The sequence below is a fragment of the Dermacentor variabilis genome, chromosome 11 (assembly GCF_050947875.1).
Source record: "Dermacentor variabilis isolate Ectoservices chromosome 11, ASM5094787v1, whole genome shotgun sequence".
In the NCBI taxonomy this organism is placed as follows: Eukaryota; Metazoa; Arthropoda; class Arachnida; order Ixodida; family Ixodidae; genus Dermacentor; species Dermacentor variabilis.
The window spans coordinates 42,676,466-42,748,554 of record NC_134578.1 but is presented as its reverse complement, the minus strand read 5'-3'; the positions used below and the strand labels follow the sequence as shown (position 1 = coordinate 42,748,554).

The 72,089-nt window shown below is 43.4% G+C and overlaps 1 protein-coding gene across 1 annotated transcript; it reads left to right on the top strand.

Moving 5' to 3' along the window:
* Positions 1 to 39,984: 39,984 nt before the first annotated feature.
* Positions 39,985 to 71,280, top strand: LOC142564369 (uncharacterized). The gene is made up of 8 exons (XM_075675353.1): positions 39,985 to 40,066; positions 45,926 to 46,068; positions 54,673 to 54,735; positions 58,519 to 58,652; positions 62,821 to 62,855; positions 66,298 to 66,406; positions 69,353 to 69,418; positions 71,145 to 71,280. Exons 1-8 carry the CDS (start codon positions 39,994 to 39,996, stop codon positions 71,197 to 71,199), a joined length of 678 nt encoding a protein of 225 aa, XP_075531468.1. The 5' UTR covers positions 39,985 to 39,993; the 3' UTR covers positions 71,200 to 71,280.
* Positions 71,281 to 72,089: the final 809 nt, after the last annotated feature.

The window sequence follows — 72,089 nt, the reverse complement described above, 5'->3', positions numbered from 1 at the left end:
ACCTGGAGATGCTATAAATTCTTTCCGATATGATGAAACGCCGCATCGGCTTCGTGTCGCAGTTAAAAACAAACGACGTGGAAAATACAGGAAGAGTCACTGGCTCCATTACAATGCTTGTCCCCACATCGGTGATGTCGTTAACTGAAAACTGGCAAAGATCTAGTCGGAAACGTTGCAACATCAGACATACAGGCCAGACCTGTCATGTCGCGACTTCCACATTTTGGAGCTTTTGAAAAAAAAAAAACCTCGAGGGAACCAGATTTATGTCCGACGATGACGTGATAGAGTCAATTACATAATTTTTGAAGCAGCAACCCAAGAACTGTTATGAGACGGGAATCACGCTACTCGTTAGTCATTCGGTTAGTCGAATAGATATGAACACCGCGCCCCGCATATTTTACCGAGGATACCGGAGGAAAAAATCAAATGCCGTGTATAAGGTATAAAATTTAGGATAAAGCGACCAGTACGTCGGTTATTGTTTTCATAATCTGTAACTGAAACTTTCACGTCATCATGGGACACAAATTTGGTTCCATTGAGCTGTTTTTTTTTTCAAATGCTCCAATATGGGGAAGTCGCGAAATCACAGGTCAGGGCTGTATGCCTGATGTCTCAGCGTTTACCACTTGAACTTTGCCAGTTATGTTGTTAACCACATCAATGACGTGGGCACAAGCATTGTAATGAAGCCTGATGACCGCATTCCTGTATTTTCCACGTCGTTTCTTCTTAATTGCGACACGCAGCCGATCCGGCGTTTCACCATATCGGAAACAATTGATAGCCTCTCCAGGTTTAGGAAATTCGATTAGTAATGGACCCTGACGAACGAAAAAGGGTCCACAACACCTTTCCGGGAGAAATGACGGCCTTTCGCTTCTTTGCGTTGGAGATTTCTAATGTTTCCACTGTAAGCATTGCCGTCGTGTTTCAGGCTCGTAGTAGTGGCGCCATGATTCGTTCCCAGTCGCAATCGCAGAAAGAAGTCGTCACCCTCATTGTGATACCGGATTAGATGAGTGAAGGCAGCGACGAACCTCTCCGTTGTCTGGCGATGGTTCAAAATCTTCGGCATCCATTGCGTACACAAGTGCCGATAACCGAGATGGTAATGAATTATGGTGTGACCCAAACAGAGAATGATGTTCACACACCCTGCCAATTCATCGATGCTTATCCTCCGTTCTTGTCTAATCAGCTCATCAACCTTTGCAATTGCGTTGAGAGTGATTGAACGGTGGCTTTGGAACAGTCTTGGATCGTCTTTGCATCTTTCACGTCGTTCTTTACACCGCCTGCTCCAACGCATCATAGTGGCCACTGATATGTAATCTTTAACGTACATGCAGCCATACGGCGACTAATTTCTTTTTGGGGAACACCTTCAGCTGTCAAAAACCCCCTGACACCCCGCTATTCAACTTTCGGAGTGACCATTATGTCACGCAATCATGTCCAACCGAGTGTATCCAAGTAATACAGAACCTTTATCCTCACACCTACGTGTCCCTTTTGTAAATGAGGTATGCATGTGTGCTCAGCACATGCCCCGCACGTGAAGAACCAAGTCATTATTGATCTTTTCCTTGCTTTTCTGAAAGAAACAATAAACGGTGGTTAGTCTGCTTTTCTCAACTCCTTTATATTTTACTATGATAGACAAGAAATTTGCGACGGCAGGCACGTTGGAGGTTACCGTATTGTAGAAAGTTAAGAAAATTACGCGATTTAAAATGAACGGGCGTACCGTTTACAACAAATCAATGCCATCTTGTTTGCTTTACTGAAAGAAAGAATAATAAAAGGTGGTTAGTCTGTTTTTCTCAACTCGTTCATATTTTACTACGATCGTCAAGATATTTACAATGGCAGGCGCAGTGGAGGCCGGCGTATTGTATACAATTCAGAAAGCTATTCTATTTAAAATGAACGAACTTCCCGTTTACAACAAATAAAGGATATTTTTTTTTATTTCCTGTAAGAAACCATAAAACGTAATTAGTCTGCTTTTCTCAGCTCGTTTATATCTACTAATATCGTTATGACATTTGAAGTGGGCGGCGCGTTGGAGGTCGGCGTATTCTATACAGAGTAGAAAGCTATCCTCTTTAATATAAACTGCTGACAATCGCATAGCCCGTTATCTGTCAATATCGTTCCTCGGGCGGCCTGAAAATTCAAGGATTCGGTTCCTATTTGTTCACGAATACACAGCAAACGGAGCAGAATGACAGCCACTGCCATTGCCCCAATGTTGGAACATGCTGGGCGTGATGCGAAGTTTGTGGCTGCGCTTATGCCTGACGGCGGCAGATTCTTTTCTGTTGTAACGTGTATTGTACTCTTAGGAATGTGAAGTTTATTGGTAATTCTACATCCGCTCGTTGGTCCTTATACATATATAATTAAAAAATGTCCTAGTGCCTTTCTTTACGTTGCTAATTGTTGGCACTATACTGTTTTTAGAATAGGAGTTTTAGTATTTAAACTAACGACGTTCTATAAAGCTGCATATATAGGGATCGAATAGCGCGTCTCAAAGTTTAGGTGAAACTTGTTGAAACCACTCGCAGTGTAGCAATTCTTCCTGACGTTATCACAGCTGGATGTGTACGAAGGAGTTTAGCAAGACTGACGCCTGTAGAACTAAAAGATGGAATGCGTTGCCGTTGACATTTCGACGCCGCCCTCAGAAGACAGAGGTTCGCAAAGCTTAGCCAAGCTATGTTTCAACTATCTCCCACTAGCAAAGAGTAAACCATTACCTTTTTTTTCTCCTAAACATCATTATACGTATTGAAATTCGAAAATGAACTATTCCATCGTTCAGAATACCGAAACCGAACAAATATTTCCCAACACAGACGCTTAAACGCGGGCTACTTTTCGCTGTCTGCCAAACAAATTGTCGCTAATTATCAGAAGCTAATACGGAGCGATTGTTGGGCAGCGAACCCTTTCGTGTGACGTCAGTAGTGACACGCGAGAGCAAAATGCGAGCAAGCTATGCTCGTTTCGCCAGTGCAGAGGAAAAACGAAGCTCCTTGACCGCGCCTGACATTTGGCATGGCGTCTTCGGGTGACAGTGTCAGCTGCAAAAGCTCTTCGCTGCTCTTAAGCAGTGACAGCTGTGATACTTATGAATTCACTGCCTATGAATCGGCGTTCGCATTCGACCTCCCCCCCCCCGCGAGGACCAGCGCCCGGCGAAATAACGCATCCCGCCGCTACATGAAGACCAAGTATAACTCTAATCAGTGGGTCTATGCCTGCTGTTAGTTATTTCAGGTGCTTTAGTCCTCAGAGGAGTGTTCCGCATACTCACCATGAGATGTGCAGTGCTGATTGCCCCATGTGTATAAGAGCGCACAATTTACCAGGAAGGACACCACTAAGTGTCGGAAGCACCAACTGGGTCATTTGTGTGCCTAATATATATTGAAGATCTGATATAGAGCGAAAAGAGACAACAGCTGCGAAAAGTTAAATATGAACATTGGCGTGTTAGAGAAACCACTCATCAGCTACATTAAAAAACGTCAGGAATATTAAAACTTGCAGGCGCCTTTCATAAAAGCACAATCACATCACTCTTCGCGCTGGTGTGAGTCACCAGGCACCATCGAAAGCAGCGAGCGGGATTCTCTAGTGCGTTATCCTTGTGACTTCTCATTCTCACCCAATTTATATGTTCCCTAAATTTGACATTGCTTAAGCTTTGAGTGTATGGCAGCTAGAACAAAAATGCCTCCACTTGTTGCCCATTTGGAAAAAGAAGACAACAGTCGACCTTCGCAGCTAAAATGTATGTTGTCACATTATTTTAGGAAAGTGGCGCAAAGACGGACTGGTAGCCTACGTGAACGGCAACGTACCAATGTTGATATTACGTCATGTCGTCTGTTTTCGCCTTTTCATTATGAAGTGTACAGAACGAATAATGATTTGTTATAAATACGTATTGTCAAAACTGAACTACGCTACAAAAGCAGTCTTCTTTTCCAAATGACCTAATAGCTTCAGGATAGTGGCAGAGGTCTGCCGCAAATAGACGCACAATCTCGATGACTGCGATCGACGTCACCTAAAGTTCTGCGTGTGGCTGTCGAGGACCGAACTTTGTACAGACAACAGCGAACACCAGTCGCCACTCGATACTTGCCCGTCCACAGAGAACGTCAAATCTCACGCGGAAGAATAGCTCAGGATCGCGGGCTTCTCAATGCTGACATGTGCCATTCAGTCTCAGCATGCTCTGCGTATGCCGCCATACACGTCGTAACACAATTTCACCAGTAGCTGAGGAGAAAGCAAGGAATGGTAGGAGAGAAATAATGAAATTCATGTTGAAACATCTCTGGAACTATCGAACAATCGTAATGATTGACAGAGGTCATTGATTCAGAACCGTTGAACTTAAACGTCACCGAAATTGCCCTTTAATGGAATTTCTTGGACGGGAACAAAAATGCTTTCTGAAAGGGAAAAAGGAGTCAGAGAACATTTCCAAGAAGTTCATCTTCAGCGTCATCTATATCTATTTTTGAAATTCGTGGTAAAATGAGCATCGCCTAAAAACTGTCACAGCTACTCGACAGTGTAACTTGCATTAGACCCTGTGCCGTCTGAGATAGTATATATAGAGAGAGTACAGAGAACGCTGTATGCAGCACCAAGGTCTAATCTTTTTTATAAGTCAGCATGGATAAAACAGGCACTCTCATTCTGTTACTATACACATGTATGTGCATTGGGGCAACCGCCAGAAACGGAGGTAAGTACTAGTATCCACCTTATGATGTTTGAATCAGCAAGCTGAACAAAACAGAGTACAATCAACAATCGATGGTGAGAGTAATGCAAGGCCTAACCTCAAGAGACAAGAAAGCAGACGTATGTATTACAAAGCGAACAACGGCAGCCGATATTCAATAGTTGATATTACGTGGTAAAATGGGAATTGTGCGCTCGACAGATAATTGGTTTACTATTAGAGTTAGGAATGTTCGCCATTAGAAGAGAATTGCAATTGTGAGCTTCAGGTATTTAGGTACTGTGATTTGATTACGAAAGCTAAAGACAGAAGGTTAGGTTGGCAGGCGCAAGAGAGGGGTAATTTTATATCACTGGAAGAGTCTTTTTTCTTCCACTGGACGTAAAACAGTGATGATGATGGTTTCCATTATTTTTTTTTCTGTAACGAAGTAAAACAATATGCTGGAGCTAAGTGCGAAGTAGTATTTCTTGACAACTAACGAAAGTCATAAGGAACAGACTGAAAAAAAATGCGAAACAAAATGTCTAATAAATGTGAAAGATATCCCCAATTTTACGTAATCTATTGATGATTCGCATTTAGATATATTGTAAAGTGACCTAGCTCCACTGATGGTTTTTCACATACTCCAAAATCGCATATGTTCAATAACTACGAGACGCATCACGATACTTATTCACGTGTTGAAAAAGTTTCCTTACAACTGCAGTATATCACTCAGAATTTTCTTGCGGAAATCCTTTATTTGTTGTTGTTCTTGTTTTGCTGCGAGGTAACGTTCAGGGTTCAGCGCACGCAATGCCTCATAATCCTTTACACACGTTTCATATTTAACATGTGCACTCGCCAGACGAACCAATTTGGTCTGCCTTTTTGCTTGTTTTTAAACAGAGAACTGCTTTTGCAGGAAATAGATCATAGCAATAAACTTCTTTATGAGGTTACTGAAAGTGACCTTCAAGAGGACCCAGTTCTGTTCGATGAAGCGCGTATAAAACTCATGCAGAAATTAATCCCAAAAAGCTGGTAATTCAATGTTAACTGCGTCAAAATTGGCTTTGGCTCATCTCTTTTTCATTTTCGTAATTCTCCTGTTGCTGGCGCGAACGTTAGTGCATCCAGTGATAACATCATGGTCAGTGATGCCTTCTTCATGACCTATATCGGGAAATATATCAAGATTGTTAGTTAAGACGAAGTCTAGTGTATTGGCAGCAGTTTCAGTAGATGCTTTTGGCTGACTAAGGACCTGTGTTAATAAAAACTCCAGACACGTGCTGTGAAAACGATGTGTGGCTGCATCCGTGGCTGATAAGAAGAGCGTTGACCAATCAATATTTCAAAAATTGAAATACGTAGATATTGTAATAACTAAATTCAGAAAAATCGAGCCCATCTTGCACAGCCCTTGATGATACTCATTAGCAAACGCACCAGACATGTCGGGTACACGGTGAGAAGCGTTAATGACCACACCAAATGCCGCACCCAGCAAGGAAATCCGAGCACAATCAAGAAAACAGTCGATAATGCTTCGGTGAGGCAATGAATTCTTTCTTTATCGCGATGAGCATGCCGAGCCCTCTACTATGTTGTCTATCACAGCAAAAGAACTTGAAAATGGATGGACTCGTAAAGATATAATTACTGTGAATGGGGTCATTAGGCCAGGCGTCCTTAGGTAACACTAAAGAAGACTGTCATACATCAGTAAGCCACGAGAGCGCAAAGACATTAGCTACAACACTTCTAGTATTGGTGCATATAAAGGGCACTTTTTCTCATCGCCACAATGCGCTTTTACTGGCGAGCTGGAAGGTGAAGCAGGGCTTGAGGAAACGAAGGAATATCATTCATCCCTGCGCCGGGAAACAGGAACAGCCCGGCCTTCATTGCTGTTCCACTCGTAATCGTCATTGTAAGAAACGATTTGTTCATAACAAGATGTACTCGATCCCTGTCTTTATTCATTGTTCTCAAGAACTGGAGCAGCTTCCGTTGCTTTTGACGAATGGCTTTCAACTAACTTTGGGAGATGCCCAAATTAGTGTTTTTCAACATATAGCCTGGGCCCAGAACCAGTTCATAAACCTCATCAAAACATCTAGCTATGATTGGCCGCTTCTTCTCAGACGAAAAGCGGCCGGCGTGATGTGCTCTCCTGATTGACGTCACCGTAACCACAACTTTTTGGGACAAAAATTATTTACGAGTCGTTCTGACTTTCCTGAATTTACTTCACCGAAGATGTTATGCCATATAAAAGAGAACATTTGGCCACCAAGAGCGATTTTTCAGGTCGTAGATTTTTTTTAATGTACAATTACGAGACCGTTGTCGCTGTTTTCGATGTACTGGTTGCTGGGGAGTCTCCGGAATGGTGGTCGATGGTCGGGTGTTACACTCGGCAAGAAAGATGTTCCTTAGTTCGCTCTTACGTTCGCCACTCGTTCTTGTGTTCTTTCGGTGGCTTCTTTGTTATTTAATTCCGGTTTTTGCTTGGTCGCCTAATCATTCAATATTTCACTTGTTCACGCTTTCTTCTTGCTTTCGTATGGTACGTTCATTCATCACTCGTACTTTTAGGTCCTTGGTGCGTTCGCTCGCTGATTCGTTCTTTTGCACAGGCTTTCGTTGGATCATTCCTTCCTTCGTTCATTCGTTCACTCACTCAGTCATTCTTTCGCGCTATTCGCTTACAATGACACTTACATCGATAGTTCTTACATACTTCTTCTCTAACGGTCGCTTGGCCGTAGCAGCCGTATTTTCATTTCAGCTTGGCACAGCTAAGAGGAACAGCGCTATCCCCGGCAAGGATCCTCAGTGCCAATACGACCTTCTAACATGCCGTAGCAGATGCGCAACTGAAGACAGAGACACATTGCAAACAAATTACAGTTAAGCTGGCTATGGTATGAGAGGTTCATTGCAGAAAACAGGCCAGCAAAAAAAACGCTATAACAGCAGAACTGTTATGGCTTTATCACCGCATGTGTTATCGTGTTATTTGTTTTTGCTGCATCTAAGTTTTCCAGAAAATAAAAGTTCGCCCTGTGCAGACGCCTGTTGACTGGTACTACTTGCGCTCAATGGGGGACTCACTAGCTTTTCTTGTGCTAGAAATTTTATGGAAACTACAGGCGCATTTCTGCCATCGACGTCCAACAATAATGTTCGGTATGAAGTCCAAGGGTGATAACATTGTCGCAACGCACGGTGTGATGTGAGAGGGTGAGCAGACCTCTGACGTGCGCCGCTGGAAACGTTTTGGAAGGGTGTCGGGGATTTCTCCGGTTCATTTGTGTACCAGCGCCCATGATGATTGTGCGTTGGTTGTGCGGTTCGTGGATCGCTAGTAATTATTAATGGTTTCTCCGGGGTAGCATGTCGTTCACCCATCGAGTGTAGTGGTTGAACAAGCCCGAGTGCGTTGTTGTCCTAACAGCGCGGCCGATGAAGGCGCGCTGAGTTCCGTCTGCCGACGTGGCTGCCTTGAGTTCGTTGTCGCTGATGACTGTGACTGTGCTCGGCATAACTCCCCAATTATATGCCGCGTAGCTCGCAAACGCAAAGCCCTATTCTAAATCTCTTCACTCATGCGTGCCCCAATGCTAACACCTGAAAAGCTCTTTGGGGCCCGAAATTATTGGGTCCCCTATTCTGAAACTCTCTATTGACTCAAACTTCACGTGCACGTCTTGAGAGGACTGAAGCTCGTGCATTTCAACTTCGAACGCATGTCGACGCATTTTGAGCGCGAATAATTATATGTAGTAGTGAATGAGCTGCAGCTATCGCGTTGTTGGTTCGACGGCTGATAAGGTAAGGTTCGGTCAAGCTATCACCATTTGCTATCACGATCGGCACACTGATTTTGTCGGTGCTCTTGACACGAAAGCCTGTCGCGCTAAATGACAACTCGCAACCGTCGGTTGCTTCGTTGTCGGCTTATTACGATCAAATGGTTTCAGCGACACAGTGCTGGATAGTCGGCCAATCGTCGGCGTCAGCGTTTGGTTGGTCTCGTATCGACCCAATGTTACCACGCCTTAAAACAGCACATCAAGACAGGCCCGCGGTGCCACCACCAGCAACAGTGGGCCGACGCTACAAGAAGACTGCGCCAGCAACGTGTTTTTTGAAGTGTCGCCCAAGGGTACCGCAGGGGTTTATGGATAAATTTGACCACCGTTAGTGGAAGGCGGCGAATACGAGGTTCACGGTGCAGTCCGGACCAAGCCCTGGTCCTTTTCCGTTTTAAACGGGAGTTGCAGTCTTACGCACGCTTTTGGCACCGCACCGATGTCGAGCTACCAGTAGAATTCCAACGCGGTACATCGCACGGGCGTTTACAGCAGCGCGCGTCCAAGCGCTTTTTTTTTCGGGGTACATTCCCCCGATATCTGGCCCCGCGGCCGCTTGCGCGTCCCTTCTAAAACGTTTCGCGACTAATCCGCTAGGGCAGGGCGCGTGCGTCGTCGCGCCGTGAAACAGGCGGATTGGGTGCGCACAAGGTTAAGAAAGCGGGGGGCAAGTGCGCCGTTTTCCGTCCCGGGCAACGAACCGGGTGGTAGGGAGAGGCGGCGGTGGTCCTACTCTGGCGGCTGCAGCGTATGGCGTGGTCGCACCCGCCCGATCTTGCAAGCGGTCTGCAATGTGGACAGAGTACGAGTGCGGATAGCTTCACGTGCGCTGTGTTTTCACGCCTTCGTTGGCGTAGAAGGGAAAGACAGCACAAATGTAAATTCGTTCGCTGCTACTACTGCGCTTTGTCACTCCACTTCTTTAAGATTGATTTCCCGTGCTTATTATGTTCATGTTTGCTTGTCTACGAGTAACGCTAGGCTTGTTATGCTACTACCTATACGAATGTTTAAGAGTGCATATTGCCAATAAATGCGCTATCCTTACGACGTATATTTGTCCACTACTTGGCTATCGCAAACTATGCTTCACTTCTCAGGCAAAAGCGCGCCTTTTATTTAAATTTAGCCTTCTTCTCGGAGGTGCAGCAACTTATGAAAATTATCTGGCAAGATATTACCTTAAGAAATCATTTAGAAAAAAATCAGAATTTATTGTGGTATCTCGTTTGACTAAGAATGTACTCTGGTAAATACCTTTAGCGTTCTTTTCGATCTTGGACTGTGTTGCCAGAAGATCAGCTCAGCGGTGAATAGCAGCCTAACATAAAATGTTGTGCTGTTCATCCAATGGTGGCTCATGCGTGTTCCGCACACGTCCCGCGTTCTGCGTGTTCTCTATCCCAGTAATTTTACGCCATATGCTTCCCAATAAGCTTTGAAGAGTTATAATAAATTGAAGTGCTGCGTAACAGCGAGCTTTTCCGCACAAATCACTGCAGTACTCGAGCAGCAATTCATTTTTGTGTTTGTTTGAGCTGCCATGTGTAGGAAACGCGCGCTTCAACGCAGAATCGCGGGACGTCGTATGCTTACCGAGGGCTGGTTCAGTGACCTGTCACAGCAGTCTTTGATAGCCGCTATTTACAAAGTTGAAAGAAAGTATAGGATTTTGCGTGCAAAAATCAATTTCTGATTATGAGGCACGCCACAGTGGGAGACTCTTAGCGTGCACCTAAGTCTAAGTACACGGGTCGTTTCGCACTTCGCCACCATCGAAATGCGGCCGTCGTGGCCAGGATTCGATCCCGTGACCTCGTGCCCAGCAGCCCAAAGCCATAGCACTAAGCAACCACGGCGGGTCTCCAATGGTGAAGATAATTAGCTTAGCATTGAAGCAATATAACGAAAACCATGCTGTTGGGCTACTTGGTGTATTATTAGTTAGTTAAATGTAGGTAAGTGGCGCAAAGGCGGCTAAGGCTATGCTGCGCCAAACACGAGGCCTGTTTTAATACTATTTAGGAGGAAAAACGCTGTGTTAATCCTTATTTTGTATAAAAAGCCAGTGTCGCCTAGGAATTTACGCAGGTCAGGTAATAGTACTATCGAATCATCTCCTAAAATAAAGCAGGATGTAAATGTATGTGCATTTGATATAGTTTGTGCAAAAGGTTTCGTCTTTACACTTTAATGTGTGTGCATGTGAGTAACATGTAGATGACTCTTACTTGTTCTTGGCATTTTTCACATGTTCGCATGTCTTCTTTTGCAAGTAGATAATCGTGTGTGAGGTGTGTGTGCCTAATATGTAGTCGACCTAGAACTACTTCAAGGAAGCGCTCCTGGTAGTTGCACGACTTCCACTCACCATTTACGGGTCTCGTGATATATAGCTTGTTCTATGTACAATGGTCCCATTCATGTTGCCACTTTGACGTTAAGGCCTTCCTAATGGCACGGATACTATCATTATATGGTAGTGTTGCATTTGTTATGTATTTTTACGCTGCCATCGATGCACATCTATCGGCTGCTTCGTTACCCGGCATCCCAACATGACTTGGTACCCAGCACAAGGGGATTGATCGCCCGTATTTGTTAAGCGCGACCATGCTTAGAATATCGCCTAGCAGGGGTTCATACTCAGATTTCATATTTAGAGCCTTCAGTGTGCTTAAAGAATCAGTGTATATGACTGTGTTTTTGTGCTTGGCAGTGATAATATTTTAACTACATCCAACACAGCATAAACTTCAGCAGTGAAAACAGAGGCGTGAGTTCGTAGACGAATACTTATTTCCCAATTTTCTGTTACGGCCCCTGCACTCACGTGTTCTTTTGTTTTGGAGCCTTCAGTGTTGAATCCCATGTGATTTTGATATTTGTCCTGAAAAGCACAGAATTTTTATGTAATGTGTTCATGTGGAGTATCTCTTTTCTTTAAATGTGTTAATGTCCAGTCACACAACTGTGTGAAATCGTAACAAGGGGACAATTGTCGTGGTTTTTTGCCAACCTGGAGGACATCGCCAGGGATGTCATACTCCCAGCAATATTTCTCATATTGCTGCACAGGCGGCCGAATCATGTTCAGTTTATTTGTGCAGTGTAAGCGTGAGTTTCACTGTGTGACGATGTTGTAGCATATGTGTTGCGGTGATGACCGAATTCTGAGTACGTACGAGAATTTGAGTAATGCTGTGCGCAGCTGTAATAACTGTTCATTACACTCAACATATAAACTTTGAATTGGTGACGTTCTGTAGGCAACACTGTAGGGCTGTAGGGCTGTCTGGCTGAGCCGTAAACCACGGAGCCGTAGTCTAAAAGGCTACGCACAAGAGATCGGTAAATACGTAAAAGAGAGGTTTGGTCCGAACCCCAGTGCTCATGAGATAAAACTTTGAGAATGTTCAATGCTTTATTTGCCCTAATCTTTAGTGTTTTGATGTGGGCTAGTAAGTTTAGTTTTTTGTCAAAGATTACTCCCAAGAATTTATATTCTTGTTTTACAGGTAGCGCGGCGTCATTCAATTTTAGAACCGGGTCTAAGTACAGTTCTTGTTTTTGCGAGAATAGCACTATAACAGTTTTTTGAGCAGAGAAGCGGAAGCCATTTTTCTCAGCCCTCTCCATTAGTTTATTAATTGCTATCTCAAGCTGCCATTCACATGTTGATAAGTTTGAGGCGCGGCACGCTATTTGCAGATCATCTACGTATATGGAGTGCATAACAGAGAGGGAGATGACTTTGGTAACAGAGTTCATTTTTGTTATAAGGAGTGTTTTACTTTGTACGCAACCTTGTGGCACGCAGTTTTCCTGGATAAATGTGCGCGAGAGCACAGTGCCTAGACGGATTTGTAATCTTCTGTTGGACGAAAAACCAGCGAGACAGTTTAGCATTTTGCCGCAGATTCCTAACACAAGGAGGTCACGCTATTTGCAGATCATCTACGTAAATGGAGTGCATAACAGAGGGGGATATGACTTTGTTAACAGAGTTCATTTTTGTTATAAGGAGTGTTCTGCTTTGTACGCAACCTTGTGGCACGCAGTTTTCCTGGATAAATGTGCGCGAGAGCACAGTGCCTAGACGGATTTGTAATCTTCTGTTGGACGAAAAACCAGCGAGACAGTTTAGCATTTTGCCGCAGATTCCTAACACAACGAGGTCACGTACGATTCCTAATCTCCAAGTGGTGTCATACGCTTTTTCTAGATCAAAGATTATTGCCAGGCAGTGCTGTTGTTGTAAGAAAGCTTCATGTATTTCGTGTTCAAGTCGGACGAGGTGGTCCGTCGTTCAACACCGTTTTTTATACCCGCAGTGATGAAAATCCTTGAAGTTCCGTGTTTTAAGCGTGAAGGTTAATCTAGCATTTACAACACTTTCGTACAATTTCGACAAACAGCTTGTCAGGGCAATGGGTCGAAAGCTGCTTGGGGATGTGGGGGATTTACCTGTTTTTTGAAAAAAGATACAACTATTGCGTTTTTTCCAGTGTTTTGGCATGCTTCCAGATGGAAATACTTTGTTAAATATTTAAGGAGAGCATCTACGGATGCTTGGCACAGGTTTGCGAGCATGGAATAATGGATCCGGTCAGGACCTACTGCAGTTTTTTGCCAGCACAGAGAACCCTGTTAAGTTCTTGTACCGTGAATGGAGAGTTGTATTCATCCCTTGACATACAAACAGTTGGTAGTTTCTCCTTTTCTGTCGACAGTTAGTATTTTAAGAACGCTTGAATAATTAGCGGAGCTAGAGACGTTATAGAAATCTTCCCCAAGTATATTCGTTTGTTCTTGTAGTGTTGTCTGAGTACCTGAAGTTGTATGTATGGGTATCGTGTATGATAAGTAGTCCCCCTTAAACTTCTGACCTGGTTCCACATCGTTTGGGATGTGAGGGTGCTTTTATTATAGATATATATTTCTGCCAAGACAATTTCTCCGCATGTCTCCGAAAATATCCAGCTTTCGTATTGGCTTGTTTAAAATTCAGAGAGTTGTTATGTGTTGGGTATCTGCGTAAGATTCCCCAGGCCTTATTTTGCTGCTTTTTTGCTAAGGTGCACTCATGTGTCCATCAATGATTCAGCTTTTTCCGAACAACGCCAGAAGATTGTAAAATGGCCTTTTCAGCTGCAGAATTATTATATTTAGTAATTTTTCATTAATTTCGTCAATTTCGTCGGCCGGACGCTGGAATGTCCCTTGAAACTACTGCTCAAACAAAATTTTCATGGTCAGAAGAGTGACCACACAAGCAACGCTTATCTTTACTACGCGAATCCCTGCTTGGACAATGACGATTCTCTTTTGCTCCTTCTCGGGACACCCTGTGGCGGACGACGCGCGGGATTCACCACACACGCTGGCATAGCGGGTAACACTCGGGCCGATCCGGCGTTTCACCATATCGGAAACAATTGATAGCCTCTCCAGGTTTAGAAAATTTGATTAGTAATGGCCCCTGACGAACGAAAAAAGGTCAACAACACTTTTCCGGCAGAAATGACGGCCTTTCATTTCTTTGGAGTGGTCAATACGAATGTTTCCACTGTAAGCATTGTGTCGTGTTTCTGGCTCGTAGTAGTGGCGCCATGATTCGTCCCCGGTCACAGTTTCAGACAAGAAGTCGTTACCCTCATTGTGATACCGGATTAGATGAGTCAAGACAGCTCCGAACCTCTCCGTCTTCTGGCGATGGTTCAAAAGCTTCGGCATCCATTGCGTACACAAGAGCCAATAACCGAGATAGTAATGAATTATGGTGTGACCCGAACCAAGACTGATGTTCACACACCCTGCCAATTCATGGATGCTTATCCTCCGTTGTTGTCTAAGTAACTCATCAACCTTTGCAATTGTGTTGAGAGTGATTACACGGTGGCTTTGGAACGGTCTTGGATCGTCTTTGCAACTTTCACGTCGTTTTTTAAACCGTCTGCTCCAATGCTTCACAGTGGCCAATGAAATGTAATGTTTAACGTACATGGCAGCCATACGGTGACTAATTTTCTTGGGGGAAAGACCTTCAGCTGTCAAAAACCCCACGACACCACGCTCTTCAACTTTAGGAGTGACCATTATGTCCCGCAATCATGTTTAACCCAGTGTATCCAAGTAATAAAGAGCCTTTATCATCACGCCGGCGTTTCGCTTTTGTAAATGAGGGATGCCTCTGTGCTCAGCGCATGCCTCGCACATGAAGAGCCGAGTCATTATTGATATTTTCTTTGCTTTCCAGAAAGGAACAATAAAAGGTGGTTAGTAAGCTTTTCTCAACTCATTTATGTTTTAGTATGACCACCATGAAATTTGCGATGGCAGGCACGTTGGAGGTTGCCGTATTGTATTCAGTTAAGAAAATTATTCTACTTAAAATGAACGAACTTCCCATTTACAACAAATGAATAATATTTTCTTTGCTTTCCTGAAAGAAACCATAAAACGTGGTTAGTCTGCTTTTCTCAACTCGTTTATATCTACTGTTATCGTCCCGACATTTGCAGTGGACGGGGCATTGTAGGTCGGCGTATTCTATAAGAGTAGAAAGCTATCCTCTTTGAAATAAACTGCTGACGACTGCGTAGCCCGTTATCTGTAAATATCCTGCCTCGGGCGGCTTGAACATCGAAGGTTCCGGGTGCTATTTGTTCACGAATACACAACAAACTAAGCAGAAATACAGCCATGGCCATTGCCCCATTGTTGGAACATTCTGTGCGTAATCCGAAGTTTTTGGCTGTGCTTATAACTGACGGCGACAGGTGCTTTTCTGCTGTAACGTGTATTGTGCTGTTAGGAATGTGAAGTTTATTGGTACTTCTACATCCGCTCGTAGATCCCTATGCATAGTAACTTAAATGTCATAGTGCCTTTCTTTACGTACTTACCTGTTGCCCCTATATTTTTTTGAGAATAGGAGTTTTGGGATTTAAAGTAACGACATTCTAACAAGCTGCATATATAGGGATCGAATAGCACGTCTAAACATTAGCTGAAACTTCGTGAAGCCACCCGCAGTTTAGAAATTCTTGCTGACATTATCACAGCAGAATGTGTACGAAGGAGTTTAGCAAAACAGACACCTGTAGAACTTAAGGATAGAATACGTAGGCGTTGACATTTCGACGCTGTCCTCGCAAGACAGAGGTTCGCAAAGCTTACCCTAGCTCTATTTCAACTATCTCCCAGTTGCAAAAAGAAAGTCATTACCTTTCTTCCTCCTAAAAAGTATTATACGTAGTCACATTTGAAAGTCAACTATTCGATGGCTCAGAATACCGAAACCGAACAAGTATTTCGCAACACAGACGCTTAAACGCGGGCTACTTTTCGACGCCTGCCAAACAAATTGTCGCTAATTATCAGAAGCTAACACGGAGCGATTGTTGGGAACCGAACCCTTTCGTGTGACGTGAATAGTGACACGCGAGAACAAAAGGCGAGCAAGCCATGCTCGTTTCGCCAGTACAGAGGAAAAACGAAGCTCCTTGACCGCGCCTGACATTTGGCGTGACGTCTTCGGGTGACAGTGTCAGCTCCAAAAGCTCTTAGCTGCTCTGAAGCAGTGACAGCTGTGATACTTTCGAATTCACTGCCTATGAATCGCCGCTCACATTCGACCTCCCTCACCCGCCCCTCCCCCCCAGAAGCACCAGCGCGCGGCGAAATAACGCATCCGGCCACTACATAAAGACCAAGTATAGTTCTAGTCACTGGGTATTTTAGGTGCTTTACTTCGCAGAGGGGTGTTCCGCATACTCACCATGACATGCGCCGCGCTGATTGACCCATGTGTATAAGAGTGCACAATTTACCAGGAAGGACACCACTAAGTTTAAGAAACACCAACTGGGTCATTGGTATGTCTAATATATATTGAAGCTCTGATACAGAGCGAAAAGAGACAACAGCTGCGAAAAGTTAAATACGAACATCGGCATGTTAGAGGAACCGCTCATTAGCGACATTTAAAAACGTCAGGAATAATAAAACTTGCAGACGCCTTTCATGAAAGCACAATCCCATCACTCTTCCTGCTGATGTGAGTCACCAGGCACCATCTAAAGGAGCGAGCGGGATTCTCCAGTGCGTTATCTTTGGGACTTCTCATTCTCACCCAATTTATATGTTCCCTAAATTTGACATTGCTTTAGTTTTGAGTGTATGACAGCTGGAATAAAAATGCCTCCACTAGTTGCCCATTTGGAATAAGAAGACAACAGTCGACCTGCGCAGCTAAAATGTATGTTGTCGCATTTAATTTAGGAAAGTGGCGGAAAGACGGACTGGTAGCCTACGTGAACGGCAACGTACCAATGTTCGTATTACGCCGTGTCGTCTGTTTTCGCCTTCTTGTATTCGTGCATATAACACTTCTAGTATTCTAGTAACACTTATAACACAACACTTCTAGTATTCGTGCATATAAAGAGCACTTTTATCATCGCCACAATGCGCTTTTACTGGCGAGCTGCAAGGTGAAGCAGAGCTTGAGGAAACGAAGGAATATCATTCATCCATGCGCCGGGAAACAGAAACAGCCCTCCCTTCATTGCTGTTCCACTCGTAATCATCATTGTAAGAAACGGTTTGTTCATAACAAGATGTACTCGATCCCTGTCTTTATTCATTGTTCTCAAGAACTGGAGCAGCTTCCGCTGCTTTTCACGAATGGCTTTCAACTAACTTTGCGAGATGCCCAAATTAGTGTTTTTCAAATTTTAGCCTGGGCCCAGAAGCAGTTCATGAACCTTCTCATTAAAACATCTAGCTATGATTGGCCGCTTCTTCTCAGACGAAAAGCGGCCGGCGCGATGTGCTCTCCCGATTAACGTCACGGTAACCACAACTTTTTGGGACAAAAATTATTTACGAGTCGTTCTGACTTTTCTGAAGTTACTTCACCGAAGATGTTATGCAATATAAAAGAGAACATTTGGCCACCAAGAGCGATTTTTCAGGTCGTAGATTTTTTTTATTGTACAACTACGAGACCGTTGTCGCTGTTTTCGATGTACTGGTTGCTCGGGAGTCTCAGAATGGTGGTCGATGGTCGGGTGTTACACTTGGCAAGAAAGATGTTCCTTAGTTCGCTCTTACGTTCGCCACTCGTTCTTGCGTTCTTTCGGTGGCTTCTTTATTTAATTCCGGTTTTTGTTTGGTCGCCTAATCATTCAATATTTCATTGTTCACGCTTTCTTCTTACTTTCGTATGTTACGTTCATTCATCACTCGTACTTTCAGGTCCTTGGTGCGTTCGCTCGCTGATTCGTTCTTTTGCACAGGCTTTCGTTGGATCTTTCCTTCGTTCGTTCGTTCACTCACTCAGTCATTCTTTCGCGCTATTCGCTTACAATGACGCTTACATCGATAGTTCTTACATACTTCTCTAACGGTCGCTTGGCCGTAGCAGTCATGTTTTCATTTCAGCTTGGCACAGCTAAGAGGAACAGTGCTATCCCCGGCGAGGATCTTCAGTGCCGATACGACCTTCTAACATGCCGTAGCAGATGCGCAACTGGAGACAGAGACGCATTGTAAACAAATTACAGTTAAGCTGGCTATGGTATGAGAGGTTCATTGCAGAAAACAGGCCATCAAAAAAAAACGCAATACCAGCAGAACTTTTATGGCTTTATCACTGCGTGTGTTATCGTGTTATTTGTTTTTTTGCTTTGTCGAAGTTTTCCAGAAAATAAAAGTTCGCCCTGTGCAGACGCTGTTGACCGGTACTACTTGCGCTCAATGGGGGACTCACTAGCTTTTAGTGTGCAAGAAATTTTATGAAAACTACAGGCGCATTTCTGCCATCGACGTCCAACAATAATGTTCGGTATTAATTCCAAGGGTGATAACATTGTCGCAACGCACGGTGTGATGTGAGAGGGTGAGCAGACCTCTGACGTGCGCCGCTGGAAACGTTTTGGAAGGGTGTCGGGGATTTCTCCGGTTCATTTGTGTACCAGCGCCCATGTTGAGTGTGCGTTGGTTGTGCGGTTCGTAGATCGCTAGTAATTATTAATGGTTTCTCCGGGGTAGCATGCCGTTCACCCATCGAGTATAGTGGTTGAACAAGCCCGAGTGCGTTGTTGTCCTAACAGCGCGGCCGATGAAGGCGCGCTGAGTTCCGTCTGCCGACGTGACTGCCTTGAGTTGGTTGTCGCTGATGTCTGCGATTGCACATCGATTTTTGTATTCCTTTCACACATTCACTAAACATTTTACATATTCAAGAAGCCGTCGAACACAGCCTTCCACCTGAGTTATAGAAAAGCGGTGCATTTGTTCACCTCTACAGCTTCAGATCGCTGCTAGTTTCGGTTATTGTAGAAACAGTGCATCGATGATGTGAAATAATCTCAAAACGTAGGAAAACATACAGACGAGTCACCATGGGCGGCGGAGTCCCTTAAATTGCAACTGTGATCCAGACAAATACATATTACGGGGTGTTAGTACTGATTCTCGGTTTTGTTTAACTTCATAGTACGTAGAGTTTGCGCGTGCTATAAAGAATTATTAGTGACTGTGCTCGGCATAACTCCCCAATTATATGCCGCGTAGCTCGCAAACGCAAAGCCCTATTCTAAATCTCTTTACTCCTGCGTGCCCCAATGCTAACACCCGGAAAGCTCTTTGGGGCCCGAAATTATTGGGTCCCCTATTCTGAAACTCTCTATTGACTCAAACTTCACGTGCCCGTCTTGAGAGGACTGAAGCTCGTGCATTTCAACTTCGAGCGCATGTCGACGCATTTTGAGCGCGAATAATTATATGTAGTAGTGAATGAGCTGCAGCTATCGCGTTGTTGGTTCGACGGCTGATTAGGTAAGGTTCGGTCAAGCTATCACCATTTGCTATCACGATCGGCACACTGATTTTGTCGGTGCTCTTGACATGATAGCCCGTCGCGCTATATGACAACTCGCAACCGTCGGTTGCTTCGTTGTCGGCTTATTACGATAAAATGGTTTCAGCGACACAGTGCTGGATAGTCGGCCAACCGCCGGCGTCAGCGTTTGGTCGGTGTCGTATCGACCCAATGTTACCACGCCTTAAAACAGCACATCAAGTCAGGCCCGCGGTGCCACCACCAGCAACAGTGGGCCGACGCTACAAGAAGACTGCGCCAGAAACGTGTTTTTTGAAGTGTCGCCCAAGGGTACCGCAGGGGTTTATGGATAAATTTGACCGCCGTTAGTGGAAGGCGGCGAATACGTGGTTCACGGTGCAGTCCGGACCAAGCCCTGGCCCTTTTCTGTTTCAAAGGGGAGTTACAGTCTTACGCACGCTTTTGGCACCGCACCGTCGTCGAGCTACCAGTAGAATTTCAACGCGGTACATTGCACGGGCGTTTACAGCAGCGCGCGTCCAAGCGCTTTTTTTTTCGGGGTACATTCCCCCGATATCTGGCCCCGCGGCCGCGCGCGTGTCCCTTCTAAAACGTTTCGCGACTAATCCGCTAGAGCAGGGCGCGTGCGCCGTCGCGCCGTGAAACAGGCGGATTGGGTGCGCACAAGGTTAAGAAAGCGGGGGGCAAGTGCGCCGTTTTCCGTCCCGGGCAACGAACCGGGTGGTAGGGAGAGGCGACGGTGGTTCTACTCTGGCGGCTGCAGCGTATGGCGCGGTCGCACGCGCCCGATCTTGCAAGCGGTCTGCAATGGGGACAGAGTACGAGTGCGGATAGCTTCACGTGCGCTGTGTTTTCACCCCTTCGTTGGCGTAGAAGGGAAAGACAGCACAAATGTAAATTCGTTCGCTGCTGCTGCTGCGCTTACTGACTCCACTTCTGTAACATTGATTTCCCGTGCTTATTATGTTCATGTTTGCTTGTCTACGAGTAACGCTAGGCTTGTTATGTTAGTACCTATACGAATGTTTAAGAGTGCATATCGCCAATAGATGCGCTATCCTTACGACGTATATTTGTCAACTACTTTGCTATCGCAATCTATGCTTCACTTCTCAGGCAAAAGCGCGCCTTTTATTTAAATTTAGCCTTCTTCTCGGAGGTGCAGCAACTTATGAAAATTATCTGGCAAGATATTACCTTAAGAAATCATTTAGAAAAAAATCAGAATTTATTGTGGTATCTCGTTTGCCTAAGAATGTACTCTGGTAAATACCATTAGCGTTCTCTTCGATCTTGGATTGTGTTGCCAGAAGATCAGCTCAGCAGTGAATAGCAGCCTAACATAAAATGTTGTGCTGTTGATCCAATAGTGGCTCATGCGTGTTCCGCACACGTCCCGCGTTCTGCGTGTTCTCTATCCCAGTAATTTTACGCCATATGCTTCCCAAAAAGCTTTGAAGAGTTATAATAAATTGAAGTGCTGCGTAACAGCGAGCTTTTCCGCACAAATCACTGCAGTACTCGAGCAGCAATTCATTTTTGTGTTTGTTTGAGCTGCCATGTGTAGGAAACGCGCGCTTCAACGCAGAATCGCGGGACGTCGTATGCTTACCGAGGGCTGGTTCAGTGACCTGTCACTGCAGTCTTTGATAGCCGCTATTTACAAAGTTGAAAGAAAGTATAGGATTTTACGTGCAAAAATCAATTTCTGATTATGAGGCACGCCACAGTGGGAGACTCTTAGCGTGCACCTAAGTCTAAGTACATGGGTCGTTTCGCACTTCGCCACCATCGAAATGCGGCCGTCGTGGCCAGGATTCGATCCCGTGACCTGGCGCTCAGCAGCCCAAAGCCATAGCCACTAAGCAACCACGGCGGGTCTCCAATGGTGAAGATAATTAGCTTAGCATTGAAGCAATATAACGAAAACCATGCTGTTGGGCTACTTGGTGCATTATTTGTTAGTTAAATGTAGTTAAGTGGCGCAAAGGCGGCTAAGGCTATGCTGCGCCAAACACGAGGCCTTTTTTAATACTATTTAGGAGGAAAAACGCTGTGTTATTCCTTATTTTGTATAAAAAGCCAGTGTCGCCTAGGAATTTACGCAGGTCAGGTAATAGTCCTATCGAATCATCTCCTAAAATTAAAGCAGGATGTAAAGGCATGTGCATTTGATATAGTTTGTGCAAAAGGTTTCGTCTTTACACTTTAATGTGTGCGCATGTGAGTAACATGTAGATGACTCTTAGTTGTTCTTGGCATTTTCACGTGTTCGCATGTCTTCTTTTGCAAGTAGATAATCGTGTGTGAGGTGTGTGTGCCCAATACGTAGTCGACCTAGAACTACTTCAAGGAAGCGCTCCTGGTAGTTGCACGACTTCCACTCACCATGTTCGGGTCTCGTGATATATAGCTTGTTCTATGTACAATGGTCCCATTCATGTTGCCACTTTGACGTTAAGGCCTTCCTAATGGCACGGATACTATCATTATATGGTAGTGTTGCATTTGTTATGTATTTTTACGCTGCCATCGATGCACACCTATCGGCTGCTTCGTTACCCGGCATCCCAACATGACTTGGTACCCAGCACAAGAGGATTGATCGCCCGTATTTGTTAAGCGCGACCATGCTTAGAATATCCCCTAGCAGGGGTTCACACTGAGATTTCATATTTAGAGCCTTCAGTGTACTTAAAGAATCAGTGTATATGACTGTGTTTTTGTGCTTGGCAGTGATAATATTTTAACTACATCTAACACAGCATAAACTTCAGCAGTGAAAACAGAGGCATGAGTTCGTAGACGAATACTTATTTCCCAATTTTCTATTACGGCCCCTACACGCACGTGTTCTTTTGTTTTGGAGCCTTCAGTGTAGAATCCCATGTGATTTTGATATTTGTCCTGAAAAGCACAGAATTTTTATGTTATGTGTTCATGTGGAGTATCTCTTTTCTTTAAATGTGTTAATGTCCAGTCACACAACTGTGTGAAATCGAAACAAGGGGACAATTGTCGTGGTTTTTTGCAACCTGGAGGACATCGCCAGGGATGTCATACTCCCAGCAATATTTCTCATATTGCTGCACAGGCGGCCGAATCATGTTCAGTTTATTTGTGCAGTGTAAGCGTGAGTTTCACTGTGTGACGATGTTGTAGCATATGTGTTGCGGTGATGACCGAATTCTGAGTACGTAAGAGAATTTGAGTAATGCTCTGCGCAGCTGTAATAACTGTTCATTACACTCAACATATCAACTTTGAATTGGTGACGTTCTGTAGGCAACACTAGCCAGTCGCAATCCAAGGTTATGTACTGGATGAAGTCATTGGATGTAGGGCTGTCTGGCTGAGCCGTAAACCACAGAGCCGTAGTCTAAAAGGCTACGCACAAGAGATCGGTAAATACGTAAAAGAGAGGTTTGGTCCGAACCCCAGTGCTCATGAGATAAAACTTTGAGAATGTTCAATGCTTTATTTGCCCTAATCTTTAGTGTTTTGATGTGGGCTAGTAAGTTTAGTTTTTTGTCAAAGATTACTCCCAAGAATTTATATTCTTGTTTTACAGGTAGCGCGGCGTCATTCAATTTTAGAACCGGGACTAAGTACAGTTCTTGTTTTTGCGAGAATAGCACTATAACAGTTTTTTGAGCAGAGAAGCGGAAGCCATTTTTCTCAGCCCTCTCCATTAGTTTATTAATTGGTATCTCAAGCTGCCTTTCACATGTTGATAAGTTTGAGGCGCGGCACGCTATTTGCAGATCATCTACGTATATGGAGTGCATAACAGAGGGGGAGATGACTTTGTTAACAGAGTTCATTTTTGCTATAAGGAGTGTTCTGCTTTGTACGCAACCTTGTGGCACGCAGTTTTCCTGGATAAATGTGCGCGAGAGCACAGTGCCTAGACGGATTTGTAATCCTGTGTTGGACGAAAAACCAGCGAGACAGTTTAGCATTTTGCCGCAGATTCCTAACACAACGAGGTCACGTACGATTCCTAATCTCCAAGTGGTGTCATACGCTTTTTCTAGATCAAAGATTATTGCCAGGCAGTGCTGTTGTTGTAAGAAAGCTTCATGTATTTCGTGTTCAAGTCGGACGAGGTGGTCCGTCGTTCAACACCGTTTTTTATACCCGCAGTGATGAAAATCCTTGAAGTTCCGTGTATTAAGCGTGAAGGTTAATCTAGCATTTGCAACACTTTCGTACGATTTCGACAAACAGCTTGTCAGGGCAATGGGTCGAAAGCTGCTTGGGGATGTGGGGGATTTACCTGTTTTTTGAAAAAAGATACAACTATTGCGTTTTTTCCAGTATTTTGGCATGATTCCAGATGGAAATACTTTGTTAAATATTTAAGGAGAGCATCTACGGATGCTTGGCACAGGTTTGCGAGCATGGAATAATGGATCCGGTCAGGACCTACTGCAGTTTTTTGCCAGCACAGAGAACCCTGTTAAGTTCTTGTACCGTGAATGGAGAGTTGTATTCATCCCTTGACATACAAACAGTTGGTAGTTTCTCCTTTTCTGTCGACAGTTAGTATTTTAAGAACGCTTGAATAATTAGCGAAGCTAGAGACGTTATAGAAATCTTCCCCAAGTATATTCGTTTGTTCTTGTAGTGTTGTCTGAGTACCTGAAGTTGTATGTATGGGTATCGTGTATGATAAGTAGTCCTCCTTAAACTTCTGACCTGGTTCCACATCGTTTGGGATGTGAGGGTGCTTTTATTATAGATATATATTTCTGCCAAGACAATTTCTCCGCATGTCTCCGAAAATATCCAGCTTTCGTATTGGCTTGTTTAAAATTCAGAGAGTTGTTATGTGTTGGGTATCTGCGTGAGATTCCCCAGGCCTTATTTTGCTGCTTTTTTGCTAAGGTGCACTCATGTGTCCATCAATGATTCAGCTTTTTCCGAACAACGCCAGAAGATTGTAAAATGGCCTTTTCAGCTGCAGAATTATTATATTTAGTAATTTTTCATTAATTTCGTCAATTTCGTCGGCCGGACGCTGGAATGTCCCTTGAAACTACTGCTCAAACAAAATTTTCATGGTCAGAAGAGTGACCACACAAGCAACGCTTATCTTAACTACGCGAATCCCTGCTTGGACAATGACGATTCTCTTTTGCTGCTTCTCGGGACACCCTGTGGCGGACGACGCGCGGGATTCACCACACACGCTGGCATAGCTGGTAACACTCGGGCCGATCCGGCGTTTCACCATATCGGTAACAATTGATAGCCTCTCCAGGTTTAGAAAATTTGATTAGTAATGGCCCCTGACGAACGAAAAAAGGTCAACAACACTTTTCCGGCAGAAATGACGGCCTTTCATTTCTTTGGAGTGGTCAATACGAATGTTTCCACTGTAAGCATTGTGTCGTGTTTCTGGCTCGTAGTAGTGGCGCCATGATTCGTCCCCGGTCACAGTTTCAGAGAAGAAGTCGTTACCCTCATTGTGATACCGGATTAGATGAGTCAAGACAGCTCCGAACCTCTCCGTCTTCTGGCGATGGTTCAAAAGCTTCGGCATCCATTGCGTACACAAGAGCCAATAACCGAGATAGTAATGAATTATGGTGTGACCCGAACCAAGACTGATGTTCACACACCCTGCCAATTCATGGATGCTTATCCTCCGTTCTTGTCTAAGTAACTCATCAACCTTTGCAATTGTGTTGAGAGTGATTACACGGTGGTTTTGGAACGGTCTTGGATCGTCTTTGCAACTTTCACGTCGTTTTTTAAACCGTCTGCTCCAATGCTTCACAGTGGCCAATGAAATGTAATGTTTAACGTACATGGCAGCCATACGGTGACTAATTTTCTTGGGGGAAAGACCTTCAGCTGTCAAAAACCCCACGACACCACGCTCTACAACTTTAGGAGTGACCATTATGTCCCGCAATCATGTTTAACCCAGTGTATCCAAGTAATAAAGAGCCTTTATCATCACGCCGGCGTTTCGCTTTTGTAAATGAGGGATGCCTCTGTGCTCAGCGCATGCCTCGCACATGAAGAGCCGAGTCATTATTCATATTTTCTTTGCTTTCCAGAAAGGAACAATAAAAGGTGGTTAGTAAGCTTTTCTCAACTCATTTATGTTTTAGTATGACCACCATCAAATTTGCGATGGCAGGCACGTTGGAGGTTGCCGTATTGTATTCAGTTAAGAAAATTATTCTACTTAAAATGAACGAACTTCCCATTTACAACAAATGAATAATATTTTCTTTGCTTTCCTGAAAGAAACCATAAAACGTGGTTAGTCTGCTTTTCTCAACTCGTTTATATCTACTGTTATCGTCCCGACATTTGCAGTGGACGGGGCATTGTAGGTCGGCGTATTCTATAAGAGTAGAAAGCTATCCTCTTTGAAATAAACTGCTGACGACTGCGTAGCCCGTTATCTGTAAATATCGTGCCTCGGGCGGCTTGAACATCGAAGGTTCCGGGTGCTATTTGTTCACGAATACACAACAAACTGAGCAGAATTACAGCCATGGCCATTGCCCCATTGTTGGAACATTCTGTGCGTAATGCGAAGTTTTTAGCTGTGCTTATAACTGACGGCGACAGGTGCTTTTCTGCTGTAACGTGTATTGTGCTGTTAGGAATGTGAAGTTTATTGGTACTTCTACATCCGCTCGTAGATCCCTATGCATATAAACTTAAATGTCATAGTGCCTTTCTTTACGTACTTACCTGTTGGCCCTATATTTTTTTGAGAATAGGAGTTTTGGGATTTAAAGTAACGACAATCTAACAAGCTGCATATATAGGGATCGAATAGCTCGTCTAAACATTAGCTGAAACTTCGTGAAGCCGCCCGCAGTTTAGAAATTCTTGCTGACATTATCACAGCAGAATGTGTACGAAGGAGTTTAGCAAAACAGACACCTGTAGAACTTAAGGATAGAATACGTAGGCGTTGATATTTCGACGCTGTCCTCGCAAGACAGAGGTTCGCAAAGCTTACCCTAGCTCTATTTCAACTATCTCCCAGTTGCAAAAAGAAAGTCATTACCTTTCTTCCTCCTAAAAAGTATTATACGTAGTCACATTCGAAAGTCAACTATTCGATGGCTCAGAATACCGAAACCGAACAAGTATTTCGCAACACAGACGCTTAAACGCGGGCTACTTTTCGCTGCCTGCCAAACAAATTGTCGCTAATTATCAGAAGCTAACACGGAGCGATTGTTGGGAACCGAACCCTTTCGTGTGACGTGAATAGTGACACGCGAGAACAAAAGGCGAGCAAGCCATGCTCGTTTCGCCAGCACAGAGGAAAAACGAAGCTCCTTGACCGCGCCTGACATTTGGCGTGACGTCTTCGGGTGACAGTGTCAGCTCCAAAAGCTCTTAGCTGCTCTGAAGCAGTGACAGCTGTGATACTTTCGAATTCACTGCCTATGAATCGCCGCTCACATTCGACCTCCCTCACCCGCCCCTCCCCCCCAGGAGCACCAGCGCCCGGCGAAATAACGCATCCGGCTACTACATAAAGACCAAGTATAGTTCTAGTCACTGGGTATTTTAGGTGCTTTACTTCGCAGAGGGGTGTTCCGCATACTCACCATGAGATGCGCCGCGCTGATTGACCCATGTGTATAAGAGTGCACAATTTACCAGGAAGGACACCACTAAGTTTAAGAAACACCAACTGGGTCATTGGTATGTCTAATATATATTGAAGCTCTGATACAGAGCGAAAAGAGACAACAGCTGCGAAAAGTTAAATACGAAGATCGGCATGTTAGAGGAACCGCTCATTAGCGACATTTAAAAACGTCAGGAATAATAAAACTTGCAGACGCCTTTCATGACAGCACAATCCCATCACTCTTCCTGCTGATGTGAGTCACCAGGCACCATCTAAAGGAGCGAGCGGGATTCTCCAGTGCGTTATCTTTGGGACTTCTCATTCTCACCCAATTTATATGTTCCCTAAATTTGACATTGCTTTAGCTTTGAGTGTATGACAGCTGGAATAAAAATGCCTCCACAAGTTGCCCATTTGGAATAAGAAGACAACAGTCGACCTGCGCAGCTAAAATGTATGTTGTCGCATTTAATTTAGGAAAGTGGCGGAAAGACGGACTGGTAGCCTACGTGAACGGCAACGTACCAATGTTCGTATTACGCCGTGTCGTCTGTTTTCGCCTTCTAGTATTCGTGCATATAACACTTCTAGTATTCTAGTAACACTTATAACACAACACTTCTAGTATTCGTGCATATAAAGAGCACTTTTATCATCGCCACAATGCGCTTTTACTGGCGAGCTGCAAGGTGAAGCAGAGCTTGAGGAAACGAAGGAATATCATTCATCCATGCGCCGGGAAACAGAAACAGCCCTCCCTTCATTGCTGTTCCACTCGTAATCATCATTGTAAGAAACGGTTTGTTCATAACAAGATGTACTCGATCCCTGTCTTTATTCATTGTTCTCAAGAACTGGAGCAGCTTCCGCTGCTTTTCACGAATGGCTTTCAACTAACTTTGCGAGATGCCCAAATTAGTGTTTTTCAACTTTTAGCCTGGGCCCAGAAGCAGTTCATGAACCTTCTCATTAAAACATCTAGCTATGATTGGCCGCTTCTTCTCAGACGAAAAGCGGCCGGCGCGATGTGCTCTCCCGATTGACGTCACGGTAACCACAACTTTTTGGGACAAAAATTAGTTACGAGTCGTTCTGACTTTTCTGAAGTTACTTCACCGAAGATGTTATGCAATATAAAAGAGAACATTTGGCCACCAAGAGCGATTTTCCAGGTCGTAGATTTTTTTTATTGTACAACTACGAGACCGTTGACGCTGTTTTCGATGTACTGGTTGCTCGGGAGTCTCAGAATGGTGGTCGATGGTCGGGTGTTACACTTGGCAAGAAAGATGTTCCTTTGTTCGCTCTTACTTTCGCCACTCGTTCTTGCGTTCTTTCGGTGGCTTCCTTATTTAATTCCGGTTTTTGTTTGGTCGCCTAATTATTCAATATTTCATTGTTCACGCTTTCTTCTTACTTTCGTATGTTACGTTCATTCATCACTCGTACTTTTAGGTCCTTGGTGCGTTCGCTCGCTGATTCGTTCTTTTGCACAGGCTTTCGTTGGATCTTTCCTTCGTTCGTTCGTTCACTCACTCAGTCATTCTTTCGCGCTATTCGCTTACAATGACGCTTACATCGATAGTTCTTACATACTTCTCTAACGGTCGCTTGGCCGTAGCAGTCATGTTTTCATTTCAGCTTGGCACAGCTAAGAGGAACAGTGCTATCCCCGGCAAGGATCTTCAGTGCCGATACGACCTTCTAACATGCCGTAGCAGATGCGCAACTGGAGACAGAGACGCATTGTAAACAAATTACAGTTAAGCTGGCTATGGTATGAGAGGTTCATTGCAGAAAACAGGCCAGCAAAAAAAAACGCTATACCAGCAGAACTTTTATGGCTTTATCACTGCGTGTGTTATCGTGTTATTTGTTTTTTTGCTGTGTCGAAGTTTTTCAAAAAATAAAAGTTCGCCCTGTGCAGACGCCTGTTGACTGGTACTACTTGCGCTCAATGGGGGACTCACTAGCTTTTCTTGTGCAAGAAATTTTATGAAAACTACAGGCACATTTCTGCCATCGACGTCCAACAATAATGTTCGGTATGAAGTCCAAGGGTGATAACATTGTCGCAACGCACGGTGTGATGTGAGAGGGTGAGCAGATCTCTGACGTGCGCCGCTGGAAACGTTTTGGAAGGGTGTCGGGGATTTCTCCGGTTCATTTGTGTACCAGCGCCCATGTTGAGTGTGCGTTGGTTGTGCGGTTCGTGGATCGCGAATAATTAATAATGGTTTCTCCGGGGTAGCATGTCGTTCACCCATCGAGTATAGTGGTTGAACAAGCCCGAGTGCGTTGTTGTCCTAACAGCGCGGCCGATGAAGGCGCGCTGAGATCCGTCTGCCGACGTGGCTGCCTTGAGTTGGTTGTCGCTGATGTCTGCGATTGCACATCGATTTTTGTATTCCTTTCACACATTCACTAAACATTTTACATATTCAAGAAGCCGTCGAACACAGCCTTCTACCTGGGTTATAGAAAAGCGGTGCATTTGTTCACCTCTACAGCTTCAGATCGCTGCTAGTTTCGGTTATTGTAGAAACAGTGCATCGATGATGTGAAATAATCTCAAAACGTTGCAAAACATACAGACGAGTCACCATGGGCGGCGGAGTCCCTTAAATTGCAACTGTGATCCAGACAAATACATATTACGGGGTGTTAGTACTGATTCTCGGTTTTGTTTAACTTCATAGTACGTAGAGTTTGCGCGTGCTATAAAGAATTATTAGTGACTGTGCTCGGCATAACTCCCCAATTATATGCCGCGTAGCTCGCAAACGCAAAGCCCTATTCTAAATCTCTTCACTCCTGCGTGCCCCAATGCTAACACCCGGCAAGCTCTTTGGGGCCCGAAATTATTGGGTCCCCTATTCTGAAACTCTCTATTGACTCAAACATCACGTGCCCGTCTTGAGAGGACTGAAGCTCGTGCATTTCAACTTCGAGCGCAAGTCGACGAATTTTGAGCGCGAATAATTATATGTAGTAGTGAATGAGCTGCAGCTATCGCGTTGTTGGTTCGACGGCTGATTAGGTAAGGTTCGGTCAAGCTATCACCATTTGCTATCACGATCGGCACACTGATTTTGTCGGTGCTCTTGACAGGATAGCCCGTCGCGCTATATGACAACTCGCAACCGTCGGTTGCCTCGTTGTCGGCTTATTACGATAAAATGGTTTCAGCGACACAGTGCTGGATAGTCGGCCAATCGTCGGCGTCAGCGTTTGGTCGGTCTCGTATCGACCCAATGTTACCACGCCTTAAAACAGCACATCAAGTCAGGCCCGCGGTGCCACCACCAGCAACAGTGGGCCGACGCTACAAGAAGACTGCGCCAGCAACGTGTTTTTGAAGTGTCGCCCAAGGGTACCGCAGGGGCTTATGGATAAATTTGACCGCCGTTAGTGGAAGGCGGCGAATACGTGCTTCACGGTGCAGTCCGGACCAAGCCCTGGTCCTTTTCCGTTTTAAAGGGGAGTTGCAGTCTTACGCACGCTTTTGGCACCGCACCGATGTCGAGCTACCAGTAGAATTCCAACGCGGTACATCGCACGGGCGTTTACAGCAGCGCGCGTCCAAGCGCTTTTTTTTTCGGGGTACATTCCCCCGATATCTGGCCCCGCGGCCGCTTGCGCGTCCCTTCTAAAACGTTTCGCGACTAATCCGCTAGGGCAGGGCGCGTGCGTCGTCGCGCCGTGAAACAGGCGGATTGGGTGCGCACAAGGTTAAGAAAGCGGGGGGCAAGTGCGCCGTTTTCCGTCCCGGGCAACGAACCGGGTTGTAGGGAGAGGCGGCGGTGGTTCTACTCTGGCGGCTGCAGCGTATGGCGCGGTCGCACGCGCCCGATCTTGCAAGCCGTCTGCAATGGGGACAGAGTACGAGTGCGGATAGCTTCACGTGCGCTGTGTTTTCACCCCTTCGTTGGCGTAGAAGGGAAAGACAGCACAAATGTGAATTCGTTCGCTGCTGCTGCTGCGCTTTCTCACTCCACTTCTGTAACATTGATTTCCCGTGCTTATTATGTTCATGTTTGCTTGTCTACGAGTAACGCTAGGCTTGTTATGTTACTACCTATACGACTGTTTAAGAGTGCATATCGCCAATAAATGCGCTATCCTTACGACGTATATTTGTCAACTACTTTGCTATCGCAATCTATGCTTCACTTCTCAGGCAAAAGCGCTCCTTTTATTTAAATTTAACCTACTTCCCGCAGGTGCAGCAACTTATTACGAAAATTACCTGGCAAGATATTACCTTAGGACATCATTTAGAAGAAATCAGAATTTATTGTGGTATATCGTTTGACTAACAATGTACTCTGGTAAATACCATTAGCGTTCTCTTCGAACTTGGATTGTGTTGCCAGAAGATCAGCTCAGCGGTGAATAGCAGCCTAACATAAAAAGTTGTGCTGTTGATCCAATGGTGGCTCATGCGTGTTCCACACACGTCCCGCGTTCTGCGTGTTCTCTATCCCAGTAATTTTACACCATATTCTTCCCAATTAGCTTTGAAAAGTATTAATAAATTGAAGTTCTGCGTAACAGCGAGCTTTTCCGCACAAATCACTGCAGTACTCGAGCAGCAATTCATTTTTGTGTTTGTTTGAGCTACCATGTGTAGGAAACGCGCGCTTCAACGCAGAATAGCGGGACGTCGTATGCTTACCGAGGGCTGGTTCAGTGACCTGTCACAGCAGTCTTTGATAGCCGCTATTTACAAAGTTGAAAGAAAGTATAGGATTTTACGTGCAAAAATCAATTTCTGATTATGAGGCACGCCACAGTGGGAGACTCTTAGCGTGCACCTAAGTCTAAGTACACGGGTCGTTTCGCACTTCGCCGCCATCGAAATGCGGCAGTCCTGGCCAGGATTCGATCCCGTGACCTCGTGCTCAGCAGCCCAAAGCCATAGCCACTAAGCAACCACGGCGGGTCTCCAATGGTGAAGATAATTAGCTTAGCATTGAAGCGATATAACGAAAACCATGCTGTTGGGCTACTTGGTGCATTATTAGTTAGTTAAATGTAGTTAAGTGGCGCAAAGGCGGCTAAGGCTTTGCTGCGCCAAACACGAGGCCTTTTTTAATACTATTTAGGAGGAAAAACGCTGTGTTAATCCTTATTTTGTATAAAAAGCCAGTGTCGCCTAGGAATTTACGCAGGTCAGGTAATAGTACTATCGAATCATCTCCTAAAATTAAAGCAGGATGTAAAGGTATGTGCATTTGATATAGTTTGTGCAAAAGGTTTCGTCTTTACACTTTAATGTGTGTGCATGTGAGTAACATGTAGATGACACTTAGTTGTTCTTGGCATTTTTCACATGTTCGCATGTCTTCTTTTGCAAGTAGATAATCGTGTGTGAGGTGTGTGTGCCCAATACGTAGTCGACCTAGAACTACTTCAAGGAAGCGCTCCTCGTAGTTGCACGACTTCCACTCACCATGTACGGGTCTCCTGATATATAGCTTGTTCTATGTACAATGGTCCCATTCATGTTGCCACTTGGACGTTAAGGCCTTCCTAATGGCACGGATACTATCATTATATTGTAGTGTTGCATTTCTTATGTATTTTTACGCTGCCATCGATGCACATCTATCGGCTGCTTCGTTACCCGGCATCCCAACATGACTTGGTACCCAGCACAAGGGGATTGATCGCCCGTATTTGTTAAGCGCGACCATGCTTAGAATATCCCCTAGCAGTGGTTCACACTCAGATTTCATATTTAGAGCCTTCAGTGTACTTAAGGAATCAGTGTATATGACTGTGTTTTTGTGCTTGGCAGTGATAATATTTTAACTACATCCAACACAGCATAAACTTCAGCAGTGAAAACAGAGGCATGATTTCGTAGACGAATATTTTCTGTTACGGCCCCTACACCCACGTGTTCTTTTGTTTTGGAGCCTTCAGTGTAGAATCCCATGTGATTTTGATATTTGTCCTGAAAAGCACAGAATTTTTATGTAATGTGTTCATGTGGAGTATCTCTTTTCTTTAAATGTGTTAATGTCCAGTCACACAACTGTGTGAAATCGTAACAAGGGGACAATTGTCGTGGTTTTTTGCCAACCTGGAGGACATCGCCAGGGATGTCATACTCCCAGCAATATTTCTCATATTGCTGCACAGGCGGCCGAATCATGTTCAGTTTATTTGTGCAGTGTAAGCGTGAGTTTCACTGTGTGACGATGTTGTAGCATATGTGTTGCGGTGATGACCGAATTCTGAGTACGTACGAGAATTTGAGTAATGCTCTGCGCAGCTGTAATAACTGTTCATTACACTCAACATATAAACTTTGAATTGGTGACGTTCTGTAGGCAACACTTGCCAGTCGCAATCCAAGGTTATGTACTGGATGAAGTCATTGGATGTAGGGCTGTCTGGCTGAGCCGTAAACCACAGAGCCGTAGTCTAAAAGGCTACGCACAAGAGATCGGTAAATACGTAAAAGAGAGGTTTGGTCCGAACCCCAGTGCTCATGAGATAAAACTTTGAGAATGTTCAATGCTTTATTTGCCCTAATCTTTAGTGTTTTGATGTGGGCTAGTAAGTTTAGTTTTTTGTCAAAGATTACTCCCAAGAATTTATATTCTTGTTTTACAGGTAGCGCGGCGTCATTCAATTTTAGAACCGGGTCTAAGTACAGTTCTTGTTTTTGCGAGAATAACACTATAACAGTTTTTTGAGCAGAGAAGCGGAAGCCATTTTTCTCAGCCCTCTCCATTAGTTTATTAATTGCTATCTCAAGCTGCGTTTCACATGTTGATAAGTTTGAGGCGTGGCACGCTATTTGCAGATCATCTACGTATATGGAGTGCATAACAGAGGGGGAGATGACTTTGTTAACAGAGTTCATTCTTGCTATAAGGAGTGTTCTGCTTTGTACGCAACCTTGTGGCACGCAGTTTTCCTGGATAAATGTGCGCGAGAGCACAGTGCCTAGACGGATTTGTAATCTTCTGTTGGACGAAAAACCAGCGAGACAGTTTAGCATTTTGCCGCAGATTCCTAACACAGCGAGGTCACGTACGATTCCTAATCTCCAAGTGGTGTCATACGCTTTTTCTAGATCAAAGATTATTGCCAGGCCGTGCTGTTGTTGTAAGAAAGCTTCACGTATTTCGTGTTCAAGTCGGACGAGGTGGTCCGTTGTTCAACACCGTTTTTTATACCCGCAGTGATGAAAATCCTTGAAGTTCCGTGTATTAGGCGTGAAGGTTAATCTAGCATTTACAACACTTTCGTACGATTTCGACAAACAGCTTGTCAGGGCAATGGGTCGAAAGCTGCTTGGGGATGTGAGGGATTTACCGGTTTTTTAAAAAAAGATACAACTATTGCGTTTTTTCCAGTATTTTGGCATGCTTCCAGATGGAAATACTTTGTTAAATATTTAGGGAGAGCATCTACGGATGCTTGGCACAGGTTTGCGAGCATGGAATAATGGATCCGGTCAGGACCTACTGCAGTTTTTTGCCAGCACAGAGAACCCTGTTAAGTTCTTGTACCGTGAATGGAGAGTTGTATTCATCCCTTGACATACAAGCAGTTGGTAGTTTCTCCTTTTCTGTCGACAGTTAGTATTTTAAGAACGCTTGAATAATTAGCCGAGCTAGAGACGTTATAGAAATCTTCCCCAAGTATATTCGTTTGTTCTTGTAGTGTTGTCTGAGTACCTGAAGTTGTATGTATGGGTATCGTGTATGATAAGTAGTCCCCCTTAAACTTCTGACCTGGTTCCACATCGTTTGGGATGGGAGGGTGCTTTTATTATAGATATATATTTCTGCCAAGACAATTTCTCCGCATGTCTCCGAAAATATCCAGCTTTCGTATTGGCTTGTTTAAAATTCAGAGAGTTGTTATGTGTTGGGTATCTGCGTAAGATTCCCCAGGCCTTATTTTGCTGCTTTTTTGCTAAGGTGCACTCATGTGTCCATCAAGGATTCAGCTTTTTCCGAACAACGCCAGAAGATTGTGAAATGACCTTTTCAGCTGCAGAATTATTATATTTAGTAATTTTTCATTAATTTCGTCAATTTCGTCGGCCGGACGCTGGAATGTCCCTTGAGACTACTGCTTAAACAAAATTTTCATGGTCAGAAGAGTGACCACACAAGCAACGCTTATCTTTACTACGCGAATCCCTGCTTGGACAATGACGATTCTCTTTTGCTCCTTCTCGGGACACCCTGTGGCGGACGACGCGCGGGATTCACCACACACGCTGGCATAGCGGCTAACAGTCGGGTCGATCCGGCGTTTCACCATATCCGAAACAATTGATAGCCTCTCCAGCTTTAGAAAATTTGATTAGTAATGGCCCCTGACGAACGAAAAAAAGGTCAACAACACTTTTCCGGCAGAAATGACGGCCTTTCATTTCTTTGGAGTGGTCAATACGAATGTTTCCACTGTAAGCATTGTGTCGTGTTTCTGGCTCGTAGTAGTGGCGCCATGATTCGTCCCCGGCCGCAGTTTCAGACAAGAAGTCGTTACCCTCATTGTGATACCGGATTAGATGAGTCAAGACAGCTCCGAACCTCTCCGTCTTCTGGCGATGGTTCAAAATCTTCGGCATCCATTGCGTACACAAGAGCCAATAACCGAGATAGTAATGAATTATGGTGTGACCCGAACCAAGACTGATGTTCACACACCCTGCCAATTCATGGATGCTTATCCTCCGTTCTTGTCTAAGCAGCTCATCAACCTTTGCAATTGTGTTGAGAGTGATTACACGGTGGCTTTGGAACGGTCTTGGATCGTCTTTGCAATGTTCGCGTCGTTTTTTAAACCGTCCGCTCCAATGCTTCACAGTGGCCAATGAAATGTAATGTTTAACGTACATGGCAGCCATACGGTGACTAATTTTCTTGGGGGAAAGACCTTCAGCTGTCAAAAACCCCACGACACCACGCTCTTCAACTTTAGGAGTGACCATTATGTCCCGCAACCATGTTTAACCCAGTGTATCCAAGTAATAAAGAGCCTTTATCATCACGCCTGCGTTTCGCTTTTGTAAATGAGGGATGCCTCTGTGCTCAGCGCATGCCTCGCACATGAAGAGCCGAGTCATTATTGATATTTTCTTTGATTTCCAGAAAGGAACAATAAAAGGTGGTTAGTAAGCTTTTCTCAACTCATTTATGTTTTAGTATGACCACCATGAAATTTGCGATGGCAGGCACGTTGGAGGTTGCCGTATTGTATTCAGTTAAGAAAATTATTCTACTTAAAATGAACGAACTTCCCATTTACAACAAATGAATAATATTTTCTTTGCTTTCCTGAAAGAAACCATAAAACGTGGTTAGTCTGCTTTTCTCAACTCGTTTATATCTACTGTTATCGTCCCGACATTTGCAGTGGACGGGGCATTGTAGGTCGGCGTATTCTATAAGAGTAGAAAGCTATCCTCTTTGAAATAAACTGCTGACGACTGCGTAGCCCGTTATCTGTAAATATCGTGCCTCGTGCGGCTTGAGCATCGAAGGTTCCGGGTGCTATTTGTTCACGAATACACAACAAACTGAGCAGAATGACAGCCATGGCCATTGCCCCATTGTTGGAACATCCTGTGCGTAATGCGAAGTTTTTGGCTGTGCTTATAACTGACGGCGACAGGTGCTTTTCTGCTGTAACGTTTATTGTGCTGTTAGGAATGTGAAGTTTATTGGTACTTCTACATCCGCTCGTAGATCCCTATGCATATAAACTTAAATGTCATAGTGCCTTTCTTTACGTACTTACCTGTTGGCCCTATATTTTTTGAGAATAGGAGTTTTGGGATTTAAAGTAACGACATTCTAACAAGCTGCATATATAGGGATCGAATAGCACGTCTAAACATTAGCTGAAACTTCCTGAAGCCACCCGCAGTTTAGAAATTCTTGCTGACATTATCACAGCAGAATGTGTACGAAGGAGTTTAGCAAAACAGACACCTGTAGAACTTAAGGATAGAATACGTAGGCGTTGACATTTCGACGCTGTCCTCGCAAGACAGAGGTCCGCAAAGCTTACCCTAGCTCTATTTCAACTATCTCCCAGTTGCAAAAAGAAAGTAATTACCTTTCTTCCTCCTAAAAAGTATTATACATATTAACATTCGAAAGTCAACTATTCGATGGCTCAGAATACCGAAACCGGACAAGTATTTCGCAACACAGACGCTTAAACGAGGGCTACTTTTCGCTGCCTGCCAAACAAATTGTCGCTAATTATCAGAAGCTAACACGGAGCGATTGTTGGGAACCGAACCCTTTCGTGTGACGTGAATAGTGACACGCGAGAGCAAAAGGCGAGCAAGCCATGCTCCTTTCACCAGTGCAGAGGAAAAACGAAGCTGCTTGACCGCTCCTGACATTTAGCGTAAAGGCCAGAATACATGGAGCGAACTTCCACGACGAAGTTCGGGCGGCAGAAAATCTGCCGCGGCGCGACGCCGTATTTTCGTCGGGCTGTGCTACATGGAGCGAAGACAGGCCGGCCGCCGCCGGCGAGTCGCTGCGTTGTTATCAGTGTGGCTAGACGAGGCAAATGCGCTGTCGTGAAACACTTGACAAAAAAAAACTTTAACGACAATTATTATCGCTTTTGAATTACGGAACACTCTAAAAACGCGTAAAATTTTGTTTAGAAATGATTTCTAGTCTTTTTTATGTGTTTGAGACATTCATGTTCCGATGTAGTTTGAAGAAAGCGGCGATGCTATGCGTTGTGGCAGTGGCAACACTCGGCGGGTAAACAACTTTCGGCTCCTCCAACTCCGCGACTCTGTTCTGTGGCTCAACGCGCGCGCGGCGGAAGCAAGCAGAACCGAAAGTAGCGCACCTGAGCTTGTCTAACCATGGCTGTTATTAACTTGTTAAATTCCAGCCGCGCCGCTTTGGATGCCATGAATACGAAAAGCGAGAGACCAGCGTGAACGATAGAGCGGGATCGGGATACACGGACAAGCGGGGAAGCCTAGCCGGAAGTCGGGGAGGATAGTGAGACCTGATTGGCTCACTTTGGGGCGCCGCTCGTTTGCCGCTTCCGGTATCGTCGCCGCCCGACGAACTTTTCTGCGCCAGCTGGATCGGCGGCGAAAGACATGTTCTCCACCGCCGCGCGTCGCGCGTACGCCACCGGGCGTCGAACGCCGACTATTCGTCGCATATTCGCTCCATGTATTCTGGCCTTAATGTCTTCGGGTGACAGCGTCAGCTGCAAAAGCTCTTCGCTGCTCTTAAGCAGCGACAGCTGTGATACGTGCGAATTCAATACCAATGAATCGCCCCTCGCATTCGACCCCCAGCACGAGGACCAGTGGTCGGCGAAATAACGCATCCCGCCACTACATAAAGACCAAGTATAGTTCTAGTCAGTGGGTCTATGCCTGCTGTTACTTATTTTAGGTGCTTTACTCCTCAGAGGAGTGTTCCGCATACTCACCATGAGATGCGCCGCGCTGATTGACACATGTGTATAAGAGCGCACAATTTACCAGGAAGGACACCACTAAGTTTGGGAAACACCAACTGGGTCAATGGTATGTCTAATATATATTGAGGGTCTGATACAGAGCGAAAAGAGACAAAAGCTGCGAAAAGTTAAATAGGAACATCGGCATGTTAGCAGAACCGGTCATCAGCGACATTTAAAAACGTCAAGAATAATAAAACTTGCAGACGCCTTTCATGAAAGCACAATTCCATCAGTCTTCGTGCTGGTGTGAGTCACCAGGCAGCATCTAAAGCAGCGAGCGGGATTATTTTGTGCGTTATTCTTGTGACTTCTCATTCTCACCCAATTTATATGTTCCACAAATTAGACATTGCTTAATGTTTGATTCTATGACGGCTCGAGTAAAAAATGCCTCCACTAGTTGCCCATTTCGAATAAGAAGACAACAGTCGATCTGGGAAGCTGAAGTGTATGTTGTCAAAATTATTTTAGGCAAGTGGCGGAAAGACCGACTGGCAGCCTACGTGAACGGCAACGTGCCAACGTTGATATTACGTCGTGTCGTCGGTTTTCGTCTTTTCATTGTGAACTGTACTGAATGAATAATGGTTTATTTTAAATACGTATGGTCAGAACTGAACTAAGCTTCGAAAGCAGTATTCTTTATCCCGATGTCCTGATAGATTCAGGTTACTTGCTGTGCTCTGCTGCAAATAGACACACAAACTCGGTGACTGCGATCGACGTCGGCTAAAATTCTGCTTGTGGCTGGCAAGCGCCGAACTTTGGGCTGACAACAGCGCAACACCAGTCGCCACTGGATATTTGCCCGTCCACACAGAACGCCACTTCTCACGCGGAAGAATAGTTCATGATCGCGGGCTTCTCAATACTGACGTGTGCCATGCATTCCCAGCGTGCTCTGCGTATGCCGCCATTTATGTCATAACACAATTTGACCAGTAGCTGAGGAGGAAGCAAGGCACGTGGTAGAAGAGAATTAACGAAATTCATCTTGAATACATCTCTAGAACTCTCAAACAATCTAGATGGATGACTGAGGTAATTTATTCAGATTCGTTGAACTTAAACGTCAGCAAACTTGCCCTTTAATGTAAATCCTTGGAGGCCAACAAAAATGATTTCCGAATTAGAAAAATGAGTCAGTGCACATTTCCAAGAAGTTCTCTTTCAGTGTCATCTATAGCTATTCTTGATATTCGTGGTAAAATGAGCATCATTAGACACTGTAGCTATCATTTTAAACACCAGAGTTCATTAGACTCTGCGCAGTCAGAGATAGCGTATATAGAGAGAGTACAGAGAACACTCTCTGCAGCACCAAGGTCTAATTCTTTTCTTAGTCAGCATGGAGAAAACAGGCATTCTCATTCTGTTCCTATATACATGTATGTGCATTGGGGCTACCACCGGAAACAGAGGTAAGTACAAGTATCCACCTTATAATGTTTGAATCAGCAAGCTGAATAAAACAGAGTACACTCAACAATCGACGGAAAGAGTAATGCAAGGTTCTACCTCAAGAGACAAGAAGGCAGAAGTGTGTATTACAAAGCAAACAACGGCAGCCGATATTCAACAGTTGATATTACGCGGTAAAATGGGAGTTCTGCCCTCGACGGGTAAATGGTTTACTATTACAGTTAGGAACGTTTGCCAATAGATGGGAATTGCAGTTGTGTCTTCAGGTATTTAGGTAGTGAGATGAAATTATGAAATTTCAAGACAGAAGGTTAGGTTGGCAGGCGCAAGATAGGGCTAATTTTATATCACTGGAAGAGTCTGTTGTCTTCCACAGGATGTAAAACGCTGATGATGATGACATCCATGATTTTTTTCGGTAATGCAGCAATATAAAATGTTGGAGCAAAGTGCGAAGTAGCATTTCTTGAAAACCTTGTACAGTCATGAGAAACAGACTAAAAAAATGCGATACTATTAGCACACAAATATCTACTAACTGTTCAAGATATCTCCAATTTTGCATAATCCAATGGTGGTTCACATTTAGATACATTGAAATGTGGCCTAGCTCCTCTGTTAGTTTATCACGTACTCAAAAATTGCATACGTTCATTAAGCACGGGACCCATCACGATGCTTGTTCATCTGTCGAAACTGCTTCCTTACAACTGAAGTATATCTGTCAGAATTTTGCCGAAGAAATCATGTATTTGTTCGTTCTATTTTCTTTTTTGCTGCGAGGAAATGTTAAGGGTTCAGCGCACACAATGCCTGATAATCATATCCACACGTTTCATATTTAACAAGCGCACTCTCCAGACCAACCAGTTTGGTCTGCCTTGTTGCTTGTTGTTAAACCAAGGAGAACTGCTTTTGGTGGAAATGAATCATAGGAATAAACTTGTCGATCGGGTGACTGAAAGTGTCTTCGAAGAGGACCCAGTTCTGTTCAATGGAGCACGAATGAAACTCATGCAGAAATTATTCTGAAAAAAAAAACTGGTAATTTAGTGTGTTTTGCGTTAAAATTGCCTTTGGCACAACATCTTCTTTATATTTTTGTAATTCTCCTGTTACTGGCATGAACGTTAATGCATCCGGTAATAACATTGCAGTGTGTGATGGCTTCTTCATGAGTTATATCGGGAAATATATCAGGATTGTTGGTTAAGACGAAGTCTAGTATATTGGCAGCAGTATCAGTTGATGCTTTTCGTTGACTAAAGAGCTGTGTTATTGAAAACTCCAGACACGTGCTGTGAAAACAATGTGTGGTTGCGTCCGTGGCCGATGCGGAGAGCGTTGACTAATCAATGTTTAGAAAATTAAAATACACAGACACTGAAATAATCAAATTCAGAAAAATTGAGCGAACCTGGCTCAGCCCTCGATAATAATCATGATCAAACGCAGCAGGCATGTCGGGTACACGGAGAAACATACCAATGACCACACCAAATGCCGCATCCTGCAAGGAAATCCAAGCAAATCAAGAAAACAGTCGATATTGTTTGGTGCAGCAATGAATTCTTTCTTTATCGCGATGAGCCCACCGACCCCTCTACGCTCTCGTCTATCATAGCGAAAGAACTTGAAAGTGGATGCATTCGTAAAGATGTAGTTATTGTGAATGTTGTCGTTAAGCTCGGTCTCCTCAGGTAACACTAAAGAAGCCTGTCACTATAATGAGCCATGATAGCGCAATACCATTAGCGACCGCACTTCTAGCATTTCTGTATATATGGCCACGTTTTTTATCAGCGCTCTAAAGTAATTTTATCGGCGAGCTAGTAAATGAACTTGAACTTAAGGAAATGAAAGAGGAATATCATTCATCCCTGCGCCGGGAAACAAGAACAGCCCAGCCTACATTGGTGTTCCACTCGTAAACGTCATTGGTAAAAGCAGTTTGTTGAAAACAAGACGTACTCACTCCCCGTCTTTATTCGTCGCTCATAAGAACTGGAAAAGCTTCCGTCGCTTTTCAGGAACGGCTCCCAGGCAATTTTGCGAGAAGCATAAATAATTGTTTTGTAACTGCAAGCCTGTGCCCGAAGCCTGTTCAACCTGCTTCTCATAAAAATCTGGCTATGATAGGCCGTTTCTTCATAACGAAAAACGGCTCACACGATGTGCTCTCGTGACAGACATCACGTAATCCAACTTTGTTGAGGTAGAAATTATTTTTGAGTTGTTTTGACTTTTCTAAAGTTCCCGACTTCACGAAATCTGTTATGCCATAAAAGAGAACATTAGGCCGCTTAGAGCGATAATGCAGGTAGATTTTTTTTTTAATATGTATGAGACCGCTGTCACTGTTCACAGTGGACTTGTTCGTCCGAAGTTTTTAAACGGGGGTCGATGGTCGGGGGCTTGACTCGGCAAGAAGAACGTTCCTTACTTCGCTCGTTCGTTCGTCGCTCGTCCTTTGGCTCTTTCGCTGGCTTCTTCTTTCCTTTGTTCCTGTATTCGTTCGGTCTTCTAATCATTCATTCTTTCACTCGCTCGCTCTTTCGTTTTTACAAGCGTATGTTCGTTCGTTCCTCAATCGCGCTTTCGTTCGGTCCTTTGTGCGTTCGCTCACTGATTTGTTCTCATGCACAGGCGTTCATTCCATCGTTTGTTCGTTCAGTCAGTCATTGTTTCGCGCTATTTGCATGCTATGACAATTACATTGATGGTTCTCACATACTCTTTAACTGCTGTTTGCCCCGGTTACGGAAGAGACAGAGTAGCTGTCATATTTTCATTTCAGCTTAACACCTCTAACAGAAGCAGCGCTATCGCCGACAACGTTCTTCCGTGCCGATAAGACCAATAGCCTTACCTGTCGTAGTGGTCGGGTAACGGGACAGAGGGAGTGAGTGTAAATAAATGATGGTTAAGCTGGCTAACGTATGGGGAGTTCATTCCCGAAAACAGAGCTAGAGAAAAAAGACGCTATAATAGGAGCACTGTTATTGTTTATGGGCCCTTGAGTAATTATGTTACTTTTTGTTTTTTGCTGTGTCAAAGTTCTCTAGAAAATAAAAGTGAGCCCAGTGCAGGTTGCCTAGTTGCAGACGCCACTCGACTGGTACTAGTTGAGCCCACTGTGGCACTCACTAGTTTTTATTGGGGCAGAAATTATATGGATACTACAGCCGCTTTTCTGCCGTCGACGTCCAGCGATAACGTTCCGTAGGAAGTCCAAGGAAAATAATATCGTTGGGGCCTGCGGTATACTGTACGTGCGCGTGAAAGACTGCTATGGTGAGCCCACGAAGCCTAGCTGAACCTGCTGGAGCAAGCGTAGGAAGCGGGGAGAAATTGCCCCATCTTTTGTCGTGCACAAGGCACCGTACGGCATGGAGATGACATTATTTGCTCATATTATGGACAATCCAATAATACTATATTACACACGTTTTCTTCATTACACTCAAAGAATTATGCAGCGTGTGCCACAAAACCTGGCAGAAAGCAATCCTTGGCGTCGTACCAGTCGTATTCTGAATTCGCATGCCTGTGAAATCACCCCTACAAAAATTGCATTGCGAGGTGTGTGACTGCACCACATTTTGTCGACTACTAATTGGATTTCTATAAAACGGAGTTTTCACAGAGGGAAGGCTACTGACCTAGAGAACCAGTGCTTGTAACCTCTTGATCCATTTTTATTCTGACATATCATAAGCCATCAAGCCAGTGACGAGGGAACAATACACCACAGTTCAAGCTTACAATCTGACCCGGTCAGCCGAGCCTGCCGATTGACAATTTCTAAATGCCCCATACAAAACACTCCCTGGCACAATACGAAGTCTCCGTGCGCTTTACCCAGCCGTTGTAACAGTGAGGTTGAACGATGGGGTGTCGCTAGGCTACGACTTAAAAGTTCGCAGATCAGACTAATATGACTTCACTACATCCGGTATGGCAGGGTACTTCAAACTTAATTGCTGGAAAGGTTCTTTATCAAGACGCGATTTTAGCAAGGTTATATGTCGCAGCGTTTCTTTTTTCTGCATATCTTAATATGTGTCCTTGGGCAATGCAACAGGCTATGGAACATTTATTTGCGCAACAACTAGGATACACCAGAGTACGCCAGCCGCGTGTTGTGCTGTGACAGAGTAGTAATGAAGCCTTCGCTAATTATAGCAACAGTTCCCTGAGATATTATGCTGCTATGATCTCTAATATTTTGTTTAGTTACACTGAAAATTCATATCCTAATAACTGCGAATAACCGCAAAGCAAATAGCACTCTGGCGAGCGAAAACAATTCCGCGCACTGTATCGTGTGTTGCCATTGAGTTGTTCGAGATAAGTGTCATAGATTTATGAACGGTACATGCGTTTGTTAGATTTTTTGGCGCTGCAAAATTTACGGCACTCTGCTAAGCGCACATGTTGGCACGGAATAAGTTAGTTGGATTGGGCTCGAACTATACGTCTATCTCGCTAGCCTCTAGAAATATCTCGCTAGCCTACTCAGAGGCCACTTCGAGCGTTATTCACAAGAAATAATAATCGACTGCATTTTCCTTCGATGTGTTGGCGGATCTGCTCATGCGACAAGCGGCAACAGTCTAAAAGCTGTTTTCAAGAGGTGTTACTTACTCCCAAGCTATACGACAACGATTTTGGTCGTCGCTAGATGTTTCTGCAGAAGAAAAACTAAGTTTGCTTATAACACCAGTAGCATGTCATAAATGTGCTCTTTATGAACATCGATTATATATTGAGAATCTCGAGAATAATTGCTGTTTATTTTCTTATTGGTAGTGCTTTCCATGAAATACTCTCCATCGTAGCAGAATTAGATTACTGCATTGTTTTCTGTACCCCTTGCCAAACAAACACACCAGCGACATCACTTGCGTTTTATTTCGCGTTCGTGATGCCGCGCAAATAATTGTTATTTCTAAGTTACATTAACTAAACTCATTGTTTTCGATGAAAATATAACTATTTATTAGGTTCTTTTCTTTTAAATCTATGGGCGGAATTACCTAAACGAGGCAGCATATATTTTTCATTAACCATTCCATTCATTAACTAAGCAGCTGGGTAGTTTGGTAACTTCACTAGCCAAGTGTCATGTTTGCTTTCTTTTTCACATCTCATCCTTCATAGCAACAAAACCCCTAGGTTAATCTTGTAGAAAACATAAAACAAGATACCATGCGGTTGCACCAAATAGCCCTACGTAGCACTGGTCGCTTACACTTCACTCTATATGATAAATATTGTTCGATACACAGTCATTAAGTAAACGCTACTTCATTTAGAAATCTTAAACCACAATGATGTTGCATTCCAAAGTATGTCTGGGAAACACGTAGTAAGGAAAGTTTGTTGTAGAGCTATGATGTTGATGTGCTGCTACGAATTACGGTCGACAAAGATCGCTAACATACCCGAACAAAATATAAAATGTTAATGATATTAGTCATGCTCTAATCACGAACCCGAAGCATCGACACAGAATATACTTCCACTAGAACATCGTACTTTAGGTGCAAAGCTGTGTGGCTTTCTGTAAAGGCCGAAACTGCCATTGCCAATAGACAAAGAAGAGGCATATTCCAATACACAAGTACAATCATTTCGCTGATGCAGACATGCATCAGCGGATGAGTTGCTCTATCTCATATTCCGGCAGACAAATTGAAGCTAGCACATTCATGCTGAGCGGCATACAGCATGCCGCCACCTGTGCGTTGCTAAGTTGGCACTTGAGTAGAAAAATATGTTGTGTGGCAGCGTATACAAGTTATTGCTCTGTAAAATTATTGACAGCCGTTTAAAAAATATTTGTTTGATTTCAGGAATAAATAAACCACAGAGTTTAGGGGAGAATGTTACGGTAAATGCCTTTGTGTTGTATGACAAATCCATTCTCAATAAGACACAGGCTGCGGATAACGATACTACACCTGTGTGGAGCCATTTCACAAAAATATTTCAACAGGTACGGCGAATTCTTTTTGATGTATGTCATTATAACAATGATGCAAACAGTTTTATCCAGTAAGTAAAAGAACAGAGTGCAGCTATTTTCGTGGAATGTCAAACTTGACATAAACCTGGCTGCATGAAAGGACTACCACAATAGTGATATATAAGATACACACTGCTGTATACCATCAGTCGTCGCATCTGCCATCACTATGAACCAGCAGTCATGTGGATGTATGTCGTGAGGCTGAGGGATCGTCGCTACCGGGCTCTTGAAGCTTCGAGACTACCCACAGCTTTACTCTAAGGGTGAAGCAATCAGAGCAATACTAAACTTTTCGTTTTTACCCAAGAGCTTATATTTAATTGGACGGTGTATGCAGCAGTAAAGATTCGATTGCTACATAATCATGAGTTTTTGTCATCAGATCAAAGGCTCTCCGTGAGTCAAGTACTGGCGTTCACAGCGCTCTTATGATAATGAGCGCTGGCATAAAGAACCGCGCTTGCTTTTTCCGACGTAAACGTATATTTTTGCAGCTCAGCTCTACATTCTAAATGTATCATGCCGCCAGAAATCAACAGATCATGTTACGTTTTGCACCATATATTATCCGCTCCAGCACACAAGAGGCGAGCCCTGCATGAATTCGACTGCTCAGACATGATGGGCCTAGGATTTAAGACAGCGTAAACCATGGTAGCCCCTTCTGGTAAGGAACAGTGCGTCGCGGGCGCCGGTTCGGATACGTGTCTTTAGAATTCAAGTGGCGTTAAGACAACAATTACCATTATGATTCAGTGATTTATCAAAGACAACCTCCACTGCGTCGGCAAGAAAGCTTATTCTATGTGCAAAAGCCAAACGCAAGTAGCACTGCTACTCGCCGAAAAAAAAATTCAATCTCCAGTGTGCAAATAATCAGCATGGCACTCATTCCGTGTACGTGTAGTCCTCACCTAAAGCATACAAAATGAAATTGAGGAATAAGCGCATACGTTTCATTTATGAAGACTGAAGACAAAACTGAATGTATTGCTTCGCAAACTTCCAACCTAAACAGCAGGTCTCAAGTACCCCAACATTTTTCGTAAAACCTGTCCCCCACAGCGCAAGTAATGCTGATGCATTCGCAGGATGCGTATTTTTGCATCCGTTTCGTTGTGCCCACTGATCTGTTTTCACACTGTTTTGCGCCTGCCTTCCCATGTAGTTTGACTATTTAACGCTTCGCACACGCTGTGGCTTGAAGAACAATGCGATTTGAAAGATACTTGCAAGTTCATGACGAGCAATAGTTCATCGGCCGATTAGTGAAGCCACTCTAGACTAAAAATGAAACGAAATTATGTATGCATGTATGTATGTATGTATGTATGTATGTATGTATGTATGTATGCAAGCATGTATGTATGTATGTATGTATGTATGTATGTATGTATGTATGTATGTATGTATGTATGTAGGTAATAATTGCATACTGCAGGCAGGAAGTTCATGCGGGAAGGGCAATATAATCAAAACAATAAAGAAAACATGTGAAGCCGAAATTGATAAAGGGGGAATGCAGCTACTACAATGCCAAGCGATTCCAGCGATGAATATGCGCGGAAAAATTGAGCATTGAATTATCTTGTGTGAAAATAGGACAATAAAGCATTTTAGGCATTTTAAGCATTTGTTAACATTGAGGGGCCGAGTGCCAGTTGGTATTTACTATTTGGTAAAGAAATGCCGATCAAAAAAGGAAAAGTTTTGTTCACGAGTGATTAAACAGCTCGTTTCCTGGTGAAGGAGCAGTAGCTTGAGAGGGCGGAGCTTGTGTGTCTGCACTATCTTGCCATCGATGCATTGCATTGCAATTGCACACTAGCAATATTCGCCAACGTCGTAATTCATGTTAACGCGGTAGTTTGTAACCGATCTTGTAACTTTTTTCCCGCTCGACGGAATCTCCTAGACAGAGCTTCGCTAAGCAGTTTTACTTTTTTGGAGCATGAGAATGAATGACACCTATGTTAATAAATTTTCGTGAACCTGACCCGGCGGCATAGTTATTTACTTACATAAAAGCGTGGAGGCCCTCCTCAATAAAAAATATGAGTCGTTGCTGAGCTGCGTGGTTGTCCAACGCCTGCAATTCTCTGCCTCGTCCTTTCGGCACGTAGTAGTTCTTGGTGGCATTTGTCGAGTAGCCTTTGTTCTTGGGCGCAGCCATAATGGCTTATACGGTCGTGTGAGGCACAATTTCTCATCTTACCTTTATGAAACGTGAAAATTCATCTAATATTCACCTTCCTATCTTCCTTCTCTTATTACTGAAAGGCTCGCAATACCCGGTGTGCGTGTTTTTATATTATGCCCGCGAGAGCTATTGAAGCAGAAGAGGAAAGATTGACATATCTTTTGTTGACATTGTAATGAGTGAATGGATACAAATATATAAACACTGCTTTATAAGAACGTATGCATCCGCCTTGAGAAAACTAAATACTATCAGCCGTACTCTAACTTAAGATAGAGCTCAATTCCGAACGTTTTACTTTTGTTTGTTTTTGGGGAGAGGGTGGCGCGAAGGTTACCTGATGAAAAATAAGCGAAAATTATCATCCAGTCATATATTATGTCCCACTGTGTTGACAGTATCGGCTACGACGTTGCTTACTGATTTCAACTTTATTGAATAATATTCTTTTATTACATGGCAAACTGAAGCCGTTGCTATTCCAATGCTTTGTAATTGACCTCGTGCTTCACCGTACCTGCGCACTAGCACTTTGAATACTTAGCGCACCCTTGTTCACTAAAATGAGTGCGCTAGGTATTGACAGAACTAATGCGCTGCTGTAATAAAGTTAGCACAAAGTTCCAATGGCATGGTCTCAATACAGGGTGACTGTAACGTAAACCTCAACATTAAAAAAGATAAAAAACGTTTCTACCGACCATTACGATTAGCATCTCACATATGTAGCTTCGCTGAATAAGCCGCAAAAATTCTGTCATCAGTATGAGTGGTAAAACATTGAACAGTGGAAGAACTGCGGAGCCAATTCACGTGATGCAGGCGCTTTGAGAAGTATATGCTTGCAACAACTCTGTGTGCAGATAATTACGAAATTCTAAGTAGATCACTTGCAATAGTGTTCCTAGATATACAAAGTGGCCCATAAGAAGAATGCATACAATTACCATGAGTTAACATAAAAATGGAGGCCCCCCATGCCAATTTCCTGGAGTATCTGAGGAGCCACTAGGCGCAAATGAAATGAGAAAGACTACATGCGCAGGGCTTGTAGAAGTTCACACAGTATTGAAGCATGGAAGCGTTTCGCTTCGTTGGCATAGAAATGAGACGTGAAATAAAAAAATGCCAAATTTATTAGTCACACAGCCTAAAGGCATCTCGTACAGCTTATTGTGCGCAGGCTGATCTAGGTGGTTAATATTGTATAGCTAGAGAACAAAACACAGCGCATACAGAGGATTGCGAAAACGCGCGGCCAGGAGGTAACGTTTCCAAATCGCAACATAAAATACAAACAGGTAGTTATGGCATTGAGCAATAAAAGCCGCAGTAACCACTTATAAAATCACAATATTATGCCCACAAGTTAGCAACGTTTATTTCCATGTGTAAACCCTAACAAAGGAACCGGTTATTCACACAGCCATACAGAACAGCTGAAGGATAAAGCTCCTGGTAGCACTGGTTTGTGAAACACAGAACAGTTTGTTGCTACATAAAATATGAGGTGGTAAAATTATTAGACAACAGTATTACTGCGAGCTTTAGCAGTTATGAGCACCCACTTTCCCTAACTCAAATTTTTGTCCAGATTTGAAGTTTCCCGAAACGGTGGTGGGCCGATCGCACTAGGTGAAAACATAAATGACGCGGTACAGAATGGCAAGTGTTGAGCCTTTTACAGAAGTCAGTGAAACACACAGCCAGATTTCTTTACGAGATGAGGCTCATAAACATGGGCATTTCAAAGTGGCTGCAAGAGCGCGCTAGTAACACTAGATGAAAAACGTGGAATACGAACGAAGAAAGCGGTCAATGATGCTTGCGACTACGTGAATAGTTACTGAACGCGAATGTAAATAACATGAATTAACTAAAAGGAATGTGAGAAAAAGTTACTCTAACTTGCAGAATAATGCTGGAAACTTAAAAAAAAAGATACTTCTCAAAGTTGAAGAACAATACAAACACTAAGATGGTATGAACACCACCAAAAATTAGACGCAAATTGCTCACATTAACGTGAAAGTGGGCAGAATAGCTGGAATTTAATTGTTGTTAGAGGGAAATAGGTTTAAAGTGCATTGACAGGGTATTTAGAACGCGTCCGCAGGCATACAAGGCATGCAAGATGGAAGCAAATCCGCAAGACATTAGCAAGCGTCTTCGTCTTTGGCACTGTACTCAGCTTGGTCTCTGGCACTGCTCGGTGACACTACTACTGTGTCAGATGCAGTATTGCACCACCAGGGGGCCAAACGTTTTCTCAAAGCCTTTTCTCCTAACATACAGCGTCCTGACAAGCCTTTGTGTTGCATTAAAATGACAGACCTCGTGGTCTGATGTCGGTTTTGTCAAAAGGAAGGCGCATCGCTGGCATGGCAGAGGAGCATGTTTCATCAAGATCAAAACACCTGGACAAGGGAAACAAAAGAGGCTGTTCCAAACGAGCCAAATTCTATATAAAGCGCCAGCAGATGAAGCGGGTGTGACACACGAGGGTGGAGCGTATTTGACAAGCCTTTTAAACAGGCTGTCACAGGGGCAGCTATAGTGTAAGGAATTCTTTCCACTAAATGTATTTGTTTGTAATCAATCTCAGAACCAAGTGGCTGGTACGGGGGATATCACGGACACGGCGGCGTGTAGCGAATGGCTCAACTGTAAGGAGGAATAAAACGAAAATAAAGATCATATAAATATATAGCTTCAGCTGAGAGACTTCGTTAGAATGTGGTTGTAGGTTTCACAGAAGCTTCAATGGCCAGCAACGAATATTTATTTATTTAAAGATACCTTACAGGCCCCTAGATGCGTTGTGTAAGGGGAGAGAGAACACTAAAAGGTTAAACCATAATTATAATACATATGTGAATACATACACAAAAAATAGAATGCAAGAAATGCGCTAACATACAGTAATGTAGTGTTAAAAGTTGTGCAAGAAATAAACCGAATGCTTTAGAACGCGAGAGGTCAGTGAACAAGAAATTTTCACAAAGTAAAATGTAACCAATAGAAATACAGAGCTAGCGGGACAATATTTGGCTATGATAAACAGTATTTAAGGGATAGTAGCGAAATAAAAACAGAAAACTGAAGAAAAAAATAACACGTTAGGTTATGTAGAGTTTGAAAAATGCGTTGCTAAAAGGTGCCGGAATTTGTCCCGACCAATCTCATAAGCGATGGTGTTAGGAAGATTGTTCCAGAGACGAATGGCTCTTAGAAGAGCGGAGTATTTAAATGAATTTGTCTTTCCGTCGATACGTATGAAATTGAACTGATTATACAGCCGGTATAACCTGTAATGAGGATGTTCAAGAGGTAGGACTGATGGTGCTGTATTGTGGACATATTTATGAAATAATGATAACAGGGTTATATCACAACGATCATGCAAGGGCTGTTGTGAGAGGTCGGGTTTAATTTCTGTTATGCTTTTGTTATAGTGATAATAACGTGAAATAAAACGCGCAGCCGTATTCTGGATAGATTCGAGTTTTTCGATCAAGTAATTTTGATAGGGAGACCACATGGATGCGTCGTATTCAAGCTGAGGTCGAACGAATGTTAGATAACCTATTTTACGAATGTATTTAGTAGAATTATGCAGCTTGCGTCTTATGTACCTTAACGATCTTGAAGCATTAGCGCATATGTATGCGATGTGCGTTGACTACAAAAGAGTCGAGGCTACGTAAACACCAACATATTTATATTGAGTATTAGGCAAAACAGTGATAATATTTATGTGATAAGGAAACGTATATTTAGTGTGCTTGCGGCTAAAAGAGATAATTTTACATTTAGAAACGATAAGCTTCATTAGCCAAGTCTTACATCAAAGAGAAATAAGTTCAATATGTTTTTGGAGGATTGGATGATTAACGGTACATTTAATGGAACGATAAAGAATGCAATCGTCAGCAAAGATGCGCACGTGTGAAGAAATGTTATTGGGTAAGTCATTAACGTATCTTAGAAATAGTAACGGCCCACGAACGCTGCCTTGTGGCACACCTTAAGTAACGTGCGAAAGGGGAGAAGAAAAATTATTACCTGTTGTGAATTGCTGACGATTATAAAGGAAATTGCGAATCCACGTTAATGTAAGAGAATCTAATTCAAGAGCAGATAATGTCAAAATCAAATGGCAATGTGCTGCGAGGTCAAGCCCTTTTGAGAACTCTAGAAAAGCACAATCAGTTTGTCGATCCTCTTCTATGTTAGCATGCAAATCAGTTGTTAATTCTAGTAATTGCGTTTCAGAAGAGAAGTTCCTCCGAAATCCGTGTTGCTAAGAAAAGAAAGATTTGTTGGCTTCGAGGTGACTGTAGACATTTGAAGCAATTACATGTTCTAGAATTTTACAGCATATAGATGTTAATGATATGGGACGGTAGTTTTCCGGTGCGTGTTTGTTACCTGACTTAAATATGGGTATGACCTTAGCTATCTTCCAATTTGAAGGCAGCTGTCCAGTCTTTAAAGATTGCCTGAAGATTTGAGACAGGATTTTACTAGGTGCTGCGAAGGTGTTTTTCAGAATTTTAGAATATAATGTCGTCAACTGCACAGGATGTGGGTAGCTTGAGGCTATTTATCAGGCGTGCGACACCTTCAGCTCTTATTTAAATTGGTAACATGTATTGGTAGTTCAGCTCCGATGCATCTGGCAGATTACCTTGATCTTCTGCAATGAGTATAGCAGAAAAATATCTATTTAAAGTAGAAGCGGACTGATTATCTTGAATGGGAGTGTTAATGTTGTGGAAAGAAATGTTAGTGTGGTCCTGATCTGGGCTCATGATGTGCCAGAAGTTTCTGGGATTAGATTTTAAAAAAGATGGTGGGTCATGAGTGAAGTATTTATCTTGAGCTGAAGACAGGACCAACCAGGAAATTTTCAAGCTTTTTGTGTATGTGTCAAAAGCTGCTTGCATGCACATGCGCTTAGCACTTTCGTAATGGCGCTTCTTCCTGTTTTTCAGCAAGTGTAGGGATCTAGTGAACCAGGGATTAGATTTGTCATCGGTTATCTTAATGAGAGGGACGTACTGATTAACCAAGGCAGATATGTTATTGCTGAAGAGTATCCAATTCTTTTCCACCGAATGACTAGGAAATCAAATTAACAGCATGTGGGTAAAGAATATATCTAATTCCGAATTCATAACGTTGTAATTGGATTGGTTATAATCGCGTATTTTTTAGTAGCGAAACGTGCAAAAGATGAGGGTAAATTGAGAGTTACTTGCAGTAAGGAATGATTGCTAAAACCATTAATCAACACGATGTGATGAACTGTCTCAGGTGTTGTTGTGAGGATCAAGTCTAAGATACTATTACCCCGTGTAGGCTGCGTAACAGCCTGAAAGAGGTTAAAATCTAAGGTTAAATAATGAATTCTGTTCAATATGAAGAAATTTATTGTACAATATAAAGTACATACAGTGCAATATACCACAATATAAAAAAATCTCAACGTAGTGCGTTTGTTTTGCTTCGAAGGAGTAGGACCAAACTTTTGTTGAAACTAGGAGTTTCGTTGGCTGGGCCTAGCCCTCCCACATGAGGACGTCGAGGTCTTCCCTCTTCGCCGCCTCGCAAGCTTGCCAGGTAGCCGGGAGTTGGTCGTCGAGGTGGGAGCTGTGCAGGGCGGCGTGCCATCTCGACGAGAGTATCACAGTATTAATTGCCGGATTTTGGTGTTTAGAATCCCACAGCATGTGGGCAAGCGATGCTGCCTGAGTCTTACAGATCTTGCAAGTGTTAATAGGGTAGGTATCCTGGTAGATCTGTGGTAACGTCTTAGAAAGGGGTACGCGTTTTTATGTAACAGGCCAAGGCTGGTTGCCTCTGCTCTGCTTAGCTAGTGATGAGGGATGGGGAAGGTTCTTCTTTCGAGATAGAATGATTTCGTAAGGCTGTTGTATCTCGTGAGGCGATCGCGTTCCGCGGTTGCACCTTCGCTGTCTCCGGCACGGTTGACAAGGCCTCGTGCTACAGTGTGAGCGACCTCGTTGAGGCTGGTGAGGTGCGGATGTATGTCGCCGGCGTGCGCCCGGACCCAGGCGAGAGTGATTTAGTTTCCGGGTGAGGGAGCGGCTTGGTGTAGGATGCGTAGTGCTTCTTATGAAATACGACCTTTGGTGTAATTGCTGATTTCACGATCCATCACGATCGCGTGGCTGTCCGGATCGAGGGTGGCAAGTGCGATGGCTACTTCCTTAACCATCTTGAATAAAAATTTATTTTTATTTTTATTTAAACAATATATGTTACTTATTTCTCACTCATTGCACACTTCATTCTGCCCAGAATACCCGCCAAAATATTAACATAATTTTCGGCCACGCTTACAGGTTCAAGAAGCGATCCACAAAATGGGAGCAATGATAACTATGGACGTGAAAAACGTTACCGAAGTAAGTATGTTAGCAGCACAAAAACAAATAAGTAAAGCAGATTCCTTAATATATATCACTCATATACCGGTACAGCCCCACGAGTCTGTCGTTGAACTTCTGCATAAGAAGCTAATACTTGGTCTCAGAATTTCGATGACAGTGGCCTTTTAGAAAGACTGTAATGACCCCATTTCGTCCCTTTTCATCTTTTTTTTTGCTTTTATTTTTGTTACGCTCTTCTTTCCGTCTTTACTTCCCCTTTCCATTTCCCTAGTGCAGGGTAGCAAACCGGACGTTCTAAGTCTGGTTAACCTCCCTGCCTTCCTCTCATTTGCATCTCTCTCTCTCTCGATGACCAGTGCGCGCTATTGTTTCCCACAAACAGGGTCGTACAGAAATCGGCAGAGCATTCTGATATTTGTTGAAAAAAAAGAACGTCGGGAAAGTTTGCATTATATTGGTTTAAATGTTATTCCAGATAAGGTACGACATTTGAAACGTTCCCAGTTCTCTGGCGCAACCCACTCGCTAATTGAGAGATGTTGACATTTCCACTAAATTGTTCAGATAATAGGTTACCCATTCTCAAAAACAATATTAAATGTGAGATATCATTGCATTATAATTTCAAGGACGGACACACGAACTATATATAAGAGCGATTGGAATTGCAAAGAATAAATTTCGAACTTTAAAGAAATGCTCGCATACATCAAGGTAAGGTTTATTTCTCCCTACACACTGAAAATAATAGACAACCCGCCTTTAAACAACTGCGGAAGTAATTACGATAAGCATTGAATCAAATTATCCATACACCGCATTGAAACCGCCGAAATGTTTGATGCATGACGTGCGTAGGCAACCGTCTTCCGCTCTCGCACTTCCCACCGTACACGCTCCGCCATCTGGCGGCACCGTAGAGAAGTCTACTAACACATATTTCAAAAGCAATGACGGTTTATATTCTAACAGTAGAAACGTGGTGTTTGCCGGTCGGCACCGCGAAACAGAATTTGCCGGCTGCAAAAAGCACGTGACTGTGCGTCGGCGAGACGGAAACCGCTCTCTGCTTTGGAGTAATGTGATACGCTGCGTGTGTAGTCCAGAATCCTGCTCCCGAAGGAAGCGCAGGCGCTCGCTGGGCGGTGCCTCTTCCTGGGCAGCTTAACGGCGTCTGTCGCAAAACGGTTTTGTTTAGTTGTCTTTGAACTGCAAGCTTATTTGATAGCGCGTATATATATATATATATATATATATATATATCCTTATCCTGAAATGAATACTGGTAAGTGCCATTCCAAGACGGAGAACAGACAGACACAAGCATAGTGCAATCGCTAACTGGCAACTAAATTTTGTTCTGAAGGTTTCGCCAACTTACATACACAGCAGACAAGGATCTCGCAATGCCCTGCCCATCAAGCCAACCAACATATCCTATCAAGAAGCGTATACATTACAGCATCAGTTCTAAAACTACTTTTCTTTCCTACTCAATACAACCGACGGACAAGCCCGCCGATGCGTCAACAATTAGGCGCGGCAACATGAGTGATCCGTAGCTAACAAAACTTCTTTTCATTTGCCTGTGCGTTGTAGGACCTGTTTCCTGCGAGCTAATTCTTTCCGGTATTCCAATTCTAGGCAAAAGTTTCAGTGATTTTTCCAGAGACATCATGGAGGCATATCATATAAAAAAAGAAAGCGCCTCCACTAGCTATACGTCGGTTGTTTTGCGTAGTAAAGACAATTGGCGTTTAGAAATGATGCTGTAATATATATGCTTCTTGATATGATGCATTGGTTGGCTTGATGGACACTGCGTTGCGGTATCCCGGTCAGCTATGTACTTAGGTAGGCGAAATGTTTGCAACAGAATTGAACTGTGAGCTAGCGCTTTTACTGTGCTTCTGTGTCTTTCTTGTCGCCTTCAATGCCTGGAAATCTCACTCAAAGCAAGGTAGCGAGGAAGCAAGAGTCTATTGGAGAGCGTCTTATTTGTTGCACTGTTCTAATAACAAATTTTTTAATCGAGTCGCTGACATTATTATTCGGACGTACCCTTGATGTTAGTTGGGTTTTCGTAACGTGTACAATATTTTTTTAGGATTGGCGCCAGTTTACTGAAGCACATGCGCACATTTGGTTCATATATAATGAAACATTGGGACCACACAGGTACAGCAAAGTAAATACAACGAATGAAGGGGAATGTTTCTAGTGTATGGGTTGGATTTCAGTCAGCGGCATAACACTCACCTAGAGGTCCCAATGTTAGCGATAACTCGACGATACAGGTGTATTCTTTTGTTGAGATTCACGTGCCACAAAGATTATCCTTATTCCGTACGAAATATCTCCTATTTTCTTTGGTCTAAATGAGTAAGAAAGCAGGCATATTTGTTTATACTAAAAGCCATTCATTTGCTCTTGTGTGTATCAACTCATTAATGAACAAGATTTCTCTTTTAGTATTTGCAGAACTATATTATAAAAAGCCTGAGTTATATGTGCGCAAGCTGAAGTAAATAAACATTGCAGTATTGCACATAAAGTCTAAAGGCACCTAACTTCATGTGAAATCTTTATGCGACTCTGTTTCTTATTAGTAGATAGCTGAAGCTTAATTTGGAACCACGGTATGTGTTCTTGCTGGAAAACAGTAAACTATACAAAGAGGCGTCTTCATCTTAGCCAAATTTCAGTCATCAGTACACCAGAACAACCAATAAAAAGTGTTCATGATCGCAGAACTACTGAAATAAACAAATTTTCCTTTACGTGTCCTAATAAACTTCAATAATGCCCAGTACAAGGATCGTTAAAAACATTTCTTCTGAACGTAATTGCAATACTAAGGTGTGCCGTTATCCATACAACCAATATTCATAAAGTGCTCATCTTCTTACTAAATCTGCCTGTCATGGCACTTGACTCCAAGTATTTGTAAGAGAACATTTTCCTTAGAAAATTGATTAAGTTGTACTGCTGCCCACTTCTCGTTTTGTGTCGCTGTTACATTCCTTACTGTATAGCTTTAGGGTTGTACGATGAAACTATGATATATTTACACTGCTTCTTCGAAGCTGTTTTCGAAACCAAGGTGTTGTGTAGTTGATGCCGAGTGATATTATTCTTGCGTTTTTGATGCCGTAATGTAATTTGGTGCAGTACAATAGGACCGATTTACCTGCATCATGTGATTGGGGATTGGGATAAATGGAGTCGTCGTCGCTTTCTTATGATAAAGGCACACGAAATATTCAGAGAACCAGGTTTATGGGTTCTCTCGAACGACATGTACGTGAGGTTGAAACAATGTATACGCATGTCGTAATTCTAAATAATGCGTCTTGCCCCTTTTGTACATTGGCATTCCTTAGGTATTTATAAAGCACGCACCCGCGCACCAGAGAAACAGGTTAGATAAGAATTGCCAGAAATGCGCTTGGAGAGTGCATATAATTAATAAAATTATTCACAAATTGGCCGAAGCGCTCTACCAGAGTACATGTGAGGCCAACAGTGACTTTTGGTTAGCCGGAGTATGCGCTGGAGAACGTTTTATCGCAGTGAACCGACGTGTCTGTACATTACCTTCTGATATCACTATTTAAAAGGGTATTGCTTAGTAGACTCGTCATTCCTGGTCAGATAAAACCATGTCATCCTGTCTAATTAAAGAAAGAGGTAGAACATATATTACCGATTTAATAAAGCTGGATAATTGTTGCGCGGCCAAAAAAATCTTTGTACCTAACCGAGAAAACGCGTTCCCGTGATTCGTTTTTTTTTCAGGGACATAATATAACCGTAAATAGTACTACTAGCCCAGGTAAACTAAATGGGACTGCCACACTTGCGGCTCTTTTGGAATATGCGAATTCATCAGGAATTAATGAAACCAACTATATATTTTATTTTTTTGTAGGGTGAGTATTTTTTATACTTCGGATGTCGACAGATGGTGGTGTAGACGAGTATGGAACGATAGGACAAAAATGATATCAGTAACAGCCTTAAAGTTCTCCGTGTGCCCGTCCAGTGTTTGAAAATTACTTTCATCCTGCGTATCCTCAGTGCATGCGACTTATCCCAGCATTTTTTCTTAGTAATGAACCGCTTATTAATCTGTTAACAGTTTGTAGCTTTCTAGATGAAGTTCACACGTTATAAATCATTTGGCCCGGTCATGCGTAGCACGGCATCGCCTTTTAGGCTACAGCTGCACTGACATATTTGCATACAGCGTGTGCCTCGGAGGTCTTGCTTAACTTCAAGAGTCCTTTCAGTATACAAGTGCTTGTATGCATGCTACTATAATACTTCTACTATTCATACCGAAACTTTTACACCCCTTTTTATTATGAGTTATTGTCATTGTAATAATTCTGATTATTTTGCGCAGTTTAGAGCGAGAGAATTTAGGCCTCCTTACAGTCATATCACGTCTGCATTTGTAACTCAATTTGACTATTTCATTGCACACAGAAATCATTACCATATGTGATAGCCCTCATTAGCCATACTTGGGCGTTGCGCCATTACCCGTCATAGATCAACCAATCAATCAAGGGCTTGCAGTCATCTTTTTGGAGAGCAAGCACATAGACATAGAATGTCCTATGCGAACAAAAGTGGGAACAACTGTCGCCCATAGGTACGCGAGGCGACGTAACATCAGTGTTTATTGCAAGTTGTCAAAAGTAAAAGTGTTGTAAGTAAATGGACACTTGCCAGCTTTGTCTGCATTATGCTTTCAACTAATTCATGGTGGAATTTCTCAGTCAGTCTTATAAACATTCTGAAAAAGCGAACACATAAATAATTGCAACACTTATACAGCTTAATCACAGCAGCAATGCCGACAAAAGGAAGTTCATATCCAAGATACTTATTGAGAATTCATTTGAATAATTATAATACAAGCAGAATAGCGCTTGTGCACACACAAAAAATACTCGATGAGATGAAAATTTTAGTGTTTTATCAGAAGTTCACCTAATCAGAAAAATTTGCGCAACAAGACCAGATGCACGTAAATGTTTTACTTGAAAATGGTAAATAAAAGAGACTTACAATGGCGGGAAAATTACATAAGTTGGCATTTATTTAGCTGAACTAGAAAACTGCGTTCAAGTAGTACTGTTGCTTGGTTTATTCTAGTTCATGATGGACGTTTCGCTTCTGCTGAAATCGGCGAGCAGCCATAAACAACGCCACCTCACCTAATTACCGTAAAAAAGCTTCCGTTTCTTCGGGCTGCTGGAAAAAGTTCACTAGGCAGTTCAAGCAGGCATGGTGTCGGTGACCAACACCAGTAGTGCGGCTGTGGTGGAGTGCCTGTAGGACCCGTATGTTGACGCAAGGTCACATGCTCTCGCTGAGAAACGGCTTCGGCCGGCATAGTTTCTCCGCCTTTTTCTACTTTTTATTTCCTCCTCTTCTTTTTACCTCTGTCCCCGAGCGATTTCTGCCGCAGGCTCTAGTAGAGTGGTTCGATTCGCCCTGCCCATGGGCGTGGCAAATCGAAACAGCCTAGCCTCCAGGACCGGTAGCGGTGGCGGTCACTTCGAATTTTCGCCTTAACCGAAGAGCGTGTAAGGTTGTTTGCATTGCGCGAATTTTTTTTATTAGTTCTATAGAAAACCATACAAACGTTCCCATTTTGTTCGTTATGTTCAGGAATTCATCTTAACCAAGTCTCTCGTAATAAGATTTCTCTGGCTCTTGACAAAGAGCCACAAAACCACCATTTACCGAGACGAGGATCCGACAATATTTCGCAAAAACAAATTAGGCAGTAAGTGCCACGGCTGATGAGTGACAGCGAGCTCACCATACTCGGGCGATCTATACAAGCACATAAGTGCTGGTTGTAGTGCTTCACCTTATATATGTGAAAAATTGCACTCCCCATTCAAGCAAGACGCGTTAGCGTGTGGCAGCTACTCTGCTGAGTCAGACACCGATACCAACAGAAAACGTAGGGCCACAATGTAGAAGCGTGCATGGCACCACTACCACTGCATCTGCTGCATTGTGAGACACTGGCGGACTTTCACGAAACAACAAAATTCCAAAGAACATAAAAAAGACTATTTTTGCCGCGAAGCTGTACATAGCCAGCCGATTCATCTGTCCCTCCGCCAGACTGGTCCAGCAGATGGTCAAGCGGCCTACCAAGCCATCCTTTATTGAACCATTGGGGTTAACCAAGTGATAAACACCAGGGCGGCACGTTTCATCTTCGCTGGTTAACCAGCTGTACGGAGTGCTAGGGCGATGATTGTTTTTCCTAACTAGTGCCTATTGATTTCGTAATACTTACGATGAAGGTACATGGTTCTGCAAAGGTTGGGTATTCTGACGCCTTTATCTCCGCTGATAGAAATCCACAAATTAGATTTTGAGGGCACCACTACTATACTTGCATAGGGGCTGCTAATGAGAAACAAGTAACCCGCTCTTACTTCGGAAAAGCATAACCGTTTTAAGATGGACGTAAATTACTTAGGAACAACTGGTGTTGACAATGCCGCTGTGTTGAATGTATTCAGAGCACACACTGCCACTTGAGGGGGCTACATGACGAGTTCGCTTAGAAGGCTTTGTCGTTCGCATAGCCTTCACATTATGTGAATGACGTCTCATCAATATCAATGCAACCTCTCTGCTATACACGAGTTTTTCAGAGGAATGCGAGTCATCCTCAGAGCAAAACAATCTTGGTGCACCAACAGAAATATTGTTTCATTCACCAAATATACCTTTGACAGTTATAAATTCTTAAACTTATTTTGTTATACACATCTTCAGTATAAGCTTGCGTAAATGGTATTTTAACATAGTAATAGGTTTAATATTTGTGAATATACATATTAACATATGACAATATACATCCCTCAGATTCACTGTTGTTTCTTTTAAAAATTCGACTATATTTATGCCTTTTATCTGCCCTCTGCACCTGAAGCTTTATGCACGTCTTTGTAGCCTTCGCAGTGATTGAAAAGGGAAATTGTTACTTTGTTTCACCAAGCAAGAACTTAAGTATGAACTACACCAAAAGAGTTAAGTCAAATCTGTCTTGTAGTTACCAGGTTTAAGGTAGGCGATATACTTCGGTGATCCCCTCAGTGCCATGAAACATAAAAATTCACAACGTCACCAATTACACTTGTAGCCTTGAATGCCTTCCATACCGGTATTTCTACCCTTTCGCATTGACTTTATTGTACTGAGCACCCCTCTAGGCGATTTATACAAATGGTACTATAAAAAATGTACTTTTTCTATCGTATTTGTTCGTGCACATCCTGTGATGTTTGGTCATTTCTTCTGCTGACTGATATTTGCTGTCATAGAATAAGAAAATAGGTCGAAATGTCTGCAACAGCCCTTGAAGAAGAGGAAAGTTAACATCGGCATCAAAGTAGCACGATGTTCCGCTTTATTCAGAGCCGAGAGTCAGCACTTCTTCTTATCTAAACACGCCTCAGCGCTTACTTTTGTCAACAGGTGTTTTGGATTCAGAAAAGTGATCTGACGAAGCGTAGTTACTACACCCAATAGAAACGTCTCTCAGCAAAATACATCTCCGTGTCAGATTTGAAATATCGGATACAGTCGTGCCGAAGATATGTTCTGCTAGTTATCATATGTCGAGAGTGTGTTTTGTCCACCGTAATGTTTGACTACTTGTTTTGGTCCTTTCCTCTTACGCGATGGGCAATTAACGATCCATCCAAGCCTAGTCATTTTTTTTGGGGGGGGGGAGTAGCCTGAGGCAGTTGTGTGCAATAAGTAAGACCGACACACTCCTCTCGAAAACACACCAAGAAATTACTCGGCTTATTAGCACGCCAAATATAAATACTTAATATTGTGGCTTAGTGTATTTTTCAGAGATTTCTGAAAAGCAATTGTGTCTGTGGCGGTAATTGGACATTCCTTGTTTTCCCACCGAGCGCGTGAGATCGCTTCTGAGCGGACAGTATACTACAGCTAACCTAAAGAATACCTTCATAAAGATAACGTCATCAGATGTGTGCGACAGAATAAGCGCATGTGTAAATTTTCATCACTTCTGTTTTCCAGGACCGACTTCGATGTGAACATCTCACAGACTGATGGTATGATCATTACATCACTCGTAAATTCGTTAGACGGAGTGGTTACTTTATTTGAAATAGTTATACAGTTTATAACTATAAGACCTTGAGGGAAATCTGGTGCCACCGTCTATGGGAGTTGCCTAAGGGCTACCGCCCCGCCATTGAAATCAGGGCATATGTATCTACGAGGATTGTCTTGCTGGCGCTGTGAGAGGCTTCGCCTAAAAAGTAGATACGGTGACACATATAACACTCTCCCAAAGTAAATTCTTCAATACGGCGTACATTCACCCACATTATATCTTCCAATGAAGTTAACTCTCCTACAATGCATAACCTAGCAAAGAAAACGAAGAATTGACGACAAACTATACCTAAGTGAGCGCTAATCTTGTCGTTCTGTCCTGCAACTTTAGCAGACGCGATAATTTTAAGTTCATATAGTTTTACATGCAATACCGTATTCCTATAATTAAACAAAAGTTATTTTTGTACATTATTGAAGCTAAAATAGATTTTTACGTGCTCTTTTAGCTGAAAACGTTGTAGTGACTGACGGAGTGGTGCTTGTCAGGCGCGTCTTCAAGGTGTCATGGCTCTCTGAGAGCGTTGCTGATCAAAAAGTACAATATACCGGTGTTCCCATGCATACCACCGCGCAGGAGAGCCAGATTATTCTCTAGCTAATCTAGTGAGAAACTGTGCAACTAGCTTTTCACTTATGCTGTATATAAAGAACACTCCCGTGCTCCTCTCCAGGCTTTCCCGTGTCGCCAGCGTTCGTCGTGGCGCCACCAGGGTTCGCCTGGTGATGTCACCAGAAGGATACACTGTCGATCGCTTGAGCAAGAATCTACAACTTCCGGCTATTCTGCTGGCGTTAACATGCACTGCCTTCTCCTCCTCGTCGTGGTGCTCGCTCGTGCACACTTGCGAATCAGAAACTACGACCCACATCGCAAGTGCGAGATCACTCGCGTTCCAAGACGGACGTGCGTAGCAGTCCGATTACCTGCCCGAACAGAGTCAGACAGTGCTTCGCGATGACTATCTGTGTGCGGCGCTTGGATTTAAAATCACCGACTGAAAAAAATATACGACACGACACCGGCTTCCCGCATTCGCCGTTTTATTTAACAAGTGCTTCAGTCACCTCCCTGCAGCAAACGTTCTCCTCGGCATTTGTACTCGCCACGCATAGACTGTACGCGAAACTGCATTGATGAGGCCATTAGCGCAACTTAGACTAATAGACAGTGGGCCGAAACACCAGAACGACCAATCCAAATTGTCACCATAATCTCGGGAAGGCAGTGGCGGCAACTATTCATCTACAGCGCAGGTACTTGGGCGTGGCGTATCACCGTACGGATCTATTATATTGGCGATCCCTCTAGATGTGGGCGCCATACAGGGTTCATAGCGGCGCATTTCGCAAGAGCACTGGCTCACACGTCAGCAGCAGCGGGTAGCCTAGGAGCACCGAGTCGGGGTAACCGGAACGGACAGTGTTTAGAAAAGCACGTTGGCGAGTAATTACGTTACGTGACATTTAGATGACGTCAGAGACACCAGTTGACGAACGGAGAATCGCGAAGAATGTAACAAGCGAAAGCCGCGTTTCGGTCATCAAGCGCCTGTTGTTCCGCTATTATGGCACCATCCCGAAAAATGATCGCCGCTGCGTGTTGGTTGCAGAGTCGTACAGAGCTGCAACACTGCAAATAAATTTCGATCTCTGGGTGGTTTAGGGGCTCTTTAACTTTGCAGACTATTGTAGGAAAGATATCTCGGAAACGGTGCTAGTCTTTGTACTGATGCCCGATGCACAAGACTACTACTCTTGTTCTATTTAACGATATTATCTGCCTTAAAGTTACGATGAACGTAAACGATCTCCTTTGATAAACAACTCAAGGTTGCATATTTGCTGTGGGCAAATTAAGCCTCTCATGGAAGTTATCCTGTAAACGCAGGAACGCTCCATTTCCTACAAGCGACCTGTAAATAAATTGGTACTGAATTAAAAAAACACATGGTTCGAGGCCTAAAATAGAAAGAACAATGTTAACGAAGTAAAACTAGATTCTGAAATAGCTTTCTCATTATTAATTTACGGCATGTCAGCAACGTACAGAAGTTGCCTGCCCACGTTTCTGCATGAGAGGTTTTCCCCAGAGAAACCGTCGTATCCCTCAGCTACCTGTTTCACAAATATGCAAAAAAATCCACTATGAATGTTACCGCACAATGCCTGCCCGGACTGGCGTATCAGATATAATAAAAGGAGTAACTGAGTCAGGGCAACAAACATCGTAGTAGCTTATTTTCATATCATTGGCAAATATGTTCACTTGGTGGTTTTCGAATTATCAAGTTTACATATTTTTTTTGTAATGCATTCTAAAAGAGCTCCACATTCAGAATGCGTTCTTCTTTTCAAATCATTTTTTGTGCCCATATAACATATAAAGTCCGAATTACGAAACTGGGGCTAAAGGCACGTTTATATAATGGAAAGATTTATCCACGTTCAATATGCGTTAAAGCAGTTTACATTTCCTTCTACAAAATAATGTTCAAGCACATCAATGTTCTTTCAAGACAAAGTCATTTAATTGCCATGGCACGAGTACTTTATTATTCATAAGTGGCATGTAAACTTATCTATAGAACCTCGCATGAACACTGAACTCGCGTATAGTAACACCTTTGTGCTAATTGGTAAACGTTTCGAGATTGAATTTACCACGCTAGAAGAACGGGAGTTTCAGATTATTTTATGGACATGCTACCTCCGTTGCTGACGAGCAATGTGTGCGCCATTAAATTTGGGACTTCAAATAAATGTGAAAATAAACAAAATGAACGCATTCTGACTGCAGTAAGTAGAGCACAAATTTTCAATTCTGCATGTGTGCCCTATTAGCAGCCCATTTTCTTTATGCTTGAAACTAGGAGCTGCAATAAATTTACTATGACAAAGCAGAGGGCACGAAAGCTACTAAGGAAGGTTTCCGTGCGATTACTAGTGTACCTACCTCAAGCTGAAATAGCATATTTCAAATTTAAATGCTTCGCTTTCATGTACAAAAAAAGCAAAACAGTTATCCCAGTGTACTGCAATCGGAACACAAGAACTATACCGAGCCGCACATGTAAGTTCATACAATGAATAATGAATAGGAGCTTACGTAATGCAGCTATTGTCACTAAAGTGACTTTCGCAGCGCTTGCTAGTCTGTGTCACTGCTTTTTCGTGAAGCGCATTGCCCGGCATAATATTCTTTACAGCATGCACGGGTACTGCTTACCCCCAACAGCACATGCTGTAGAAATAATGTCAGCAGTGGCTCCATACATTATCTAACGGCACTAGTTACTGTTTGCTATCGAGCCGTTAAGAGGTACTCTCTTCGGTAAGTTAGTAAATAAAAGTATTTATTCATTGTACTTGCAGCCCTCTACACTAAAGACACATTCTGCACCGAAAACAAAACAGCGGCAATCGTGAACACTATTGCTCTGCCGGGTTTTTACTTGACTGCTAAGAAAATGACACTATATGCGTAAGTAAAGCTATTTCTATGTAAGCTCGTTTACTCTAAAAGGTTTCTGCACTTAAAAGATGCTGATTTCGTTGTTTGCCACCAATGCATGTCATGCCTGGCTTGGCGCATTTACCTGTGCTATGGCAGACACTCAAGGACATTCCTTTTAGAGATCCTGCAACTAAACGGATATGCAATAGTCTACAAATCTTATCATTTATTTTTGCTCTGCATGAATGTTTAAACATAACTTTGTCATTCACTCCTTTTGCTTGTGTGGTGAGTCGTGAAATGAAACTAAAAAGTAAAATATTTACTGAGTTGTGCACCTATTGTCCCAAGACAAGTAGAAATGTGTCTCCTGGACTTAAATTTGTCAGAGAAGGCACTTGAACATCGCGAAACGAAGACTCGCATAACATTGGGCTGCGGAATTGCACCTAATCTATCGTCATCATTGTGCACACAATTCACCGACATTGCGAATTTTTCGTCAGCCTGGTCCCAGGTAATAAAAAAAGAGCATTCATTTGTTCAGGCCCAAAGCCTTGACGCCGTAACAATGGCCAACCTCAGTGTTATGGGGTATGAGACGTATTTTATTACAGCCACCAAATGGACTTACGGAATTCAAATACAATCATTTCGTAACCTTCATCTTGCACTCATAAAGGGAGGATTCAATAATAAGCTTTGGAAAGAGAGAGAGAGCAAACTGTGTAGGCTCCAGAGGTGGGTTTCTGCATAGCGCGGGTGGTGCGTTCTCACTTACGAACACCCGGGGGCAGAGCAACCCTCCGGCATGGCATGTGTATAATGGGTACTGCCTTTATATTCAGGCGTGCCCTATTTCTATGGTATAATGGTTTTTTTTACAACACCAGGGAGAAATGCCTTTCTGTACAGTTGGATCGATCTTATGCTAAATAAGTAGACATGAATATGAATTTGTAGCTGCTACCAGAATATTGACTGTTCTTTTTCTAATGTCTTGAGGTGTGGGGAGGGGTATTACCTTCTGGTTCCCTGGATATGCTCCACAATGTCTCCGAAGGTGCGGGCCACCGTTTCTGTGCAACTGGTTTTTCATCTCTCTCGGCTGGGGCATACTGAGGGCTATAACATCGGCCTACAAATTTGCAGCAATGCCTTCATGTCCTGAGGCGCAATTTATCAAGTCTTTTTCTTCAATTGCACCCGCAGCTTTTAAGATGCAGGCTGCTTTCCTGCCTATGCTAGCATTGCGGAATCCCCTTTGTGTGTTCCGAGAATCCGTGAAAATTACTAGCGATAGCCCGGGCCTGTTCCCTCTGGTAACCACTAGAACGACGGCAGCTTGCTTGGCTCCAGACACGGTGCAGTTATTCAGCAATGCGCTGACAATATCTCTTAGTCGAGAGTCGTTCATCATCACTCCTGCGTCCCTCCAATTCACGTATGTACCTGTGTCCATGAAGGAGGTGTTCTTCCTGTTCTGGAACATCCACGTTATGGCTTCCGCCCTGGTTCTACGCCTGCCCAGGTGACAGAAACGATGCATGTGCCTAGGGTTGGAAGCAACCTTGAACGTGAACTTGATCTCTTCCGCTATCTCTATCGTGCGTTTGATCTCTCGTATACTGTCCTGGTGACCTAGTCTCTGGAGAAGGGCTGGTCTTGTCGTGGTACGCTGTAATCTTTTGAGGGGCGAGCTGTGCCACCCTGTGTCCATCATACGTATTTCTTATGCAGAGGTTTAGTAGTTTAGTGGCTGTAGTTATTGTTTGCAGACCCAACGCTACTGATACGCTTTCTTAAGCACTGACTCGACTTGTTCACTTTTCCTTTGGTTTATGTGCTGGTACTAGAGGCTGTAGATGGCTCTGCTCTCCACTGGTGCTCTTACCGGCTTTGGGGGGTCCTCTTCCTTGAATACCTTTCTTCTATTTGGGATACGCCTAATCGATCATGCTATTTGCGCCGGCAAAACTGGCAGCACCCTGACTTTGTGGGCCGCCCTCTGGTTAGATTGAATCCACAATCCCAGGCCCAAAAAAGAGCGCGCCTAATGGGACCAGCACTACTATTTCATGCCGAATGAGGTATCGATAGGACAAAGTTCGGTGTTAGCTGCATGTAAGTACCTGAAAAACCCGCGTCTTTGTCGGGAATGCGGTGAAGTACGTTCTTCAGACAACCATGGGAACTCCTTTTCATATACATGCGTAAGGGCCCTATTTATGAGAGACCCGGAGCACTACAGCGATATGCTGCCATCATTTCCATTGATGGCTACCTTCATAAAGTAAGTTCACGGGATTGAGCCTCTAGACCACAGCCTAAGATGAACTGTGGCAGCGGTACAACGGGAGGGCACTAAAAAGCAGTAGTTTTCCTATGACGTACGTAAACTTCCGACCATGATGAAGGTAACGCGACGAGAACGTCGCTAAATTGCGTTCATGCAGCCCAGACATCATCGAACTTCTATATGAGAAATATTTTGCATTTACGTTTTCTGTTTTTCTTTTGACCAGTGCTACCGAATCAGCCACTTATTTTGGCAGTATTCTAATACGCGCAGTGCAGTGTCCTGGTTAAAGGCATCGCGCTATAGTTTTGTCTCGGAGGACATTCAATTACAGGGTGATAATCACTAATTAACATACAAATAAGGTTCCTTTTTTCCAGCATACACAGAGTTCATGAGCCAGACGTCAAAGCTGGTGCGCCAGCGTTATAGGTGCTTATTACCGAGAAGGTAAGAAGCCTTGCGAAATATAGCCGTAGCCTCCGATGAACAGTATGTGTCTCCGTTACGTACACCTTACGAACCTGTCAACAAATTTATTTTCCCATTTTTGAGCCAAAATATTGCGTAATATAATCTGTTGGACTGCAGCGGTGCCAACGCGCTGTTTCTAGGTGCCATTTTATTTCCAAATGCTGTGAAATATAATATGGCACTTTCTTCTGGCTACACAGGCTTGGCTCCAACCACACCGGAAAGTTCAGTGAGGCCGATAAGCAAAAGCTGACGGAAGTTTTTCAGTATGTACCTAATTGTTTTCTAGTGTTTTACAAAGAATTTTTAAGCTTAGTTTTTTTTTCAGTCAATTCTTGAATTCTATGTCGCAAAAGTATCATTGCTCGAGGTAACAGCCTGAGGTTACTGCTTCAGAGGCCACACCACCTTGTCATGAATACCTTGGTTTGTACAAGTTGCTTCACATTGACATGTGCATAAAACAACGCTAAGGATGCGAACGAGAAAAACCTTATGTTTGTCAACTATGGTAGTTTCGTCTTAGTATTGAACGCCGTGCTATGAACAGTGTCAATAAATTCGATTCTAAGCTACTTGGCTCTAACGGCTAATGAACGCGCAGGAAAATGAACCAACGCTCGAAAGGCCAGACGGAAGGAGGTGCCGTTCCGTGCATTTTTACTGAAGTTGGCCTTACAAAACGTGATGTAAACCAAAAGGAAATGGTCCACAGATGTGCGTCTTCATAGAACTGAGTGGCCAAACGAGATGTAGATTCTGACAAATGCAGGAATGTTTCACTGACCTATTTCTGGCGAAACTTTAGTGGAGGAGATTGCTGAGATAGCGCACTACAACCTTTAGCCTCAGTAACTTGAATAACGTATTCTTTCCTCTGTTGTGTTTATTGAGTTCAGCAGAAAAAGGTGCAGAAAATTCTAAAGGTTACCTTATTCCATATTGCAGCAAACTGGCTGTTAAAGGAGCCATAATAACAGACAGAAGGCCACAGGTTAAATGGCTCGCAGTGGCATTGCACCAGGTCCTTATAAAGGCAGAGCCTGTGAGAGTGGCGGGCAACATCGGTCTTGCAGAATACACGAACCCAACGCAGCATTATCTAGATCACTCGTGTACACATGCTAGGCGTGGGTGACATATGAGGGGGACATGATGGGTGCGTTGTTTTTAATAAGTAATATGTTTTACACAGTGGGCTCGAAGTATGTTGTTCTCCAGTTGCGCAAGGTTCCTTTGGGCATATAATTCTAGCCACTTTGACATCTTGACAAAGAAGTACCCTAAATGTGAAGAAATGCGCGCGTGTGTTGCCTATGCCAATTTCGGATGATAGATGCGCAAAGAGTGGGTTTCGACGAGCGACATTCTAGGGTGACTAGAAGAAGCGTTGTAAAATTTGTGATGAAGCCAAAGTCTCGTAATGTTACGTCAGTGTTCCAAGTCGGAAATGTTATCTACAAATGGTAGCTGCGATGCACTGCTGTAGTATGAGGAATAAATGGAAAGAAATGTGGCTACACGGTTTCACGTACATTGCAGTGCTTTAAGAAGGGCGAATATAGGAGGGTCTAAAATGCTTCTTCCTCTTCTAAGTCAGGCCATCCAGCTGGAAAATATGCCATCGGTGTTAGAGAGTGTTGGGCCAGTGTGTGCACCATGAAACGAAGTTCGTAGTAAAGAATCATACACCGGGTGCGAGAATTCATTGGCGCGACTAAGAAGCACGGTCAGTGCGTGAGACTCTCGCAGCTAGTTCGCACTCTCTGTCTGCACTGTGGCAACATGTGAAATACAAAAACATACCGACATGAAAATCTCAGTGGTAAAACGTAATGCAGTGCAGCGTAAAGCTGCCTGCAAATAATGACGTTTGACGCAATAGACTTTGACGCTATCTTTTGAGTGATAGCTACGGTTTGTTAAACGAGTGATGGGGGCATGCACAAGTGAAATGGTCTAACACTATATTTTGGCGAAATATATTTGCAGAAGATGCCCTAACAAATCCACTGAAAATGCACAAATTATAAAGGAGCAAAAATAAGGAAAAGGAGAGAAAGGACAGCAAAAGACGCAATAAGCTTCGATGTATTCTGTGCGTTGTAAAATCATTAATAAAGCCGGGCAGGCCAATTCTCAAAAATAACATGGTTCTTGTCGTATCTCAACATTTAGGATAACTTTTGTTGAGAGGTGTAAAATTCTCGCTTAGGGGTCCAGTAAAGGTCTCCCGAATCATGGGAAAATTCACATCCCTCTGCATTCCGGGAGCTGAATACCAACAACGTCATGCCCAACAGAGTCACGGCGACTTAATTTTTTTGTTATATCGACTCAATATAGGGCACGAATATGGTACCCGTTGTTGCCTCTTGACTGGCCGTGAATCTCCCATCTGGTGAGACATGGCGAAAGGCTAACCATGATCCACTTCCTGGAATGTCCGGACGCCGAAGCAGAAAGGAAGAACGCCGTTTCCTCTTTCTTACCAAAAAATTATTCGTCTTGAAATGGCATTGTTGCTTCGCCCAAACTCGTTTTTTAACAAAAACAATATTCACTTTCCTAAATGATGTAGTTTACAACTGATCAGCCAAGTGTATTCGTAAGCCACCATCCAAGTCAAGGCTGCAGCTGCGGTAGTGGCTTTTTTGTAGAACACGAGTTTCGAAGGTCTAGGTTTTAAGGGGACTGATGAGGCCGTCGTGCTACTTGCACCGACATATTTTAGTATATCATGTCATCGTAACATATATTTGATATTAATAGCGCCCATCACTAATCATTTACACCCAGTTAAATTATTGTGTATGCTCCATAATTTGCAGCGGCAGATTTTTACACCTTTTAACATCAACAACATACGTCTGCTATTAAAAAAGAGACATTATTCATTCTAAACTCATCATGATTTGGTTCGCGTACTTTGGGCAT

Bases quoted from the DNA above. Each gene is read 5' to 3' on its own strand.
- LOC142564369 (XM_075675353.1), top strand. From the start codon at position 39,994: ATGGAGAAAACAGGCATTCTCATTCTGTTCCTATATACATGTATGTGC. The intron at 46,069-54,672 runs GTACGGCGAATT...CCACGCTTACAG, and splicing joins TCACAAAAATATTTCAACAG to GTTCAAGAAGCGATCCACAA. The intron at 58,653-62,820 runs GTGAGTATTTTT...TCTGTTTTCCAG, and splicing joins ATATTTTATTTTTTTGTAGG to GACCGACTTCGATGTGAACA.